The 70,968-nt window shown below is 51.0% G+C and overlaps 2 protein-coding genes across 2 annotated transcripts; both read right to left on the minus strand.

The window, feature by feature from the left end:
• Nucleotides 1-1,988: 1,988 nt before the first annotated feature.
• Nucleotides 1,989-26,868, minus strand: LOC311216222 (olfactory receptor 14C36-like; the record flags this gene model as incomplete). The annotated part of the gene is made up of 2 exons (XM_084297769.1): nt 1,989-2,169; nt 25,964-26,868. 2 exons carry the CDS (start codon nt 26,866-26,868, stop codon nt 1,989-1,991), a joined length of 1,086 nt encoding a protein of 361 aa, XP_084153895.1.
• A 12,472-nt stretch (nt 26,869-39,340) lies between these two features.
• Nucleotides 39,341-52,348, minus strand: LOC311216223 (uncharacterized protein; the record flags this gene model as incomplete). Its single annotated transcript, XM_084297770.1, has 3 exons — nt 39,341-40,299; nt 40,771-40,842; nt 51,424-52,348. 3 exons carry the CDS (start codon nt 52,346-52,348, stop codon nt 39,341-39,343), a joined length of 1,956 nt encoding a protein of 651 aa, XP_084153896.1.
• Nucleotides 52,349-70,968: the final 18,620 nt, after the last annotated feature.

Raw genomic sequence — 70,968 nt, forward strand, 5'->3', positions numbered from 1 at the left:
GCGGTAAATATTGGGGCCATCTTTCCAAGTTAAGGTTACAGTTTCTCAGAGACTGGCAGTACAGTGGTCTGCTTGTGGGAATTGAAAAGTTACTAAATATTCCTCATGTTTGGGGTTGGAATATCTTTTTCTTTCATTTTTCTTTTCCTTTCCCTTACTTATGTGTCTGTCTCTCTGAGTTTTTATGGTTTTGTTTTGTTTTGTTTTGTTTTGTTTTGTTTTCCCCTTCTCCCTCTAGATGTATTTCCTCCTCTCCCTCTAGAGGAGGAGGAAGCAGGCAGCTCATACATGTGTAGTGTCTGCTTGGGGTGAGCAAGGAGGAGTCTGGCTATGGTGCCAGGAAATGGAGGTCTGTGAAGCTGCAGGAGCCCTGATCTCCTGCCTGGGAGATCCCCAGCACACAGTGCCTGTGCCCCGCAGGGCAGCCCCGCTCCCCTGGCCAGCACAAGAGGCCTGGCCCAGCCACAGAGCAGCCTGCCCCGAGCAGGGGCCTGCACAAAGAGCTTTCTCCTTCTCATTTCTGCTTTTATACAGGACCAGCAATGCTGCCCTGCTCTTCCCCAGGGCCATCCCTGCTCCCAGAGAGCCTCGCCCAGGGCGGTGTGTCCGTGCTGGCCAGGTCAGCCATTGCTGCTTCCTGCCCTGTGCTCCCCACAGAGCCCCAAGCTGGCGGTGCTGCTGTGAGAGCCAGGGGCTGTGGTGCCCTGGGATCCCCGGGGGTCTCCCTCCCTGCCCATGCTGCTCAGGGTGGGCTGGAGACCTATGTCCATGGGGATCTCTGCTGCTGAGCCCCTTTCCATCTGCCCTGATGGCTCAGCAGCACAGGGCAGTGCTGGGCAGGGCCATGGAGTGTCTCTAAGGGCACAAAGGGCAGGCGAGTGCTGCACCAGACCTGGTCCATGAGGCCTCAAGAAGGTTATCCTCAATTATTCTACACTCTTAGAGGTCTCTGTCCGCTGGCTCTTCAGCACCACTCCTGGCATGGCAGAGCTGTCCTTACCCCATGGACTCCTCATATTCCCTTTTTTCTTTACGAAACTCTTCTTTGGATGGCCATTAATTTTATGGGATTCTAATCCCTACCAACTCAGCATTGCATGTTCTCCCTGCAGATCCCCTGACATCTCCTGGCAGCTCCAGATTCCTCTCCAGGCTGACAGTGGCCATGAGCCCCACTGCAGGGGGGCAGTGCCATGCAGATGAGTCCAAGACCAGTTGTTGTCAGGTGCTGCCATAAAGCTCTTGGTCAGGCCCTTGGTCCCTCACAGACTGCCCTTGGACTTTAAGTCTATGTCCTTCACTCCACAAAGTCCCAAATAGAACCCCATTTGTTGCTGTGGTGCTAGCCGGGAGGCAGCTGTGACCCAGGGCTGCACAGTGCCTGCTGCTGCCTGCAGGGACAGGGATGCCACTGTAGAGACAACAGGACTGTCACCAAGGTACATGAGATATCAGGGCTTACCCAGAAAAACAAAAAAAGAAGCACAATGTGGAAGCCAAAAGAGAGCAGCAGTGAAAAGGCCAGGTCCTGCTGCTGGCCATGGCCATGGCTCCAGGGAAGCAGCAGCCCTGACCCGAAGGCAGCAGAGAGGCAGAGCCCAGCGGGCAGTGAGGGGCAGCCCCAAGAACCACCAGGGCTGCTCCTGCATGTGGCAGCTGGGCTCTTGGTCCTGAGGCCCTCCTGCGTGCTGGGGCTGCTCCCCCAGCTCCAGAGGGGATGGCAAGAGAGATGGCAGCTGAGACCAATCAGGTTCTAACAGCTTCTCAATTGTCTTTATCTAGAAGGCAGGCATGGTTCTACAGGTACATGAGATATTTTTGTGAAAAAAAAAAATAAAAATAATTAAAAGATTTGAAAATAAAGATACCATTATAAAATGAAAATCTAATAATGCAGTATAATATATTACAAAAGAAGTATAGCAAAAGAATATTCTAACAATTTTTTAGAAAAACAGTGAGTCCTGGCTGGATTGGGGGCTTCAATATTACTGACGAAGGAACATGTATCCAAAGAGTTTCCACAAGGCATCCTTGAGCTGCTGGTTCCTCATGCTGTAGATGAGGGGGTTCAGTGCTGGAGGCAACACTGAGTACAATAATGACACCACCAGGTCCAAGGATGGCGAAGAGATGGAGAAGGGCTTCAAGTAGACAAATATGGCAGTACTGACAAAGAGGGAGACCACGGCCAGGTGAGGGAGGCACATGGAAAAGGCTTTGTGCCGGCCCTGAGAAGAGGGCATCCTCAGCACCACCCTGAAGATCTGCACATAGGACAACACAATGAAAACAAAACAACCAAATGTTAAAGAAAAACTAAAGAGAAGTACCCCGACTTCCCTGAGGTAGTAGTCTGAGCAGGAGAGCTTGAGGATGTGGGGGATTTCACAGAAGAACTGGTCCACAGCATTGCCTTGGCAGAGGGGCAGGGAAAATGTAGTGGCCGTGTGCAGGACAGCATTGAGAAAGCCACTGCCCCAGGCAGCTGCTGCCATCTGGGCACAAGCTCTGCTGCCCACGAGGCTCCCGTAGTGCAGGGGCTTGCAGATGGCAACGTAGCGGTCATAGGCCATGACGGTGAGAAGGTAATATTCTGCTCCAAACAATAAGACAAAAAAGAAGACCTGTGCAGCACATCCTTGATAGGAGATGGCCCTGGTGTCCCAGAGGGAATTGGCCATGGCTTTGGGCAGAGTGGTGGAGATGCAGCCCAGGTCGAGGAGGGTGAGGTTGAGGAGGAAGAAGTACATGGGGGTGTGGAGGCGGTGGTCGCAGGCTACGGCGCTGAGGATGAGGCCATTGCCCAGGAGGGCAGCCAGGTAGATGCCCAGGAAGAGCGCGAAGTGCAGGAGCTGCAGCTCGTGCGTGTCTGCGAATGCCAGGAGAAGAAAATCTGTGATAGAGCTGATGTTGGGCATTTTCTGACATTGAAAACCGTTTTCTGTTAAAGAGGAAATTGCGGAAAAATGTTAAAACAAATTTCTCTGAGGAAAACCTATTGTATGTCATAGAGCACCCCCAAACAGAGCCTGTCTCTTTGCAGGAGAACCTTTCTGCATCTGTCTTGCTTGAGCCGTGGCTGGTGCTGGCTGACAGGGGCACTGGGAGCAGGGGCTGCTGTGGCTCCATAGGAGTTCTTCCTGCTGTGCAGCTGGAGGGAGGCAGAAACACGGGGGAAAATTACATTCCGTCCACTGTTCAGATCCATGAGATCTGCAGTGTTGTTGCAAAAAACTCATCTTAATACAGAGGCAGAGCTTCAGGGATTTTGTTTCCTTTGTTTTGTTCCTATTATCCCAGTAACACTTAGGAGAGGTATTGGATGGTTGAGCTCCCTGACATTTCCTGTGCACTTCCAGAGAAACCCTGTGGGTGCCAGGAGGAAAACAGACTGTCCCTTGGTGAAGACTGAGCAGAGCAGCTCTGTCGATCAGACCAGTTCTCAGCAGGCAATTGTCACCCCTCTGAGCTGCAAGACAATCGCTCTCAGGTGTTTCCCTGAGAAAAAATGTAGATGGCTGCTAATCAAGGAGGGCCAAATCATGCCAGAGTTTGAGAGCATCTCTTCGTATGGGCTCTGCCTGTACTGCTGGCCATGCCTGCCCCACATCCCATGGGCTGCAGGGGGAGAGGAGGCCAGGGAGGGGCTGCTCCAGGGGAAGGCGTCTGCACTGCAGGGCATGGCCATGAGGTGCCCGAATCCCCCCTGCCACGGCGTTTCTGGCAACAGCTCCTTCTGGCCGCCTGCCCCTCTGTGCTGCCTGCAGCTGTCCCTGTCGGGAGCTGCTGCTCTGCGCCCATCTCTTCTTTCCCCCTGCCCGTGCTCACAGACCCCAACCCACGCGGCTGTGTTCAGCACTGCCCTGCAGCACCCTGCCACCAACAGGGCCCTGCCAAGGGGCACCTCCATGGCTGCAGGAGCTACGGGGCAGCTGACAGAGAGCCCGGCATGGCCAGCCAGGGCAGGGTGTTCTGGGCTGACCGGGGGCACCTGCCTTAGGGCACTGCAAGGGGCTTCTGCCAGACTTCCTGACCTCACACCGCAACCCAGCAGGACTCTCAAAGCCTACTGCATTGCCCACTGCCCTCCCAGAAACAAGACCCAGCACGAGGAGACCCTTCCAGGACCTGCAGCTGCATGGCCCTGCAGCCAGACCCTTACCTTGTCAAGGGCTGTGCAGTTTTCTCCTGCAGGCAGCTCTCAGCATCCTCCCACTGCCAACTGCCTTCAGCCACTCTCTCCTTCTCTCCTCTCTGTGTGCCAGCTGCGGTCAGAGCCCCCAGCCCTGCTGCGCTGTGCAGAGGAGCTGCTCCTGGGCACAGCTCTCTCTCTGCACCAGGGCCCTCTTGCCACGAGATCTCTCTGTCCCACGAGCCTGGCCCAGCTCAGCAGCACAGCACCAGCCCAAGGCACTGCAATCACCCCTCTGGGGGCTTTGCTGATGAGCCCACGAACCTAAGGCACTCAGAGACAATTGAAGACATGTCTCCAGAAGTCCAAGTCAGAGGCAAGTTTCCTGCAGTGTCCCCCTGAGGGCCAGCACTGACACAGCCTCTCTTGGAGCTCGTTAGAGCAGAACCCTGGAGGCAGTGAGGACATGGAGACAAAGGCAATGTGAAGGTGACACTGATGTGTAGGAAAACTGGATGTGTGTCACCAAGCACAAGGGACAGGTCTTATTGCATGGCACACATGAAGGGAGATCCTTTGCCTTGACAGGTTGCTCAGGGCTCTTTGTGGGGCAGTAGAAGTTGGGGATGTGCATTGCCAAGTGCAGGAGAATGGTACGACCCCTGACTACTTCATGGGTGGGGGCGAGGAGGCAATGAGGCCCTGGTGCTTTAACGATCAGCTGTCTCCTCATAGGCCTCAGTGGCAGAGACAACAGCCATAGCCATGGACACAAAGACCTGGGTTGTGACTTTGAGCCCTCGTAGAGCCCTTGATCCTTTCCACACCAGGCTGTCCTAGGGACTCCCAGACCTGTACCTCCTGAGGGCTGCAGACCCTCTTCTGTGTGGTGCCACACTGGATCTGAGCTTGAGTATGATAACTCAGATTTTCTTGGAGGTCCTGCTCCTCATAAGGCAGCTCTGTAGGAAGCTGGCCTGGTTCCTGGTGAGCAGGCACCACAGCTCATAAGGCATCCCTCGTGGTGCCCCGGCCCTCCTCCTCCTGGTCACTGCTCCCTCAGTAGAGTCTGCCCTGATGTGTAGTTCCTCTTCCTCTGGCACAGGACTAGGCACTTATTGTTCAAGTTGTTCCTTTAGGCAAACTACTGCAGTTTCTCAAGATTCCACTGGACAGATGCTCCATTCTGTCAGGTGTTCATGTCTGCAGGCAGACAGTTCAACCTTCCCGTGTCTGTGCTGTCTCTGACAAGATAGCAGCATCAGGAGCTGCATGGAACGTTTGGATAATACAGGAGTAAGAAGCTGAATAAAAGTGCAGCATAGAATCACAGGAGAGTAGGGGATGGAAGGCTGCCAGGTTCCACCTCTTCTGTGCTTCCTTCTCATGCATGCTGTCCGTTTGTCTGGAGCTGCGTCCTGAATATTATGGGGCTGTGCAGGTGAAAATTAGAAGGGCCAAAGCCCAGCTGGAGCTCAATCCATCTACTACTGTCAAAGACAAAAAAAAAAAAAAAAAAAAAAAAAAAAAAAAAACAAATAAACAAACAAAAAAGTGTATATAAATACTTTTATAAAAGAGGATTTAGAAGAATGATCATCTTTAATGGGTGTATGGAAAAACCTGATGACAAAACCTGAGGAACATGATGCCTTCTTTTCCTCAGTCTCTACCACCAAGACCAGTTGTTCCCCTGGATATTTCTTCCAGCTCATAGTCAGAGCTACACTTCAAGTTTCACTTTGTGGCTGTTTTTTCTCTCCTGCTCTTTCCTATTACCACAGAAAGCTCGATGAGGGTGGAAACCCCTCCTGAAGTAGGCATCCCAACCCAGCAGGCTCCTTGCGGCCTCTCAGCCAACCAGACACAAGTCACCTCAGCAGCAGCTTCCAAGCCAGGGGCCTGCTGCTGGCCTTGCAGCTTCTTGGCTAGACACAGCCAAGCCTTGTGCCTGCTGCTGCCCACTCATGGACTCAAGCAGAAGGGACAGGACAATCCATCTGGGGGCCTCCTTTCTGTCTTGGTCCTCCTGGGTGTGTAGGCAGAGGGGATCCCCCAGTCAGCATGCCAAGCAAGTGCCTTGACTTCTCAAAAGTAAAGGGTGACCTGGCACCTCCTGACACAGGTGACCTCACAGTCCCTTTCTGTGACACGTTCCTGCTGCTGCCCTATCAGCTGCAGAGACAGAAGTGACCTCACAGTCCCTGCCACAGTCACATTCCTCCTGCTGGGCCATCAGATCACGAGGTAGAACTGACCTCTCTCTTGCTCCCTAGGTACCTGTTTTTCTCTTTCTGGTTTGGAGAATAAGCAAAGTTTTAGTGGGAGTGTGTGTTGTCCTGCTAGTGGTGTCAGGTCTGTGGTTAAGGCATAGACAAGATCTACGGTTTAGGGTTTTTTAGGTCTGCCAAGGAGTCTAGGGTTAAATAGAGCATTTTCATGTTAGTGTTAAGGGAAGGCATTATGGTTAGCAAGAGGAAAAAAAGAAATGATTCCTTTCAGAGTACTGTAGTAGCATTTATGTTTAGTGATTAAAATGACTGTTTCAAGTAAGGAAAGGGCCATATGTGACTGTTTTAAGTCAGTTGTACCGCAACATGTACATTACATAAACCATCTTACTTCTATGAAATCATAAGTTTCTGCTGGCCAAGCTCTTCTTCCCACAGAATCACAGAATCACAGAATTGTCTAGGTTGGAAGAGACCTCAAGATCATTGAGTCCAACCTGTGACCTAACACTAACAAGTCCTCCACTAAACCATATCACTAAGTTCAACATCTAAACACCTTTTAAAGACCTCCAAGGATGGTGACTCCACCACTTCCCTAGGCAGCCCATTCCAATGCGTCACAACCCTCTCGGTAAAGAAGTTCTTCCTAATATCCAACCTAAAACACCCCTCGTGCAACTTTAGCCCATTCCCCCTCATCCTGTCACTGGGCATGTGGGAGAACAGACCACCCCCACCTCGCTACAGCCTCCTTTGAGGTAGCTGTAGAGAGCAAAAAGGTCACCCCTGAGCCTCCTCTTCTCCAGGCTGAACAAGCCCAGATCCCTCAGCCGCTCCTCGTAGGACTCCAGATCCCTCACCAGCTTTGTGTTTTCTCTGGACTTGCTGGAGCACCTCGATGTCCTTCTTGTAGTGAGGGGCCCAAAACCGAACACAGTACTAGAGGTGTGGCCTCACCAGAGCCGAGTACAGGGGGACAATCACTTCCTTAGCCCTGCTGGCCACACTGCTTCTGATACAAGCCAGGATGCCGTTGGCCTTCTTGGCCACATAAGCACACTGCTGACTCTTGTTCAGCCGACTATCCACCAATACTCCCAGGTCCTTCTCTGCCTGGCAGCTTTCCAACCACTCATCTCCCAGCCTGTAGCTCTGCTTGGGGTTATTGTGCCCCAGGTGCAGGACCCGGCACTTGGCCTTGTTGAACTTCATACAGTTGGCCTCAGCCCATCAGACCAGCCTATCCAGATCCTCCTGCAGAGCTTTCCTACCCTCGAGCAGACTGACACACGCACCTACCCTGGTGTCATCTGCAAATTTAGTGAGGGTGCACTCGATCCCCTCATCCAGATCATTGATAAAGATATTAAAGAGGACTGGCCTTAGTACTGAGTACTCATGCTAAATCCAAAACACAGCTTCATACCAGCTACTAGGAGGAAAATTATCTGGATCCTAGCCAACTCCAGGACACTCACAGACTAAGGGCATGATATATCTGTGTGTATATCATCTGAGAAAACGTGGTGGTGATTAATTGGAAAGTACTGGAGCTGAGCATGGTGCAGATGGTATGGAATATAGGGTGGATATTGTCCATGTGTTGGCTGGGATAGACTTAATTTCCTTCTTATTAGATGATACAGTGTTGTATTTTGTATATAGGACACAGTTCCAGACAAAGTAACAGTATGCATGAGAAGGAAGAACAGAAAAGTGGAATCTGGCAGCCTTCTGTCCCCCACCCTTCACTGATTCTGTGCTGTAATTCCATTCAACTAGTTCCTGCTGTATAATCCAAACTGTCCTGCAAACTCCTGTTACTGTTATCTTGTGAGAAACAGCATAGTCAGGGTGATCCATATGCCTGCAGACATTAACAGCTGACAGAATGGAGCATCAGTGTGGGGCAACCTTGAGAAACTGCGGGATTTTGCCTACACAAACCTCCTGACATTTACACGGGGAAGAGCCCTATCCTGCACCAGAGGAAGAGGAACCCCATACATGGAGGCAGACTGGGACTCTGCTGAGTGAGCAGTGCCCAGGAGGAGGAGGGCCTGGGCACCACGAGGGATGCCATACGAGAAGTGGTGCCTGCTCACCAGGAACCAGGCCAGCTTCCTACAGAGCTCCCTTCTGAGGAGCAGGAACACCAAGAAGATCTGAGTTATCAGACAGCTCAGATCAAATGTGACACTACCCACAGAAGGGTCTGCATCTGGCAGTGGAAGATTAGGAAGTCCGGGAGTCTCTCAGACAGCCTGCTGTGGAGAGGAGTAATGGCTGTGGCAAGGCTGTAAGAATCACAGAATCACACAGAATCACAGAATCACAGAATTTCTAGGTTGGAAGAGACCTCAAGGTCATCGAGTCCAACCTCCAACCTAACGCTAACAGTCCCCACTAAACCATATCCCTAAGCTCTACATCTAAATGTCTTTTGAAGACTTCCAGGGATGGTGACTCCACCACTTCCCTGGGCAGCCTGTTCCAATGTCTAACAACCCTTTCAGCGAAGAAGTTCTTCCTAACATCTAACCTAAAACTCCCCTGGCTCAACTTAAGCCCATTCCCCCTCGTCCTGTCACCAGGCACGTGGGAGAACAGGCCAACCCCCACCTCGCTACAGCCTCCCTTGAGGTACCTAAAAAGAGCGATAAGGTCACCCCTGAGCCTCCTCTTCTCCAGGCTGAACAAGCCCAGCTCCCTCAGCCGCTCCTCGTAGGACTTGTTCTCCAGGCCCCTCACCAGCTTCGTCGCCCTTCTCTGCACCCGCTCAAGCACCTCGATGTCCTTCTTGTAGCGAGGGGCCCAAAACTGAACACAGTACTCGAGCTGCGGCCTCACCAGAGCTGAGTACAGGGGGACGATCACCTCCCTCGCCCTGCTGGTCACGCTGTTCCTGATACAAGCCAGGATGCCGTTGGCCTTCTTGGCCACCTGAGCACACTGCTGGCTCATATTCAGCCGACTATCCACCATCACTCCCAGGTCCTTCTCTGCCTGGCAGCTCTCCAACCATTCCTCTCCCAGCCTGTAGCTCTGCTTGGGGTTATTGCGCCCCAGGTGCAGGACCCGGCACTTGGCCTTGTTGAACTTCATGCAGTTGACCTCAGCCCATCGGTGCAGCCTATCCAGATCCTCCTGCAGAGCCTTCCTACCCTCAAGCAGATCGACACACGCACCTAACTTGGTGTCATCTGCGAACTTACTGAGGGTGCACTCGATGCCCTCGTCCAGATCATCTATGAAGATATTAAAGAGGACCGGCCCCAGCACCGAGCCCTGGGGGACGCCACTAGTGACTGGCCTCCAACTGGACTTGGCTCCATTCACCACGACTCTTTGGGCCCGGCTATCCAGCCAGTTTCTAACCCAGCGAAGCGTGCGCCAGTCCAAGCCAAGAGCAGCCAGTTTCTTGAGGAGAATGCTGTGGGAGACGGTGTCAAAAGCCTTGCTGAAGTCAAGGTAGACCACATCCACAGCCTTTCCCTCATCCACCCAGCGCGTCACTCTGTCATAGAAGGAGATCAGGTTCGTCAGGCATGACCTGCCTTTCATAAAGCCATGCTGACTGGGCCTGATCGCCTGCTTCCCCTGCAATTGCTGCATGATGACTCTCAGGAGGATCTGCTCCATGAGCTTCCCTGGCACTGAGGTCAAACTGACAGGCCTGTAGTTTCCCGGGTCTGTCCTCCGGCCCTTCTTGTAGATGGGCGTCACGTTTGCTAGCCGCCAGTCGATTGGAACCTCCCCTGATAGCCAGGACTTGTGATAAATGATGGAAAGTGGCTTGGCCAGCTCCTCTGCCAGTTCCCTCAGTACCCTTGGGTGGATCCCATCCGGCCCCATCGACTTGTGCACATCTAAGTGCCGTAGCAGGTCACCAACCAGTTCTTCATGGATAATGAGGGCCACATCCTGCTCCCCATCGCCTTCCACCAGCTCAGGGTACTGAGTATCCAGAGAACAACCGGTATTGCCGCTAAAGACTGAGGCAAAGAAGGCATTGAGCACCTCCGCCTTTTCCTCATCTCTTGTAACTAAGTTTCCCCCCGCATCCAGTAAAGGATGGAGATTCTCCTTAGTCCTCCTTTTTGTGTTGATGTATTTATAGAAACGTTTTTTGTTATCTTTAACGGCAGTAGCCAGATTGAGCTCCAGATGAGCTTTGGCCTTCCTAATTTTGTCCCTGCACAGCCTCGCTACTTCTTTAAAGTCCTCCTTAGTGGCCTGCCCACTTTTCCAAAGCTTATAAACCCTCTTTTTCCTCCTAAGATCAAGCCACAATTCTCTGTTGAGCCAGGCCGGTCTTCTTCCCCGCCAGCTCGTCTTTGGGCACGTGGGGACAGACCGTTCCTGCGCCATTAAGACTTCCCTCTTGAAGAGCGCCCAGCCTTCCTGGACCCCTCTGCCCTTCAGAACCACCTCCCAAGGGACTCCACCAGCCAGTGTCCTGAGCAGCTCAAAGTCAGCCCTTCGAAAGTCCAATACAGCGGTTTTACTGGTCCCCTTCCTGGCCTCGCCAAGAATAGTGAACTCCACCATTGCGTGGTCACTCTGCCCAAGACAGCTCCCGACGATCACATCCTCCACCAGTCCTTCTTTGTTTGTGAAGAGAAGGTCTAGCGGGGCACCACCCCTGGGAGGCTCACTAACTAGCTGCGTCAGGAAGCTATCTTCCACGCTCTCCAGAAACCTCCTAGACTGCTTTCTCAGGGCTGTGTTGTGCTTCCAGGATATGTCAGGGAAGTTGAAGTCCCCCACGAGTACAAGAGCTGATGATTTAGCAACCTCTGTCAGCTGCCTTCTCCTTTATCCCTGTGCAAACACTGGAAAGTGTCATATCATTGTCCTTCACATGATATCAAGGGCATCGTGCCCTACCCCACAGACCCCAGACCCTCTGATATAATGACAACCATCAGTAAACTGATCCCAGTTAGATGACTGATATGCGGAGGTCAGGAGTAGCTTGGCCAGGAGAGATGTCAGATTTGGGGGAAGGAAGAGGAAGGGAAGAGGAGCTCGGAAGCTTACCTTTGTAGAGGTAAGAGGGTTCATGTAATGTTGATGCTGCTGTAACACTGACTTCAGTCTTCCAAGGCCTGTAAACAATAACAATAATCTCTCAACCTAAACATTAGTGCAACATCCTGACAGGAATCCACTATTGTAAAGCAGAACTCAAAATATCACCTCAAGAAAAACTCAGCGCATAGCCCCTTTCCCTTGCGTTTACTCTCTTGCTCACCCTAATCCTTGCCCTTAACACTAACATTAAATGCTCTATTTATCCCTAGACCTCTTGCCAGACCTAAACAAAACCCTAAACCATAATGCTTGCCCATACCCTAACCAGAGACCTGACACCACAAACAGAACAGCAAACCTTCCAACTAAAACTTTGTTTACTCTCTAAACCAGAAAGGTGAGCCCCAGTCCATAGAGGACAAGAGAGAGGTGAGCTCTGCCTCAGGATCTCCTGCCCCAGCAGGAGCAATGTGACTGGGGCAGGGACTCTGAGGTCACTTCTGTCTCTGCACTTGATAGGGCAGCAGCAGGAGCATGTCACAGAAAGGGACTGGGAGGTCACTTGTGTCTGGAGGTGGCAGGTCAGCCTTGACTACTCCCTGGGAGCTGCACTTTTGGGCTGACATCTGGCAGTGGCCCTGCTAGGCCAGCAGAAGGCACCTGCTTGGCATGCTGACTGGGGGATCCCCTCTGCCTCCAGACCCAGGAGGACCCAGGCAGAAAGAAGGCCCCAACATGGGTTGTCCTGTCCCTTCTGCTTGAGTCCATGACTGGGCAGCAGGAAGCACAAGGCTTGGCTGTGTCTCCACAAGAAGCTGCAAGGCCAGCAGCAGGCCCCTGGCTTGGAAGCTGCTCCTGAGGTGACTTGTGTCTGGTTTGCTGACAGGCCGCAAGGAGCCTGCTGGGTTGGGATGCCTACTTCAGGAGTGGTTTCCTCCCTGATGGAGTGTTCTTTGGAAGTAGGAAAGAGCAGCAGAAAAAAACTACCATGAATCATGCCCTGGAAGGTTGGCACTGGCCATGAGGAGGAAGAAATCTCCAGGGGAAAAAGCTGGTCTTTCTGATGGAGACTGAGGCAAAGAAGGAATTAAGTACCTCAGCCTTTACCTCCTTTCTTGTCACCAGCTTTCCCCCCACATCCAATAAAGGATGATGATTCTCCTTAATCCTCCTTTATTTGGAGTTTATATATAAATAGTTCTTGTTTCTTTGACATAAATATACAGATTGAGCTCCAGCTGGGCTTTGGCCCTTCTAATTTTCACCTGCACAGCCCCATAACATTCAGGACACAGCTCCAGACAAACTGACAGCTTGCATGAGAAGGAAGCACAGAAGAGGTGGAACCTGACAGCCTTCCACATCCTGTGCTTCTGTGACTCTGTGCTGCAATTCCATTCAACTGGTTACTCCTGTGTTATCCAAACTTTTCTGCAACTCCTGCTGCTGTTGTCTTGTCAGAGACAGCACAATCACAGAAAGGTTGAACCATCTGTGTACAGACATTAACAGCTGAGAGAATGAAACATCAGTGCTGTGCATACAAGCAGTGGTGCCTGCTCACCAGGAACCAGGCCAGCTTCCTACAGAGCTGCCTTATGAGGACCATGGCCACCAAGAAGATCTGAGTTACCATACTCAGCTCAGACCCGGTGTGACACCGCACAGACAAGTGCCTACAACTGGCTGGTAAAGAGGTGAAGGTCTGGGAGTCCCTAGGACAGCCTGGTGTGGAGAGGAGCAAGGGTTCTACCAAGGCTGAAAGTCCCAACACTGAGGCCTGACTGAAACTTACTGCCACTGAGGCCTGTGAAGAGACATCTTGATAATGAGCACAAGGTCCTCATTATCTCTGTGCATGCACCCATGAAGCAGGCAGGGGTCGTACCATTCTCCTGCACTTGGCAATGCACATCCCCATCTCCTACTGCCCCACAAAGAGCTCTGAGCAAGGTGTGAAGGGAAAGGATCTCCCTTCCCAGGGGACAGGGGTCAAGGCCTGGCTCTTGTGCTTGCTGACACACATCCAGTTTCTCCACACATCAGTGTCACCTTCACATTGCCTTTGTCTCCTTGTCCTCACTGCCTCCAATGTTCTGCTCTAACGAGCTCCAAGGGAGGCTGTGTCAGTGCTGGCCCTCAGGGGGACACTGCAGGAAACTTGCCTCTGACTTGGACTTCTGGAGAGATGTCTTCAATTGTCTCTGAGTGCCTGAGGTTCGTGGGCTCATCAGCAAAGCCCCCAGAGGGGTGATTGCAGTGCCTTTGGTTGGTGCTGTGATGCTGAGCTGGGCCGGGCTCATGGGACAGAGAGAGTTCGTGGCAAGAGGGCCTTGGTGCAGAGAGACAGCTGTGGCCAGGAGCAGCTCCTCTGCACAGCGCAGCAGGAAAGAGACACAGAGGCAGACACGGAGAGAAGAAAAGGAGAGAGGGCTTGGAGGCAGTTGGCAGTGGGAGGATGCTGAGAGCTGCCTGCAGGAGAAACCCGCACAGCCCTTGACAAGGTAAGTGTCTGGCTGCAGGGCCATGCTGCTGCAGGTCCTGGAAGGGTCTCCTCCTGCTGGGTCTTGTTTCTGGGAGGGCAGTGGGCAATGCAGTAGGCTTTGAGAGTCCTGCTGGGTTGCAGTGCGAGGTGAGGAAGTCTGGCAGAAGCTCCTTGGAGTGTCATAACCTAGCTACCCCTGGTCAGATAAAAGAGGAGTGGCCAAGCCTCCTCCAGACCCTGTAGGGGGTGCAGCTGAGATATGGGACACTCCAGCTTTCAGATATCCAGCTCTGTCTGTGGGGCATCCTCCTGGGCTGCAGGCTGCTCTCCAGCAGGATGCAGCTCTCTCGTGGCATCCTTGTGTTATCCAGCTGCCGAAGGAAAATACACCTACATACTAACATCATGTCCATGCTACTAGATGTCTGTCTGTGGGCAGCAGGAATGAGGCCTCTGCAGCCCTGTCTAGGAGGGAAGAGCTGAGATCCTGATCAGTCCCCTGGAGAAAAGTCAAGATGCTGTTCAGCTGCACTTGGAGTGGGGCTTCTCTGCTCTCAGCTGTCTCCTGTTTCTTCTCAGGGCAGCACCTGAGAGGGATGGTCCTGTAGCTCATAGAGGGGTAGCCCAGGGCAGCAGAGAGCAGGACTGATGGGAAGAGCTGCTCTGCTCAGTCTTCGCCAGAGGACAAGTCCTTTGCCTCTTGGCACCCAAAGGATATCACCTGGAGTGTGGAAGTAATGTCAGGGAGTTCCACCATCCAATACCTCTCCTATGTATTATATGGGCAATTAGGATAAAATAAAGTGAGGAAAATAGTTGCAGCTTTGCTCCGCAATCAGCTCAGTTGTTTGCAATAATACTGCAAGACTCATTGGTCTGACATTTTTCTGAATTTGAGTTATCCACCCTTCTATTTCCTATTTTCCTCAGAGAAGTCTGTTCTAACATTGCTCTGCCTTCTCCTCTTCAACAGACAAGCAAGTACAAAGTCAGAGAATGATGAACAGCAGCTCTGTGAGCAAGTTCCTCCTGCTGGCATTCGCAGACACGCGTGAGCTGCAGCTCTTGCACTTCGCGCTCTTCCTGGGCATCTACCTGGCTGCCCTCCTGGGCAACGGCCTCATCCTCAGCGCCATAGCCTGCGACCACCGCCTCCACACCCCCATGTACTTCTTCCTCCTCAACCTCGCCCTCCTCAACGTGGGCTGCATCTCCACCACTCTGCCCAAAGCCATGGCCAATGCCCTCTGGGACACCAGGGCCATCTCCTATCAAGGATGTGCTGCACAGGTCTTCTTTTTAGTCTTCTTCATTGGAGCAGAATATTCCCTTCTCACTGCCATGGCCTATGACCGCTACGTTGCCATCTGCAAGCCCCTGCACTACGGGAGCCTCCTGGGCAGCAGAGCTTGTGCCCAGATGGCAGCAGCTGCCTGGGGCAGTGGCTTTCTGTATAGTATCCTGCACAAGGCCACTACGTTTTCCCTGCCCCTCTGTCGAGGCAATGCTGTGGACCAGTTCTTCTGTGAGATCCCCCAGATCCTCAAGCTCTCCTGCTCAGATGCCTACCTCAGGGAAGTTGGGGCACTAGCATTTAATGTTTCTTTAGGCTTTGGTTGTTTTGTTTTCATTGTGTTGTCCTACGTGCAGATCTTCAGGTCAGTGCTGAGGATGCCCTCTTCTTAGGGCTGGCACAAAGCCTTTTCCACATGCCTCCCTCACCTGGCCGTGGTCTCCCTCTTTCTTAGCACTGTCATGTTTGCCTACCTGAAGCCTCCTACCATCTCCTCGCCATTGCTGGATCTCGTGGTGTCATTTCTGTATTCAGTGCTGCCTCCAGCAGTGAACCCCCTCATCTACAGCATGAGGAATAAAGAGCTCAAGGAGGCACTGAGGATGTTATTGCAATATTCAGTATTTCAAAAAGGAATTGGTCTTCTGCATCTGATTCCCTGAAGGATACCTGGAGAAGGCAGAAATATCTTTGTTCCTATATTTCAAAAATTGTTCATCCTTGTCAATATTATTCCAATATGCTAAATATTTTCTTATGAATTTATTTTATAAATTTAAGATATTTTTCTTCCTCTATCTCCTTCTACCTTTTCTTCTTAACCAAAGACCTCATGTAGAGGTGCTGTTAAGCTCTTTGTAGCTAACTAAATAAAGGAACCAGCAGGTAGGCAGTTTCTGTGGATCTCATTTCTCATACACTCTTCTCAGGTACAGCAGTGGCTGTGGGATGAAGATCCCTGCTGCAACGTGGTGGAAAGCCCTGGTGTCCTTTGGGGCTGCCCTTTTCTGCCCTGGCAGGCACTCCCTCCCTGCAGCCTTTGGAGGGGACCTCCAAAGCCCATCTAGCCACCCCCACTAGCCACGCATGGACACCTACACCAGGCAGCCCAGGCCCATTTCCAGTTGGGTTTGTTGTATCTCCAGTTGAGGAGGACTCCCCCACTTTGGGGGAAACCTGATCGAGTGCTTGGTATTGGAAACATGATCCAGGTCTTGATATTGCTCACAGTAAAAGTGTTTTCCTGTGTGCAGTTCCCATGTCTTGTCCAATCACCGGGCATTGCTGAGACTGTCAGAGGAAAAGATCTGAGAGCAAATCCATGTCTCACAGACAGCTCATAGCAGCAGACAGAGATGAACTAGACATGTTTTCTTGGTATTAGTCAGAACCAAAATTGTCACCGAGGCCTCTGTATTCAGTAAAAAGAGATCAAGGATGAGAAGAGCATGTATTGAGAGGAAGTTCATAAAAAGCCACCAGGACAAGGGCCATTTTCTGTCCCTGCAGGAGACTGACCCTGGGCAAGGCCCAGCTTGGGAAGCAGCTGTGTTGGACATACTTAGTGGGCAGTGAGCTGAGCAGGAGGCAGCCATGTGCCCCGGGAGCACAGGAGGGAAGGCTGAGGAGCACCTGACCGCAGCCTGCCAGGAGCTGCAGGGATGTCAGGAAGAGCCCCTGCGGGGCCAGGCTGTGACCTGTGATGTGCAGGGAGCCCTCCTCTTGCCATGCTGCGTGTGCTGGCTGCAGCAGCAGGGGACCCCCAGCCAGCCCCTGCATGGGGCATGGGGCTCTGCCACCCGCCTGGCCCCGGGTTTGACTCCTTGTCTCTGCTGGACCTCACCTTCCACACTCAGATGTGTCCCTTGGCTGTCGGCTCCCTTTCCACTGCCCTATGGGAATACCAAGCCGGGGCGGACAGGTTACTATTAGGCATGCTGGTGCTTGTGTAATTCACATGGGTGATGGCACAAATGCCGGTTCCTTCACCAGTGATGCACATCCTTCTTCATGTTAGGCCAAACTCAACGTCCTTCTCTCTGCTTTTCCTCATGGATGAACTGGATTAGGTCTCCTTGATTATTCTGAGGCACAATGCAATGCTTTTTGCCTTCTGCTGCTCCAGCACAATATGTGTGACTTTCCCTTACTCTGCACATTGACCTCACAGGTCATTCCATATTTGTTGCTTTCAAAATGTTAGCTGGACGGGGGCCATTTGCAAAGTGGGGCAAGCTGATGTGTTCTGCCTCAGCCATTTGAAGCATGCTATACTTGGGTTTTTCAGCCTGAGTTTGCTAAAGATGACCCAGGAAGGTCATCAACAGATGTTCAAGTGTCTAGTTTAAGTAAGGGAGAGTATCTCAGGTTTCCAGTGGCCATTTCAAATCTAGGTCAATCCAAGGAACCCACTGAAGAAGAGGTTTGTGTTTGAAGGGGTGTTCCTGTGCTGGACTGGGCTGCAGTTACAGGGACAAAGACCACTGCTGCCAGTGGAGGTGCCCTGGGAACTCCACCATGCTCCACCTGATTTTCCTAAAGGGCTCTGGCATCCTGCAGGTCTTTTCTGATATCTGCTGGTCTGGGGAAGTGCCTAAAACACAACGGGGCCACTGGAGGTTTTCCCTGGTTGCTTATGGTCAGACAGCAAAGCTCTGCCAGAATACCCAGTCTTGTTATCAGTACTTGAATGATAAAGCAACAACTCATCAGCTCAAAAGACTCAATCCTTTCTGTAAAATGTCTCATGTGAAGTGTAATTTCTATCATGAAGAAATGTGATTGTTCAGGATGCATATTCATCCCAGGAGAAGAAATACTGGTGTTCACCTGTACTTGCATTGGCATTGCTTTTCTATCATGGTGTGCTCCCTCCCTCATCTTCCAGGCACAAAACTCATCTTGATTACATAGACCCTGCTGAATGTCCCCTTTCCAGCTGCCTGTCTGGACCTATGCACTTCCCATCATTCTCCTGGTTTGCCCTCCTCTTACCGTTTAATCATTCAGACCACTCTCAGTGACCCAGTTGCTGCTTGGAGTTCCAGTGAGTTCAAGGTCGCCCATCTCTCAGCAGCCTGTCTAATGGTTTCCTTAGTAAGACCCTCCTCGTTTATCATTGAATTAGTATGATATGGATTAATATTAACACAATTACTTAAAATTTCCTATTAATCACTGTAAAATACATCATGTACAGTCATCCTTTTGGGAAGGTAAACATCACTGGAGGCAACAAAATTAGGAACTTGAACTTTTTTTTTTTTTTTTTTGAAAATTGGAGCATGATTTCCTGTTGTTTGTTTTGAAATAGGAAAACTCCTGTTCTTCCCACCTAAACAGGGCTTTAAAGGAGAAACCCTAGACCAATATAACCAGGAGAATGATGCTCTAAACTGAAACACAACAAAATTCAGCCTTTAAAATGAAGAAAGATTTTTATTAGATGCTCCTTGAAATCTTCCCCCTTAACTACAACATGAAAGCTCTCCAATTAGCTGATCAAGTCTTGAAGACTTGAAGAAAATGGTGGGAGAGACATGGCTCCTTAGGGCTTTCTGTGTTTGAATGAGTTGCATGGAGTATTTTGGTGCTGAGTCAATGAAAGTTGGGTACCGAGCAGAGAATGACGCAACTGTGCGAAAAAGCAAACTCAAAAGGAAAAGCTGAAGTGACTTGGAGTATTAATGGGCCCCACTGAGGGCCGTTACTAACAAAGCCTTCCCAGGGATGTGTTAGGGCAGATAATTGGAGGCCATGATTAGACAGGCAAAGCACTGTGCTGAGAAAAGTCTTGGTTGATTTTGGTGAAGACAAGGCCCAAGGCCTGACCCCAGCCACTGCGAGGAGAGATCCTGCACCCCCCTGTCTGGCTCAGGACTTTTCCTGGAGGTCTGAGGAATGTGGTGGGCAGTGTGATGCCACGAGAGGAAAACTGGTATGACACCACCCTGCCTCTGCACAGGGTTGCAAGGAAGCAGAGAGGCTGCACTGCAATGACTATATCTCATTTTCTCAAAAGCTCTAGGTAAAGCGTCAGGACTGTTGGGGCCTTCCCTTTTTACCAGCAACCTCTGTCTTTTCCTCTGCACGCTTTCCTATGCTGTCCCACACTTTGTCCTATTTCCTGGAAGTCTGCAGACACCCATCTCTGTTCACCACCTTGCTCTCATCCCAGCATTTCCATCATATCACCAACGTCTCATCAACCCTTACCAGATGTTCCTTGAAAAACAAAGCTAGGGTCTGATCATAGATACTCACCAGCATCTTCAAAGCCATGGGCTTGCTGCTGGCCTTGCAGCTTCTTGGCTAGACACAGCCAAGCCTTGTGCCTGCTGCTGCCCAGTCATGGACTCAAGCAGAAGGGACGGGACATCCCATATGGGGGCCTTCTTTCTGTCTGGGTCGTCCTGGGTCTGGAGGCAGAGGGGATCCCCCAGTCAGCATGCCAAGCAGGTGCCTTCTGTTGGCCTAGCAGGACCACTGCCAGATGTCAGCCCAAAAGTGCAGCTCCCAGGGAGTAGTCAAGGGTGACCTGCCACCTCCAGACACAAGTGACCTCACAGTCCCTTTCTGTGACACGTTCCTGCTGCTGCCCTATCAAGGGCAGAGACAGCAGTGACCTCACAGTCACTGCCACAGTCATATTGCTCCTGATGGGGCAGGCGATCCTGAGGCAGAGTTGAGCTCCTCAAAGCACTCCCACCCATCTCCTCCTTGTGGCCCACAAGCTGATCAGGTCCATGGCCCCTCACATTCATTTGAGGTAAGGGTATTGTATAGGTCTCTTAAGCAGTTTTCTAGTGTTAAATAGACCGTTTTAGTGTTACTATTAAGGGCAGAGATCAGTGATTAAGAGAGTAAGAGCTAGGATGAATCAGCTATGGGCTGAGTTTTGTCTTCAAGGGATACGTTGAGGTCACTCATTAGAGTAGTGGATTCCTGTCAGGGTGCTGAGTAGCATTTGGGTTTAGGAAATAAGTTTACAAGTTGAAGCTGGGGAATAGCCTTGTATGACTATTTTAAGTCACGGTTACAGCTGCATCAGCATAACCTGAACCCTCTTACCTCTACAACATCCTCAATTTTGGCTGGCCAAGCCCCTATTCCCTCCTCTCAGTCTCACATTTCTCCTGGGCAGTCTTCTCCTGATTTCCCCATATCAGTTATCTTTTTAGGGGCATGCTTATGAGGCCTTTCATGATCTTAGACAGTCATAGCTGTCTAAGATGTCTAACATCTGTCAGTGCTCTGTTGGCTACTCTATTTCTGAGAAAAGTGGCACTTAAGACATGTTGGAAAAGGGTACAAAAGTCCATCAGAACTCCCTGCCCCTGCAGCAGCTTCCCTGGTCTTCAGCAGATGTGGTGGCTGGCACGCATGGGGAGTTGCTGACGTGCATCAGAGAGCAGCAAGGAGGACGCCGGAGAGGGCCAGGGCCAGGCAGGTGGCAGAGTCCCATGCAGGGGCTGGCTGGGGGTCCCCTCTACTGCAGCCAGCACATGCAGTGTGGCAGGAGGAGGGCACACAGGGCTTGTGGCCACCTTGCTGCACAAGAGCCCTGATCTGGAGGACAAAGCTCTTCCTGCTCGGAAGGACAAGCATCTCCAGCTTCTCCCCACACCTCGTGTCTTTACCCTCTCCCTGTGCACCACAGGGCAGAGCCAGGCCCTGGGCCCTTCCTGACATCCCTGCAGGCCCTGGTGATATCAGTTCAGAAGGACATTTGGTTCTCTCCCTGTTAGAATAATAAAACCAAATTTGAAATACATTGCTATGTTTAATTAGATGGAAGACTATTAACTTTTTGTGTCTGATGCTACCTTAGTCACTAACACCTTATCTGTAAGGCCATACAGAATTGTAACCCAGGATGGAGGAGACGGATAAGATAATCTAGGGCTGGAGTATGTGCCTGTAAAGAATAGGTGAGGAACTTGTGGTATTGTCGTGGTTCCGCTCGAGTGGGCAGCCGAGCTCCACCACAGCCGCTCTCTCACTCCCCCTCCTCAAAGAGGAATGGGGAGAAAATATGTGAAAAGGGCTCAAGGATTGAGATAAGGACGAGAAAATCACGCAATAATTATTGTAACGGGCAAAACAGACTCGGCATAAGGAGATAGTAAGATTTATTGCCTACCACTAACAAGCGAGAGAAGTGAGAAAACAAAGAAAAAAAAACCAAAAGCACCTTCCCCCCCCATCCACCCTCTTCCACCTCCTCCCCCCGAGCGGCGCAGGGGAACGGGGAATGGGGGTTATGGTCAGTCTACAGCACTTCTTCTCTGCCGCTCCTTCTCGGTCACTCTCGTCCCCTGTGCTGTGGGGTCCCACCCACGGGATGCAGTCCTTGATGAACTGATCCGGCGTGGGCTTCCCACAGGCAGCAGCTCTTCCAGAACTGCTCCAGATATGGGTCCGTACCACGGGGTCCATCCCTCAGGAGAAAACTGCTCCAACCTGGCTCCCCTACGGGCAGCAGCTCCTGCCAGATCACCTGCTCCTGCGTGGGCTCCTCTCCACGGGCTACAGGTCCGGCCCAGAATCTGCTCCGGCAGGGGTCTTCCACAGGCGGCAGCCTCCATCGGTGCAGGGCCACCTGCTCCACTGTGGTCTCCTCCACGGGCTGCAGCGTGGAGCCCTGCTCCACCGTGGTACTCCATGGGCTGCAGGGGGACATCCTGCTTCACCATGGTCCTCACCACAGGCCACAGGGGACTTCTGCTCCGGCGCCTGGAGCACCTCTCCCCCTCCTTCTACACTGACCTTGGTGCAAGGCTGTTCTCTCGCTCCCTTGAGTCTCCCGGCTGCTGTGTGGCGCAGCGTTTTTTCCCTGTCTTAAATATGCTCTCACAGAGGCGAAAAACAACATCGCTTATTGGCTCGGATCTGGAAAACAATGGGGCCCTTCCCAAACATGGGGCAGCTTCTAGATCTTTCTCACAGAAACCACCCCTATGGCTCCCTGCTACCAAAACCTTGCCACGTAAACCCACTACAGGTATACAAGCAGTGCTATAGGCTGGGAGATGAGTGGTTAGAATGCTGCCTGGCGGGGAAGGACCTGGGAGTGATGGTTGATAGTCAGCTGAATATGAGCCAGCAGTGTGCTCAGGTGGCCAAGAAGGCCAACGGCATCCTGGCTTGTATAAGAAGCAGTGTGGCCAGCAGGGCTAGGGAGGTGATTGTCCCACTGTACTCGGCTCTGGTGAGGCTGCACCTTGAGTACTGTGTTCAGTTTTGGGACCATCGCTACAAGAAGGACATCAAGGTGATTGAGTGGGTGCAGAGAAGGGCAATGAAGCTGGTGAGGGGTCTGGAGAACAAGTCTTATGAGAAACTTAGGGAGCTGGGCTTGTTCAGCCTGGAGAAGAGGAGGCTCAGGGGTGACCTTTTTGCTCTCTACAGCTACCTTAAAGGAGGCTGTAGAGAGGTGGTTGTTGGTCTGTTCTCCCATGTGCCCAGTGACCAGACTAGAGGGAATGAGCTAACGTTGTGCCAGGGGAGGTTTAGGTTGGCTATTAGGAAAAACTTCTCTGCTTGTGAGATATGTTCATCTGATTCGTGTCAGTATGGGACAATGCTAGGGCCACATGGTATGATGAATGTGACCTTCTCTCTTACATACCCTTGTATAAGCACAAGTCTAAGAAAAACAGAGTGGTTAATGTATATAATTCTTGTTTCTTGCAAAGGAATGTTTTAGCAATTTGTGTCAATAGAGAGTTTGAAGGGAAATGTATTTGTAGACTTTTCCTTGAAGTCTCTGATATGTGGGTGGGGTGGGGGGGGCGGGTTCAGAATAACTGCTAACTATTATGACTATTGCATGGGACACTATGCAAGTTTCTGATATCTGGCCAGGAGATTAAGGAGACGGGGAGAGCTGAAGAACAACTAAAAGATAAAGCTTGCAGGGGACAAGTCTCTGACATACAGACAAGTTGGACAAAGGAGAAGGACAAGAGGAAGGAAGACTATGAGCCTTCAGCATGAGAGACCCCCAGAGGGACCACCAGAGACTGATACGCATGCTCCAGTAGGAGGGTTCGGATTCCGGAAACTAATTATAATAATCCTGTTTTTTTTTTTTTTTAGAAGTAGTAATGAATATGTATCAGCCTAGGAGCATAAAAGTCAGCTGCTTGATGTAACTGGTGTGCATCTTGGTGGAGCAGAGACTCCCGGCGCACCCAGGGCTGTTTGCTTACCTCTATTCCTTTAATAAATTGTAAACTTTGATTATAGTCCTATTTTGAAGACTGAGCCATTTATTACATACTGAAAGGGTTGTTAGACATTGGAACGGGCTGCCCAGGGAAGTGGTGGAGTCATCATCCCTGGAGGTCTTTAAAAGATGTTTAGATGTAGAACTTAGTGATATGGTTTAGTAGAGGACTGGTTAGTATTAGGTCAGAGGTTGGACTAGGTGATCTTGGAGGTCTTTTCCAACCTAGATAATTCTGTGATTGTCTAGTCAAACCTTCTTCTATGGACAGGGACAATTTCCATTAGATTAGGTTGCCCAAAGTCACCTGCCAACTGGCCTTCAACTAGGGCTCACCTTTCTGCGTTAGACATTAAGCAAAGGTTTGTTGGGAGGATTTGGTGTTCTGCATCGGTTGTCAGGTCTGTGGCTGGGGTATGGACAAGCTTCATGGTTTATGGTTTTCTTTAGGTCTGCCAAGAAGTCGTCTAGGGTTAAAGAAAGTGTTTTAATGCTAGTGTTAAGGGAAGGGATTAGGATGAGCAAGAGAGTAAAGGTAAGGAAAGGGGCCATGTGCTGAGTTCTGCTTGAAGGGATACTCTGAGGTCAGGTATTACTGCAGGGGATTTCTGTCAAGGTGTTGGAGCAACATTCTGGTTTCGGGATCAATGTTACTGGTCAGAAAAGGGTAAGAGCTTTACATGACTGTTTTAAGTCAGTTTTAAAGCACCATCAATATTGCATAAAACCTCTTACCTCTACAAAATCGTTAATTTCTGCTTCCCAAGCTCCTCTTCCTTCCCCCAAATCTCACTTCTCTGGTGGCCAGGCTTCTCCTGTCATCCTCATATTGGTTATCTTATTGGGATCAGCTTTCTGATGGCTTTCATGATCTCAGAGTATCTGTCTCACTCTGCTGGCTACTCTGTTCCTGACAGAGAAGTGGTGTTGTAGTCAGTAGAGAAAAGGGCACAAAGTTCTGTAGGAGCATCCCGCACCTGCCCATCAGCTCTGCACCTCCACAAAAGTGTACATCCTATGAAGAAGCCTTGGTTCCAGAATGATTCCTATGGATCCAGGGTAACATTTTGCAGGCCTTCATGCAGGTTTACCTCCCTTCAGGCATCTTGGAGGCATTAGCCACCCCTATGGAGAAAACTAAAAACAGCTTTGAGGTATGAGTTTAGTCAAAATTTGAGATCTCTGACATGACAACCAGAGGTGCTGTTCTGCAGAGCGAGGGGGTTGTGGTGCCTGGGGCATGGGGGCACTCTGCAGGGCTGTGCTGGGCAGGCTGGGAGGCAGACCCAGCTCATAGGGTCACTGCCCTAGGGCTGCAATGAATCACTCGCCAGACTCCTTTGTTGGGGCTGCTGCGTGTCCTGGGGCTGCAGAGCTCTCCTCTGCCTGCTCACAGCAGGTCAAGCACTTGAGCTCTGCTCAGTCCACCTCAGACAGGCTCACGCTCTGTGGGCTCCAGTCACTGCTGTCTCCTGGGCTCACATGGCCCCAGGAAAGAAGTCTGGTGAGTGATTTTTTGCAGCCCTGGGTTAATGGCAGTGACATTTCCTTGTTTCTCACGGTCTTCACACATGTCTTTCTCATTGCCCTTCCCACTGCCCAGCACTGCCTCCCAGGTGGGAATAAGTCAACCTTCAGAAGGGCCTTTGGGCTTCCTTCATCATCCTGGTGCTTCTTAGGACCTTCCAGACTCCCCACAGAGCTCAGAGGGAGCCTTCTTGTCCAGTGTGTGGCCCTGCACTGGCTCTGACTGTGACGAAGTAATTCTCTGCAGAGCAGCCCCTGTGGTGCTGTGTTTTCAATATGTGACCGTTATGGGTCTGGCTGGGATGGAGTTACCTTTTCCTGTAGAAGCCCACCCAGTGCTGTGCTCTGCTTGAGTAGCTAGAACAGCACTGGTATCACGGTTGTGTTTTGTCTACTGCTGAGCAATGCTGTCACAGCATCAGGAATCCCTCTAATTCCCCCTCCCCAAAGAGCCAGCAGGCTGCGGGTGCGCAAGAGACAGAGAGGGGACATCACCAGGTCAGCTAACCTAAACCAACCACAGAGATATTCCATACCATATGATGTCACACTCAGCAATAGAAGGTGGAAAATGGAAGGAGAGGGGAGAGGTGGGCTCCTGTTGTGAAAACGTCTGTCCTCCTAAAAATCAGACGCATCTATTGAGGCCCTGTTTCAAGGAAGTGGTCAAGCATCACTGTCACAAACAGTTTTGCTATTTATTTTTTTTTAAATAGCTTCTTTGCTAGTTCACAGGAGATGGGAATACACTGCAGCTGAGACCTATGAATTTCTGCTCACTTCTTTATTGTCTATAGCTACACAGAAAGCCTGGCTTTACATATACATGAGATGATTAGGAAGAGTAAAGAGATAAATGAACAGGTAGGAGGCTAACATGACATTAATTAAATCGACACCACAACTTGGAGAACATATTTATCAAGAAAAATAAAACCAAATTGCTATCCTAACTGTTTCTGAGATAAACTCAGAACGTAAAGGCACATAATTTTTTTTTTTAACAAATATGTATTCAAACAATTTCCTCAGTGCATCCTTGAGTTCCTGGTTCCTCATGCTGTAGATGAGGGGGTTCACTGCTGGAGGTAACATGGAGTACAGAAAAGATACTGCAAGGTCCAGGGATGGGGAGGAGAATGAGGGGGGCTTCAGGTAGGCAAACATGATAGTGCTGACAAACAGGGAGACCACGGCCAGGTGAGGAAGGCACATGGAAAAGGTTTTGTGCCAGCCCTGCTCAGAGGGCATCCTCAGCACTGCCCTGAAGATCTGCACATAGGACACCACAATAAAAACAAAACAACCAAAGCCTAAACAAAAGCTAAAAGCAATAAATACAACTTCCCTGAGGTAGGCATCTGAGCAGGAGAGCTTGAGGATCTGGGGGACCTCACAGAAGAACTGTTCAAGGACATTGCCTTGGCAGAGGGGCAGGGAAAATGTGCTGGCCGTGTGCAGGACAACATTGAGAAAGCCACTGCCCCAGGCAGCTGCTGCCATCTGGGCACAAGCTCTGCTGCCCAGGAGGCTCCCGTAGTGCAGGGGCTTGCAGATGGCAATGTAGCGGTCGTAGGCCATGACGGTGAGAAGGGAATACTCTGCTGTGATAAAGAAGACAAAGAGAAAAACCTGTGCAGCACATCCTTGACAGGAGATGGCCCTGTTGTCCCAGAGGGCATTGGCCATGGATTTGGGCAGAGTGGTGGAGATGGATCCGAGGTCGAGGAGGGCAAGGTTGAGGAGGAAGAGGTACATGGGGGTGTGGAGGTGGTGGTCACAGGCTACGGCACTGAGGATGAGGCCGTTGCCCAGGAGGGCAGCCAGGTAGATGCCCAGGAAGAGCGCGAAGTCCAGGAGCTGCAGCTCACGCGTGTCTGTGACTGCCAGCAGGAGGAACTCGCTCACTGAGCTGATGTTGGGCATTTGCTGGTTGTGGCCATGGGTTTCTTCCAAGGAGGGAAAAGGCAGTAAGAAAATACAACAAAATTATCTGTTGATATCTGATTCAATTTCAACCTATTAAGCAGACTTTAGTCAGGTCCATTTCATGAGCTCTGACTGATGTTGCCTGAGGGTGTCCCTGGGAGCAGGAGACTCTGTTGTGGGCAGTGTAGTTAACAGTCCTTACTTATAAAAAAAAGTAAAGAGGAACATGGGGTATTCTCAGATTATTTCAACTCTTGATATGAACAAATTGCTGCTCCCAAGTCCCCTAGCAGCAAAGAAGCTCTGTGGCAATTTCTTTTTTCCATACTGTCATTCCTGGTGCAGTAGAAGTGAAACCTTGTGGACCCTCAGAGTCGCAGATACTATTCCTCTAGTGCAGAGTGTACTACAGAGAGCACAGCCAGTCCGTCCATCCGTTCTGGTCTCAGTTGCCCTGTGCTGGTGGGAGAGAAGAGCAGCGATTGTCCCAGGGAAGTGCCTGAGCCCTCCTTCACACAGCATTTCTGGCAGGAGCTGCCTCTCACTGCCTACCCATGTCCTTGCTGGGAACTGGTTCTCTGTCCCCACATCTCTTCCCTGTTCATGCTAACAGACCCCATCGCACAAGCTGTGTGCTCAGACTCACTCAGATTCCACTCCACTGCAAGAATCTTAAAGCAGAGAATCCAAAAAAGCCTTCGCCTTCAGACTAACCAAGCCACAGTCTTCCTCTTCAAACGCCCATTCATAAATGCCATTCTCTAAAGTATCTCCTAGTCCAAATTACAAGTACAGTGAGGCCCACCCTGACAGATACTATCAGCCATTGGATGTGCCAGCTGTAGAAGACCCCTCTGGTAACCCCACCTGCAGTGCCCTGCTGCCAGAGCCTCACGGTGTCAAGAGCCTGCAGATGTGTCCTGCCACACGCTGCCCTCTGTTGTTGCGCTCCTCAGTGCCTCCAAGCCCTCTCTCCTTCTCTCCTCTCTGTGTGCCAGCTGCGGTCAGAGCCCCCAGCCCTGCCGTGCTGTGCAGAGGAGCTGCACCTGGGCACAGCTGTCTCTCTGCAGCGCTGCCTCTTGCCAGGACTTCCCCTTGTGCCCAGGAGCCCGGCCCAGCTCAGCCCAACCATGGCATTGCTTGCTCTGTGCCCTTCGGCTCCCTCGAGGTGTCCCCAAGGCCTCAGGGCTGACAGCTCCCGAAGGCAGCAGGGTCTCTGCTGGGGTGTGGTGGTTGAAGCACACTGAACGCATCACCAACTGCCCTTCTCTGAACACAGGGGAAATGACTTTTACAAGGGTGATTAGTGCTTTTAAACTGTGGTTGTCAAACATGATGTGCTTTAACCTGGCAGGCAGCTCAGCACCACATGGCTGTTATCTCACAACCACCTCTAAAAAGACAATGGGTTGAAATGCAATACAAGCTTTCAGAAGGATTTGGAACATTTGATTCCCTTACTCAAATACTTCTTCTGCTGTGGTGCCCCATGTGATTATGACACCAGCATGCTGGAGTTGTTCAGGAGCTTCCCTGTGTTCTTGAGCACTCTGGGTCAGCCCATGGCAAATGGTAGGGCTGTGTTTCCAGCCCTGGCGCAGTTGATTCCAGGTGGGCAGGACACCCCTCCATGTGAAAGCAAAGTGTGGCTTGTGTACTGCTGTGAAAGGGATGGACAAAAATGCATTAGGAATATTAATTGTGGCATAGCACTTGACTGCCTTTGACTCCAGTTCATACTGAATGAAGTTCTAGCATACCCGGCACAGCAGCAGCCAGTGGTGGTGGGACTTGATTCAGGCCACAGAAGTCCATCGTTATCTTTGACTCACCATTAGAATTTTGCACTGTCCATATGGGACTATTAAAGGGTGAGAGAGTCTTATTGATCAGTCCTTGGCTCTCCAGTCGATGAACCAGCTCATGCAGGGGAATCAGGGAGTCTCTGTTAGTGTAATACTGCCTCAGGTGCACGGCTGGTAGTGATTGGCACCTGCTGCTCATTGGCCATCAGCACCTCCAGAGCAGAAGGGTCCTGTGAAAGAGTGGGCAAGGTAGACACAACTGGTTAATGTCCTCCATCTCCCAGGCAGCTATGACAAAAACCCACCAGTGAAATTTGGGTCTTGGAAGTACCCTCTTTGAAGCAGTCTATGCCAAGGATGCACAAAGGCTCCAGGATAGTCTCAGTGGGATGCTTTTGCCACTCTTTCCCTGTGAGACTCACTTCAGCCTCCAGTACTGTTAACTGCTGGGATCCCCCTGTCTCTCCAGAAATACAAATGGCTTCTGGCCCTTGATGACATCACAGTACACTGTGCACCGCTCTCCACTAGAGCCTGATTCTGCTGTGGGCCTGATGTGCCAGCCATTAAATCCTTAAAGTCGAATAGCACACAATTGTCTGTTTTCTCCCCCTGGCTTGAGGCAGGATCTCTCTAGTCCTGCTCATAGTATTCATTAGTGTGTCTGGAGGACTATCTGCTGGAAACTGGAGAAACAATGTTCACAGAACACCTTTTTGCCAATATTTTTCCTGGCACTTCACGCATCTGTGTCTCTAGAACGGCGGTAGATTTTTCCATCCCTTTTTCTTAGGGCTTATAGGGTTATCATCATGGGGGACTCCCTTCTGAAAGGGACAGAGGGCCCAATATGACAACTGGGCCCAACCCACAGACTTCTCACGGAGAAGAAACATTGCTAAGAAAGTTAAGTGCATGGTACAGCCCACCGGCTACTACCTGTTACTGGTCTTTCAGGCTGGAAATGAAAAGGTAGCAAAGAGAAGTCTGAGAGCAATCAAAAGGGACTTTGGGGCTTTGGGGAGACTACTTAAAGGATCAAGGGCACAGGTTGTGTTTGCCTCTGTCCTTCCGATAAGGGGGGATCAATGCTGACAAACAGACTCATCACATTAATACATGGCTTCGGGACTGGTGCATTCAACAGAACTTTGTTTTTTTTCAATCACAGGAAAGTCTATGTGACACCGGTTCCACTGGCACCAGATGGGATGCGCCTCTCTCGGAGAGGGGTAAGGATTTTGGCTCAGGAGTTGCCAGGGCTGATAGATAGGGCTTTAAACTAGAGTCGAAGGGGGAAAGGGATAAAACCAGGCATGCTGGTGATGAGCTGGTGATGGTGCACTAGAATCAGAGGGACTGTGTGCCAGTGAGGCCTTTCGGTCAGCTCCACAAGGTGCTGCATGCAATGAAGTGCATTTGAAGTGCTTCTACACAGATGCATGCAGTATGAGGAATAAAATGGATGAGTTAGAAGTCTTGGCCCAGTCCCACAGCTACGACATCATTGGCATAAGCAAAACCTGGGGGGATGAGTCCTATGGCTGGTGTGCTGCAATAGATGGCTCCAGGCTCTTCAGGAGGGACAGGCAGGGCAGGTGAGGAGGTGGGGGTGGTGGTGATGTATGTGAAGGAGGGGCTGGACTGTAGGGAGCTTCAAGTTTGGGATGGCAAAGTTGAGAGCCTCTGAGTAAGGATTAAGGGATGAACAAATGAAGGGGATGTCATCGTGGGAGTCTATTACAGACCACCCAAACAGGATGATGACACCAATGAGTTATTCTTTGAGGAACTAAGACATACCTTGAGATCAACTCCCCTTGTCCTTATGGGGGAATTCAACTTGTCAGAAGTTAATTGGGTATATCACACAGCCAACACGAGCAGGTCCAGAAGGTTCTTAAAGCACCTAGATGATAACTTCTTGGTGCAGGTGCTAAGAAAGCCAACCAGGAAAGGTGCCTTCCTTGATCTGTTGCTGGAAAACAGAGAGGGTCCTGTGGGAGACATGGCAATTGGTGGCCGTCTTAGTCATAGAGACCATGAAGCAGTTGAGTTTAAACTTTTTTGGTGACAGAAGGAAAACTGCCACCAAAACTTCAGCCCTGGATATGGGGAAAGCAGACTTCAGGCTGCTCAGGGAACTAGTCAGCAAGGCCCCTGGGAAGCTGCTTTTGAAGGTTTTGGCATCCATCAGTGTTGGACAGCCTTTAAGCACTGCCTCCTAAAAGCACATGATCAGGGAATTCCAAAATATTGGAGGTCAAGCAGGCAGTGCAGAAGACCAGCCTGGCTGACCAGGGATCTTCTGGAGCTTAGGCATAACAAGAAATTGTATGGCTGATGGAAGTGGGGTCAGTCAATGTGGAAGGAATCCAGGGACACTGTTCGCGTTCGTAGGGAAAAAATTTGTGTGGCCAAAGCTCAACTAGAGTTGAAGTTGGCCACATCTGTGGGAGACAATTCAAGATGTTTTTTTAGATATGTGAACAAAAAAAAGGAGAACCAAAGAAAACATAGGTCCTTTACTTGACGGGCAAGGTCTCCTCACAGACGAGGACATAGGCAAAGCAGAGACGTTTAATGCTTTCTTCACCTCTGCCTTCAATGCTGATGATGGGCTTTGGGACCCTGGGTGCCCTGAACTGGAGAACCATGCCAATGTGAATGACAAACTCCCAACAGACCTTGAGCGTGTGCAGAATTTCCTGCTCCACCCGGATCCATACAAGTCCATGGGTCCAGATGGGATCCATCCCAGGGTGCTTAAAGAGCTGGCTGATGTCATCGCATGACCTCTCTCAATAATTTTTCAATGGTCTTGGGAATCTGGAGAGGTCCCAGTAGATTGGAAGCTGGCAAACGTTGTCCCAGTTTTCAAGAAGGGCAAGAAAGAAGACCCTGTCAACTACAGGCCTGTCAGTCTCACATCAGTTCCTTGTAAAATTATGGAGATTATCCTAGGAGTTATTGAAGCGCACCTGGGAGACAAAGCAGTCACTGGTCCCAGCCAACATGGGTTCATGAGGGGTAGGTCCTGTTTGACAAATTTGATTTCCTTTTATGAGAATATCACCCATCTAGTCGATCAAGGGAAACCAGCTGATGTGATCTTTTTGGATTTCAGTAAGGCTTTTGACACAGTTTCTCAAAGGACCCTACTGGACAAAACGTCCAGCATACAACTTAACAAAAACATCATGCAACGGGTGAGCAATTGGCTGAAGGGTAGGGCACAAAGAGTTGTGGTAAATAGGGCCACATCAGGCTGGTGGATGGTCACCAGTGGGGTCCCCCAAGACTCCATTTTAGTGCTAGTCCTCTTCAATGTCTTTATAAATGATTTGGAGGTAGGACTAGAAGGTGTTCTGAGCAAATTTGCTGACGACACCAGACTTGGAGAAATTGCAGATTCTGCTGAGGGTAGAAAGGCCTTGCAGAGAGACCTGGACTGATTGGAGAGCTGGGCAATCACCAACCACATGAAGTTTAACAAAGACAAGTGCTGGGTCCTGCACCTGGGATGGGGCAACCCTGGCTATACATACAGACTGGGCGATGAGATGCTGGAGAACATCCCCACAGAGAGGGATCTATGGGTTGTGATTGAAAGCAAGTTGAATATGAGCCAGCAGTGTGCCCTGGCAGCCAGGAGGACCAATCGTATCCTGGGGTGCATCAAGCACGGCATTGCTAGTCGGTCGAGGGAGGAGATTGTACTGCTCTACTTTGCCCTGGTGTGACCTCACCTTGAGTACTGTGTGTAGTTCTGGGCACCACAGTACAAGAAGGACATTAAACTGTTGGAGAGTGTCCAGGGGAGGGCGATGAAGATGGTGAAGGGCCTAGAGGGGAAGACGTATGAGGAGCGGCTGAGGGCACTGGGCCTGTTCAGCCTGGAGAAGAGGAGGCTGAGGGGGGACCTCATTGCAGTCTACAACTTCCTCATGAGGAGGAGCAGAGGGGCAGGAGCCGATCTATTCTCCGTAATCAACAGTGATGGAACCCAAGGGAATGGCATCAAGCTGAGGCAGGAGAAGTTTAGGGTGGACATCAGGAAGAAGTTCTTCACTTATAGGGTGGTCACACACTGGAACAGGCTCCCCAGGGACGTAGTCACTGCACCAAGCCTGTCAGAGTTTAATAAGCATCTGGACTGTGCCCTTAGTCATATGGTCTGAATTTTTGGGTAGACCTGTGTGGTGCCAGGAGCTGGACTTGATGATCCTTATGAGTCCCTTCCAACTCAGGATATTCCATGATTCTATGATTCAGAATATTCTATGATTCTATGGCATTTTTTTTTTTTTTGTGACTTTTTCCCATTGTAACAGAAGAGCTGTAGCTAACTGCTTCTGGAAGACAACTGGAATAGCTTCTTCAGTGCATGCTTGAGTTCCTGGTTCCTCATGCTGTAGATGAGTGGGTTCACTGCTGGAGGTATCACCGAGTAAAGAACTGTCACCACCATGTCCACGTGTGCAGAGTAGATGGAGGGGGGCTTCAGGTGGGCAAATGTGGCAGTGCTGATAGACAGGGAGACCACGGCCAGGTGAGGGAGGCACGTGGAAAAGGCCTTGTGCTTGCCCTGCTCAGAGGGCATCATCAACACAGTCCTGAAGATCTGAATATAGGACACCACAATGAAAATAAAACAACCAACACCTAAACAGAAGCTAAAGGCAATGAGCCCAACTTCCCTGAAATAGTCTGAGTCTGAGCAGGAGAGCTTGAGGATGTGGGGGATTTCACAGAAGAACTGGTCCACAGCATTGCCTTGGCAGAGGGGCACTGAAAATGTAGTGGCCGTGTGCAGGACAGCATGGAGAAAGCCACTGCCCCAGGCAGCTGCTGCCATCTGGGCACAAGCTCTGCTGCCCAGGAGGCTCCCGTAGTGCAAGGGCTTGCAGATGGCAACGTAGCGATCGTAGGCCATGATGGTGAGAATATAAAATTCTGACCCAGTCAAGAAAACAAACAGAAAAACCTGTGCAGCACATCCTTGATAGGAGATGGCCCTGTTGTCCCAGAGGGCATTGGCCATGGCTTTGGGCAGAGTGGTGGAGATGCAGCTCAGGTCCAGGAGGGCGAGGTTGAGGAGGAAGAAGTACATGGGGGTGTGGAGGCGGTGGTCGCAGGCTACGGCGCTGAGGATGAGGCCGTTGCCCAGGAGGGCAGCCAGGTAGATGCCCAGGAAGAGCGCGAAGTGCAGGAGCTGCAGCTCGTGCGTGTCTGTGACTGCCAGCAGGAGGAACTCGCTCACAGAGCTGATGTTAGGCATTTGCTGACTTTGGACATAGACCCTATGAAATGAAAGAAAATATACGTGTATAGACTGTTATGAGTAAAGTTTCTGAACAAAATTCCCAGTAAAATCCTTACATTCCCTGTTTCCAAGAGGACTTTTGTCTATCTCCTTGTCTGGAGCCCTTCTTTGTGCTTGCTGAATGTCCTGTACACAGCAGCCACTTCTGTCCATCAGCTCCCAGTGGGACACCTCTAATCCAGTGAAATGGTTAATGTCATTGCTGTGGAGGCACACCTTAACCAGAGGGCACATCCGGGAGGGCTGCTCTGTCCATCCCCTGCTGCCCAGCTGCTGGCTGCTTGCAGCACTCAGCTGGGGGATGGATGAACACAGAGGTTGTGCTGAAAAAACACATCCCCCTGGTCTGCAGGTCCTAAAGAACAGCTCAGAAAAGCCCTGGTGCAGTCAGTAAGCAGAGAGAAGAGAAGGGATATTCTCAGGTTCGTCACTAAACTGTTTATGTCTCAGTTGAAGGCAGTAGAAGCTCAGTCACCTGTGCAAATCCAACTGCTCTGTTAACACAGAGCCTGCCCCACAATCAGAGCAGGAAGAGGCAGACAGAGAGTGCAGAAAGTGCCTTCTCTTTGCAGGCAGCCCCTGCTCTGACCTTCCTCTGCCCAAGCACCTGGGCTCCCCGAGCAGGCTGGGTGCAGGGGCCCTGCTCTGCACCACAGCCCTGGGCACCTCTGTCTGCAACCCCGGCTTCTCCTTTCTCCAGGAACTGCAGCTGCATTGCCCTCCAGCTAGAGACTTACCAGGTTCAGGGCTGGGAAGTGTTCTCCCCCAGTGAGCTCTGTGCATCCTGCCACTTCTGCCTGCCTTTAAGCACTGTGTCTCTGCAGGCAGTGCCCCCAGCCCTGCTGCACTGTGCAGAGGAGCTGCTCCTGGGCACAGCTGTCTCTCTGCACCACGGCCCTCTTGCCACGAGCTCTCTCTGTCCCACGAGCCCGGCCCAGCTCAGCAGCACAGCACCAGCCCAAGGCACTGCAATCACCCTTCTGGGGGCTTTGCTGATGAGCCCACGAACCTCAGGCACTCAGAGACAATTGAAGACAGCTCTCCAGAAGTGCAAGTCAGAGGCAAGTTTCCTGCAGTGTCCCCCTGAGGGCCAGCACTGACACAGGCTCCCTTGGAGCTCATTAGAGCAGAACCCTGGAGGCAGTGAGGACAAGGAGACAAAGGCAATGTGAAGGTGACACTGAGGTGTAGGAAAACTGGATGTGTGTCACCAAGCACAAGGGCCTGGCCTTGACCCATGTCCCCTGGGAAAGGAGATCCTTAGCAGTCACACCTTGCTCAGGACTCTTTGTGGGGCAGTAGGAGTTGGGGATGTGCATGGCCAAGTGCAGGAGAATGGTATGACCCCTGCCTGGTTCATGGGTGGGCAAGGAGTTAATTAGGCTCTGTTGCTTTAGTGATTAGCTTTCTCCTCAAAGGCTTTAGTGGCAGAGACAATAGCCATAGCCATGGACACAAATATCTCACAAGGCAGCTCTGTAGGAAGCTGGCCTGCTTCCTGGTGAAGAGGCACCATTGCTTGTATGGCATCCCTTGTGGTGCCCTGGCCCTCCTCCTTCTTGAGAACTGCTCACTTAGCAGGGTCCCAGTTTGCCCTCCTGTGTGGGGTTCCTCTTCCTCTGTTGCAGGACTGGGCTCTTCTTGTAAATGTCAAGAGGCTTCTGTAGGCAAAATCCTGCAGCTTCTTGAGGTTTGCCCACACTGATGCTCCGTTCTGTCAGCTCTTTATGTCTGCAGGCAGACAATTCAAATTTTCTGTGATTGTGATATCTCTGACAAGACAGCAGCAGCAGCAAGAGTTGCAGGGAAATTTGGACAATTCAGGAGTAACCAGTTGAATGGAACTGTAGCAGAGAGTCAGAGAAGGGTAGGGGATGGAAGGCTGCCAGTTTCCACCTCTTCTGTGCTTTCTTCTCATGCATGCTGTCAGTTTGTCTGGAGCTGTCCCCTGAATGTTATGGGGCTGTGCAGGTCAAAATTAGAAGGGCCAAAGCCCAGCTGGAGCTCAATCCGTGTATTTATGTCAAAGACAATATAAAACTGTTTATGGAAATGATAAGGAGGATTACGGAGAATCATCATCCTTTATTAGACGTGGGGGAAGTCTGGTGATTATCTATAGATAAGGTAAAGGCTGAGGTACTTAATTCCTTCTTTGCCTCAGACTCTAACAGCAAGACCAGTTGTTCCCCTGGACATTTCTTCCTCCTCATGGCCAGTGCCAACATTCCAGGGCACGCTTCATGGTTGTTTCTCCTCTCCTTCTCTTTCCTTCCACCACTGACAGCTCCATCAGGGTGGAAACCACTCCTGAAGTAGGCATCCCAACCCAGCAGGTTCCCTGCGGCCTCTCAGCCAAGCAGACACAAGTCACCTCAGCAGCAGCTTCCAAGCCAGGGGCCTGCTGCTGGCCTTGCAGCTTCTTGTGGAGACACAGCCAAGCCTTGTGCCTCCTGATGCCCACTCATGGACTCAAGCAGAAGGGACAGGACAACCCATATGGGGGCCTTCTTTCTGCCTGGGTCGTCCTGGCTCTGGAGGCAGAGGGGATCCCCCAGTCAGCATGCCAAGCAGGTGCCTTCTGCTGGCCTAGCAGGGCCACTGCCAGATGTCAACCCAAAAGTGCAGCTCCCAGGGAGAAGTCAAGGGTGACCTGCCACCTCCAGACACAAGTGACCTCCCAGTCCCTTTGTGTGACACGTTCCTGCTGCTGCCCTATCAAGTCCAGAGACAGAAGTGACCTCACAGTCACATTCCTCCTTTTAAGGCAGGAGATGCTGAGGCAGAGCTGAGCTCCTCAGAGCATTCCCATCTACCTCCTCTTTGTGGCCCACAAGCTGGTCAGATCCATGGGCCCTCACATTCAGCTTTGAGTGCCGTGTGACTGCAGAACAGCCTCATGGTTCCTATCCTGCCCCATGGGCCTAGCATCTTAAGTGCTTGGGATAAGTGCCAAGCACCTTAAGTGCTTAAGAGTAGGGTTAGGAAAAGGGTTGGATGTGAAGAAGTTAATGCAAAGGAATCAGGGCTTTGGGTGTTAGGCATTCATGTATGAGATTAGGGACTAGGGCTCACCTTCCTGTGATAGAGATGAATCAAATGCGTAGTGGAAGGGTTTGGTGTTCGGCTTGTGGTGTCAGGTCTGTGGTTAGGGTATGTACAAGGTCTTTGGTTTAGGATTTTGTTTAGGTCTGCAGGAAATCTAGGGCTAAATAGAGTGTGTTAATCGTAGTGTTAAGGGCAGGGATCAGGACGAAGAAGAGAGTAAGGGTGATGTAATGGGGCTGTGGAGTAGTTTTGGCTTCAAGGGATCTTGTGGTCAAACATTAGAGCAGTGGATTCCTGTCAGGGTGTGGAGTAGCATTTAGCTCTATCGACTAACATTGCAGGTTAAAATAGGGCAAGGGCGTCACATGACTGCTTTAAGTCTGCTTTATGGTAGGATCAACATTACCTGAACATTCTTACCTCTGCAAAATCATTAGCTTCTGCTGTCCACGCTCCTCTGCCCTCCCACAAATCTCACATCTCTGTTGGCCAGGCTTCTCCTGACTTCCCCATATCAGTCATCTTCTTAGGGGAAGTTTGGAGAACCAGCATGGAGAAGGAGAGAAACGTCTGTAGGAGCACCCTGCACAATGTGCCCAGCAGTTCTGCAACACCACAGAAGCAGGCCTGAAGGATGAGTTTAGGCAAAAGCTGATACCTCTGACATGACAAAACCTATTCAAGACCTCTTCCTCTGTGGGGCCTACCAGGTACTTAGAAAGAGGGGATCTCACAAACTGTGTGCAGAGCAGGTGCATCTGCTGTCCTGTCATGGAGACCAGCAGATGTGAGCCTAAAGGCACAGATCCCAGCCAGAAGTCAAGGGTTGAGCTGTTGGCTACTTCAGAAAGAAGTCAACTCACAGCCACTTAACAGCCATTAGCTTCCTACTGGGCTGACAGCTTCTGAGGCGTCTCTGCCATCATAATACCAGACCTACAAAACACCCCCTTTTTGGGCCAGGACCTGCCCAGGTAGAAGTGAGCTGGTTTTCATCCTTCAAGCCTGCTGGGCTCCCAGCCTCTCTGACGCTCAGGAGCCAGTTCTGTGCCAGTCCTGTGAGGTGCTAGGGCAGGAGGGACCTTGCAGGCAATGTTCCAGCCCCATGCCTGTTGGTGGTCTCTCAGCTCCTTGTGCACAGTGGGGATTGCGCTTACATCCAGAAGCCTGAAGCTGGCCTAGAAGACACTCAGGGGAAGCACCCTTCCAGCTCCAGCCCCAGCTGGCGGTGCTGCTCTGCAGAGCGAGGGGGCTGTGGTGCCTGGGGCACGGGGGCACTCTGCAGGGCTGTGCTGGGCAGGCTGTGAGGCAGACCCAGCTCATGGGGTCACTGCCATTGCCCCAGGGCTGCAAGGAATCACTCGCCAGGTTCCTTTGGTGAGGTTTTTGTGTGTTCTGGGGCTGTAAAGCTCTGCTCTGCCTGCTCACACCAGACTGAGCACTTGAGCTCTGGTCAGTCCACCTCGGAGGGGATCCCCCCTTAGAAGGGAAGTGCTGCAGTGGAGGCACTGCCGTGCCCACTGCCTATCCCTGCCTGCAGTCCCAGCACAGCCCCACAGCAGCACTGGCACCAAGATCCATTATCAGCCGGGCCTGACCCCACCAGCAGCACTCAGCAGGAGAAGCACGTGCTTTGCTGGAGGCACCACTGAGTACAGAACTGCCTCCACAAGGTCAAGGGATGGGGAGGAGATGGAGGGGGGCTTCAGGTAGGCAACCATGACAGGCCTGAGGGAGTCGGACACCATGGCCAGGTGAGGGAGGCACGTGGAAAAGGCTTTTTGCCAGCCCTGCTATAGAGACAAGAGGACTGTCACCTAGATCCACAAGGTCTAATCCAAATACACTGCTCCTACCCGTGGCAGCTGGGCTCTTGGCCCTGAGCCCCTCCTAGATGTTGGGGCTGCTCCCGCAGCTCAACAGAAGATGGGAAGAGAAGGAAACTGAGACCAATGAATTTCTGCTGAGTTCTTTATTGTCTTTCCCTACCAAGAAAGCCCGGTTCTGTATGTACAATAGATGATGTGGTTAAACCTTACTAAAGATGTAACATTCAGAATGGTAAGAATGAGATTATTAAAGACAAAATGAAATATTGTTAAAATACTAACAGAGATTAGTAACAGAGATTAGTAAAAAAATGTTGTGTCATTTTCCCAAATACACTTTGATTTCTCTTGGGATTCTTATTAATGACAATGTTATGATAACACTAGTAACGATAAAAATGATATGATACAATGTGAATCAAAATATTTGCATATTATTAAGAATACATCTTCTGAACACATCATGGATGCCTAAGAAGAATGTATGGAATCAGTTTCCTCACTGCATTCTTGAGCTCCTGGTTCCTCATGCTGTAAATGAGGGGATTCACTGCTGGAGGCACCACCGAGTACAGAAGTGCAACGACCAGGTCCAGGGACGGCGAGGAAATGGAGGGAGGCTTCAGGTAGGCAAATATGGCAGTGCTGACAAACAGGGAGATGACAGCCAGGTGAGGGAGGCACGTGGAAAAGGCTTTGTGCCTGCCCTGCTCAGAGGGCATCCTCAGCACTGCCCTGAAGATCTGCACATAGGACAGCACAATGAAAACAAAACAACCAAAGAATAAAGAAACACTAAACACAAGTGCCCCGACTTCCCTGAGGCAGGCATCTGAGCAGGAGAGCTTGAGGATCTGGGGGATTTCACAGAAGAACTGGTCCACAGCATTGCCTTGGCAGAGGGGCAGGGAAACTGTAGTGGCTGTGTGCAGGACAGCATTGAGAAAGCCACTGCCCCAGGCAGCTGCTGCCATCTGGGCACAAGCTCTGCTGCCCAGGACGCTCCCGTAGTGCAGGGGTTTGGAGATGGCAACGTAGTGGTCATACGACATGACAGTGAGAAGGGAAAACTCTGAACCAAAGAAGAAGACAGAAAAGAGAACTTGGGCTGCACATCCTTGATAGGAGATGGCCCTGGTGTCCCAGAGGGCATTGGCCATGGCTTTGGGCAGAGTGGTGGAGATGCAGCCCAGGTCGACGAGGGCGAGGTTGAGGAGGAAGAAGTACATGGGGGTGTGGAGGCGGTGGTGGCAGGCTACGGCGCTGAGGATGAGGCCGTTGCCCAGGAGGGCAGCCAGGTAGATGCCCAGGAAGAGCGCGAAGTGCAGGAGCTGCAGCTCGTGCATGTCTGCGAATGCCAGCAGGAGGAACTCACTCACGGAGCTGATGTTGGGCATTTGCTGTCCATACACATGCTTTCCTGGTAAAGAGCAAAATGCAGAAGAATGTTAAAACAAAGTTCTCTGAGGAAAACCTATTGTGTCTTTTAAAGCACCCTGTAACCTAAGCCTCTCTCTTTGCACGAAAATCTTTTGGCATCTCTCCTGCTTGAGCTGTGTCTGGTGCTGGCTGAGAGTGGCACTGGGAGCAGGGGCTGCTGTAGGCTGCAGAGGAGTCCTCTCTGCTATACAGCAGGAAGGAAACAGGAACATGGGGGAAGCTCAAGTTCAGTTCACTGGTCAGATCAATGAGCTTTTCAGTGTTATTTCAAACAACTCATCTGAATGCAGAGTTACACAGGCCACTGCCCACAAGTCGTGTTCTAATCTACCCTGTATTTCCTGTCTTTGAGCCACAGGACCATCCAACTCAGGTGTTTCCTTGAGAAGAAACTGTAGAGAACTGAGAGCAGAGAAGCCCCAGTCCAAGTGCAGCTGGACAGAAACCTCACCTGAGGTGAAGTTCTCACACAGACAGAGCTTGGGAGCATCTCTTTGAGCTCTACCTTCTCTTCTACCCCTGCCTGCCCCACAGCCCATGGGCTGCAGGGGGAGAGGAGGCCAGGGAGGGGCTGCTCCAGGGGAAGGCGTCTGCACTGCAGGGCGTGGCCGCAAGGTGCCCGAATCCCCCCTGCCACGGCGTTTCTGCCAACAGCTCCTTCTGGCCGCCTGCCCCTCTGTGCTGCCTGCAGCTGTCCCTGCCAGGAGCTGCTGCTCTGCGCCCACCTCTTCTTTCCCCCTGCCCGTGCTCACAGACCCCATCCCACGCGGCTGTGCTCAGCGCTGCCCTGCAGCACCCTGCCACCAACAGGGCCCTGCCAAGGGGCACCTCCATGGCTGCAGGAGCTACGGGGCAGCTGACAGAGAGCCCGGCATGGCCAGCCAGGGCAGGGTGTTCTGGGCTGACCGGGGGCACCTGCCTTAGGGCACTCCAAGGAGCTTCTGCCAGACTTCCTCACCTTGCACTGCAGCCCAGCAGGACTCTCAAAGCCTACTGCATTGCCCACTGCCCTCCCAGAAACAAGACCCAGCAGGAGGAGACCCTTCCAGGACCTGCAGCTGCATGGCCCTGCAGCCAGACCCTTACCTTGTCAAGGGCTGTGCAGGTTTCTCCTGCAGGCAGCTCTCAGCATCCTCCCACTGCCAACTGCCTCCAAGCCCTCTCTCCTTCTCTCCTCTCTGTGTGCCAGCTGCGGTCAGAGCTCCCAGCCCTGCTGCGCTGTGCAGAGGAGCTGCTCCTGGGCACAGCTCTCTCTCTGCACCACGGCCCTCTTGCCAGCAGCTCTCTCTGTCCAATGAGCCCAACACAGCTCAGCAGCACAGCACCAGCCCAAGGCACTGCAATCACCCCTCTGGGGGCTTTGCTGATGAGCCCACACACGAACCTCAGGCACTCAGAGACAATTGAAGATATCTCTCAAGAAGTCCAAGTCAGAGGCAAGTTTCCTGCAGTGTCCCCCTGAGGGCCAGCACTGACACAGCCTCCCTTGGAGCTCGTTAGAGCAGAACCCTGGAGGCAGTGAGGACAAGGAGACAAAGGCAATGTGAAGGTGACACTGAGGTGTAGGAAAATTGGATGTGTGTCACCAAGCACAAGGGCCAGGTCTTGTTGCATGGCACACAGGAAGGGAGATCCTTTCCCTTGACAGGTTGCTCAGGGCTCTTTGTTGGGCAGTAGGAGATGGGGATGTGCATGGCCAAGTGCAGGAGAATGGTACGACCCCTGCCTGGTTCATGGGTGGGGGCGAGGAGGCAATGAGGCCCTGGTGCTTTAGCAATAAGCTGTCTCCTCATGGGCCTCAGTGGCAGAGACAACAGCCATAGCCATGGACACAAAGACCTGGGTCCTGTTGGGACTTTGAGCCTTGCCACAGCCATTACTCTTCTCCTCACCAGGCTGTCTGAGGGACTCCTGGACTTCCAAATCTTCCACTGCTGGATGCAGACCCTTCTGTGGGTAGTGTCACGTTTGATCTGAGCTGAGTCTGATAACTCAGATCTTCTTGGTGGCCATGCTGCTCATAAGGAGCTCTGTAGGAAGCTGGCCTGGTTCCTGGTGAGCAGGCACCACTTCTCGTATGGCATCCCTCATGGTGCCCAGGCCCTCCTCCTCCTGGGCCCTGGTCACTCAGCAGAGTCCCAGTCTGCCTCCATGTATGGGGTTCCTCTTCCTCTGGTGCAGGACTGGGTTCTCCTCCTTGTAAATGTCAGGAGGTTTGTGTAGGCAAAATCCCGCAGTTTCTCAAGGTTGCCCCACACTGATGCTCCATTCTGTCAGCTGTTAATGTCTGCAGGCATATGGATCACCCTGACTATGCTGTTTCTCACAAGATAACAGTAACAGGAGTTTGCAGGACAGTTTGGATTATACAGCAGGAACTAGTTGAATGGAATTACAGCACAGAATCAGTGAAGGGTGGGGGATAGAAGACTGCCAGATTCCACTTTTCTGTTCTTCCTTCTCATGCATACTGTTACTTTATCTGGAACTGTGTCCTATATACAAAACACTGCACTGTATCATCTAATAAGAAGGAAATTAAGTCTATCCCAGCCAACACATGGACAATATCCACCCTATATTCCATACCATCTGCACCATGCTCAGCTCCAGTACTTTCCAATTAATCACCACCACGTTTTCTCAGATGATATACACACAGATATATCATGTCCTTAGTCTGTGAGTGTCCTGGAGTTGGCTAGGATCCAGATAATTTTCCTCCTAGTAGCTGGTATGAAGCTGTGTTTTGGATTTAGCATGAGTACTCAGTACTAAGGCCAGTCCTCTTTAATATCTTTATCAATGATCTGGATGAGGGGATCGAGTGCACCCTCACTAAATTTGCAGATGACACCAGGGTAGGTGCGTGTGTCAATCTGCTCGAGGGTAGGAAGGCTCTGCAGGAGGATCTGGATAGGCTGCACCGATGGGCTGAGGTCAACTGCATGAAGTTCAACAAGGCCAAGTGCCGGGTCCTGCACCTGGGGCACAATAACCCCAAGCAGAGCTACAGGCTGGGAGATGAGTGGTTGGAGAGCTGCCAGGCAGAGAAGGACCTGGGAGTGATGGTGGATAGTCGGCTGAACAAGAGTCAGCAGTGTGCTTATGTGGCCAAGAAGGCCAACAGCATCCTGGCTTGTATCAGAAACAGTGTGACCAGCAGGGCTAGGGAGGTGATTGTCCCCCTGTACTCGGCTCTGGTGAGGCCACACCTCTAGTACTGTGTTCAGTTTTGGGCCCCTCACTGCAAGAAGGACATCGAGGTGCTCCAGCAAGTCCAGAGAAAACACAAAGCTGGTGAGGGATCTGGAGTCCTACGAGGAGCGGCTGAGGGATCTGGGCTTGTTCAGCCTGGAGAAGAGGAGGCTCAGGGGTGACCTTTTTGCTCTCTACAGCTACCTCAAAGGAGGCTGTAGCGAGGTGGGGGTGGTCTGTTCTCCCACATGCCCAGTGACAGGATGAGGGGGAATGGGCTAAAGTTGCACGAGGGGTGTTTTAGGTTGGATATTAGGAAGAACTTCTTTTCCAAGAGGGATGTTACGCATTGGAATGGGCTGCCCAGGGAAGTGGTGGAGTCACCATCCCTGGAGGTCTTTAAAAGATGTTTAGATGTTGAACTTAGTGATATGGTTTAGTGGAGGACTGGTTAGTGTTAGGTCACAGGTTGGACTCAATGATCTTGAGGTCTCTTCCAACCTAGACAATTCTGTGATTCTGTGATTCTGTGGGAAGAAGAGCTTGGCCAGCACAAACTTATGATTTCATAGAAGTAAGACGGTTTATGTAATGTAGATGCTGCGGTACAACTGACTTAAAACAGTCACATATGGCCCTTTCCTTACTTGAAACAGTCATTTTAATCACTAAACATAAATGCTACTACAGTACTCTGAAAGGAATCATTTCTTTTTTTCCTCTTACTAACCCCAATGCCTTCCCTTAACACTAACATGAAAATGCTCTATTTAACCCTAGACTCCTTGGCAGACCTAAAAAACCCTAAACCGTAGATCTTGTCTATGCCTTAACCACAGACCTGACACCACTAGCAGGACAACACACACTCCCACTAAAACTTTGCTTATTCTCCAAACCAGAAAGAGAAAAACAGGTACCTATGGAGCAAGAGAGAGGTCAGCTCTCCCTCAGGATCTGATGGCCCAGCAGGAGGAATGTGACTGTGGCAGGGACTGTGAGGTCACTGCTGTCTCTGCACTTGATAGGGCAGCAGCAGGAATGTGTCACAGAAAGGGACTGTGAGGTCACTTGTGTCTGGAGGTGGCAGGTCACCCTTGATTTTGAGAAGTCAAGGCACTTGCTTGGCATGCTGACTGGGGGATCCCCTCTGCCTACACACCCAGGACGACCCAGGCAGAAAGAAGGCCCCAACATGGGTTGTCCTGTCCCTTCTGCTTGAGTCCATGAGTGGGCAGCAGGAGGCACAAGGCTTGGATGTGTGTAGCCAAGAAGCTGCAAGGCCAGCAGCAGGCCCCTGGCTTGGAAGCTGCTGCTGAGCTGACTTGTGTCTGCTTGGCTGAGAGGTTGCAAGGAGCCTGCTGGGTTGGGATGCCTACTTCAGGAAGGGTTTCCACCACAGGGATGCCATACGAGCAGTGGTGCCTTCTCACAAGGAACCAGGCCAGCTTCCTACAGAGCTGCCTTATGAGATATTTGGGTCCATGGCTATGGCTATTGTCTCAGCCACTAAAGCTTTTGAGGAGACAGCTAATCATTAAAGCACCAGAGCCTAATTGACTCCTCGTGGGCTCATCAGCAAAGCCCCCAGAGGTGTGATTCCAATGACTTGGGCTGGGCCTGTGCTGCTGGGCTGGGCAGGGCTCCTGGGACATGAAAAAAAAAACACATTTGAGAAAGTTCCATAAAGCAGAGAGACAGCTGTGCCCAGGAGCAGCTCCTCTGCACAGCGCAGCAGGGCTGGGAGCTCTGACCACAGCTGGCACACAGAGAGGAGAGAAGGAGAGAGGGCTTGGAGGCAGTTGGCAGTGGGAGGATGCTGAGAGCTGCCTGCAGGAGAAACATGCACAGCCCTTGACAAGGTAAGTGTCTGGCTGCAGGGCCATGCAGCTGCAGGTCCTGGAAGGGTCTCGTGCTGGGTCTTGTTTCTGGGAGGGCAGTGGGCAATGCAGTAGGCTTTGAGAGTCCTGCTGGGCTGCTCTGTGAGGGGAGGAAGTCTGGCAGAAGCCCCTTGGAGTGTCATAACCTAGCTAACCTTAGTAAGCCAAGAGTGTGATGGCCAAGCCTCTATCAGACACTGCAGGGGATGCAGATTGGATATTGGGACACCCCAGATTGCAAATATCCAGCTCTGTCTGTGGGGCATCCTCCTGGGCTGCGTGCTGCTCTCCAGAAGGATGCAGGGCAGCTGGAGTGAAGCCTCGGCACCTCTGGCTAGGACGGAAGAGCTGAGAACTTGCTCACAACCCACAGACAAGGTGAGGCTTCTGTCCAGCTGCACTGGGACTGGGACTTCTCTGCTCTCAACTGTCTTCAGTTTCTTCTCAGGGAAACACCTGTGTGGGATGGTCCTGAATCTCACAGAGGGGTGACACAGGGCATCTGAGAACGGGAGTGTTCAGCAGTGGCATCTGAAGCTCTGTTCTGCATTGAGATGCATTGTTTGAAACAACACTGCAAATTCCATTGACGTGATCAGTGAACTGAACTAGAGTTTCCCCCATGTTCCTGCTTCCCCCTGCTGCACAACAGGAAGGAGTCCTGTGCAGCCCACAGCAGCCCCTGCTCCCAGTGCCACTCTCAGCCAGCACCAGCTGCAGCTCAAGCAAGAGAGATGCAGAAAGGTTCAGCTGCATAGACAGGGGTTGGGCTGGGTGGTGCTCCTAAATTTGCAATATGTTTTCCTCAGAGAAGCCTCCTCTAACTTTGTTCTCCCTTCTCGTCTTCAGCAGACAGCTGTATCCAGAGTCAGAAAATGCCCAACAGCAGCTCAGTGAGCGAGTTCCTCCTGCTGGCATTCGCAGACACGCGTGAGCTGCAGCTCCTGCACTTCACACTCTTCCTGGGCATCTACCTGGCTGCCCTCCTGGGCAACGGCCTCATCCTCAGAGCCGTAGCCTGTCACCACCGCCTCCACACCCCCATGTACTTCTTCCTCCTCAACCTTGCCCTCCTCGACCTCGGATCCATCTCCACCACTCTGCCCAAATCCATGGCCAATGCCCTTTGGGACACCAGGGCCATCTCCTATAAAGGATGTGCTGCACACGTCTTTCTGTTTGTCTTCTTTATCACAGCAGAGTATTTCCTCCTCACCGTCATGGCCTACGACCGCTATGTTGCCATCTGCAAGCCCCTGCACTACGGGAGCCTCTTGGGCAGCAGAGCTTGTGCCCAGATGGCAGCAGCTGCCTGGGGCAGTGGCTTTCTCAATGCTGTCCTGCACACGGCCAGCACATTTTCCCTGCCCTTCTGCCAAGGCAATGTCCTTGAACAGTTCTTCTGTGAGGTCCCCCAGATCCTCAAGCTCTCCTGCTCAGATGCCTACCTCAGGGAAGTTGTACTTATTGCATTTAGCTTTTGTTTAGGCTTTGGTTGTTTTGTTTTTATTGTGGTGTCCTATGTGCAGATCTTCAGGGCAGTGCTGAGGATGCCCTCTGAGCAGGGCCGGCACAAAACCTTTTCCATGTGCCTTCCTCACCTGGCCGTGGTCTCCCTGTTTGTCAGCACTATCATGTTTACCTACCTGAAGCCCCCCTCATTCTCCTCCCCATCCCTGGACCTTGCAGTATCTTTTCTGTACTCCATGTTACCTCCAGCACTGAACCCCCTCATCTACAGCATGAGGAACCAGGAGCTCAAGGATGCACTGAGGAAATTGTTTGAATACATATTTCTTTAAAAAAAAAATAATGTGCCTTTACGTTCTGAGTTTATCTCAGAAACAGTTAGGAAAGCAATTTGGTTTTATTTTTCTTGATAAATATGTTCTCCAAGTTGTGGTGTCAATTTAATTAATGTCATGTTAGCCTCCTACCTGTTCATTTATCTCTTTACTTTTCATAATTATCTCATGTATATCTAAAGCCAGGCTTTCTGTGTAGCTATAGACAATAAAGAAGCAAGCAGAAATTCATAGGTCTCAGCTGCAGTGCATTCCCATCTCCTTTGAGAGACGTTATTTAAAAAAAAAAATAGCAAAACTATTTGTGACAGTGATGCTTGACCACTTCCTTGAAACAGGGCCTCAATAGATAGAGCTTATTTTCAGGAGGACAGACGTTTTCATAACGGGAGCCCACCTCTCCCCTCTCCTTCCATTTTCCACCTTCTATTGCTGAGTGTGACATCATATGGTATGGAATATCTCCGTGGTTGGTTTAGGTTAGCTGCCCTGGTGATGTCCCCTCCCTGTCTCTTGTGCACCCGCAGCCTGCTGGCTCTTTGGGGAGGGAGGATTAGAGGGATTCCTGATGCTATGACAGTACTGCTCAGCAGTAGACAAAACACAACCGTGATACCAGTGCTGTTCTAGCTACTCAAGCTGAGCACAGCACTGTGTGGGCTTCTACAGGAAAAGTTAACTCCATCCCAGCCAGGCCCAGTATGCTCACATATTGAAAACACAGCACCACAGGGGCTGTTCTGCAGAGAATTACTTCGTCACAGTCAGAGCCAGTGCAGGGCCACACACTGGACAAGAAGGCTCCCTCTGAGCTCTGTGGGGAGTCTGGAAGGTCCTAAGAAGCAGCAGGAAGACTGAAGAAGACCAAGGCCCATCTGAAGGTTGGCTTATTCCCACCTGGGAGGCAGTGCTGGGCAGTGGGAAAGGCTATGAGAAAGACATGTGAGAAGACCATGAGAAACAAGGAAATATCACTGCCATTGCCCCAGGCCTGCAAAAAATCACTCACCAGACTGCTTTTCTGGGGCCGTGTGAGCCCAGGAGACAGCAGTGAATGGAGCCCACGGAGCGTGAGCCTGTCTGAGGTGGACTGAGCAGAGCTCAAGTGCTCAATCTGGTGTGAGCAGGCAGAGGAGAGCTCTGCAGCCCCAGGGCACACAAAAGCCCCAGCAAAGAAGCCTGGCGAGTGATTCCTTGCAGCCCTGGGGCAATGGCAGTGACCCCATGAGCTGGGTCTGCCTCACAGCCTGCCCAGCACGGCCCTGCAGAGTGTCCCCATGCTCCAGGCACCACAGCCCCCTCGCTCAGCAGAGCACCACTGCCAGCTGGGGCTGGGGCTGGGGCTTGGAGGGTGCTTCCCCTGAATGTCAGCTTCAGGCTCATGGCTTCTGGATAAAAACATGATCTTCACTGTGCACTAGGAGCTGAGAGACCGCCAACAGGCATGGGGCTGGAACATTGCCTGCAAGGTCCCTCCTGCCCTAGCACCTCACAGGACTGGCACGGAACTGGCTCCTGAGTGTCAGAGAGGCTGGGAGCCCAGCAGGTGTGCCATGAGCTTGGAGGATCACAACCAGATCACTTCTACCTGGGCAGGTCCTGGCCCAAAAAGGGGGTGTTTTGTAGGTGTGGTATTATAAGCTCAGTGGTGCCTCAGAAACACTAAGTCCAGCAGGAAGAGACTGGCTCTTAAATGGCCTGTGAGGTGACTGCTTTCTGAAGTAGCTGACAGGTCACCCTTGACTCCTGGCTGGGATCTGTGCCTTTAGGCTCACATCTGCCAGTGTCCATGGTAGGGCAGCAGAAGGCACTTGCTGTGCATGTAGTTTCTGAGATCGGCTCCTTCTAAGTACCTGGTAGGCCCCATAGAGGAAGAGGTCTTGGGTAGGGGTTGTCATGTCAGAGGTGTCAGCTTTTGCCTGAAGTCATCCTTTAGGACTGCTTTCAGTTTTCTACACAGAGAGGGCCACTGCCTCCAAGACGCTTGGGGCAAACTGAACCATGCATGAGGGTTTGGAAAAAGATAGCCTGGGAGCACAGAAGCCATTCCATATCTAAAAGTTGGAGGCAGGAAACCAAATTTTGGGGTGGTACAAGAGCTGCTGGGCACATTGTGCAGGGTTCACCTACAGCCTTTGTGTTATTTTCCATCCTGACTTAGGTGCCACGTCAATCTCAAGAAAGGAGTAGCCAAAAGATATGAGACAGATACTCTGAGATCATGAAAGCCATCAGAAAGCTGTCCCTAAGAAGATGACTGATATGGGGAAGTCAGGAGAAGCCTGGCCAGGACAGATGTGAGATTTGAGGGAGGGAAAAGGAGTTTGGCCAGCAGAAATGAATGATTTCTGTGAGGTTCGAACATTCAGGCAATGTTAATTTTGCTGTAACGCTGACTTAAAATAGTCATGTAAAGCCCTTGCACTACTTTAATCACTGACATTGATTGTCAATTCTAAATGCTACTCCACACCCTGTCAGGAATCCACTGTTTTTATGCCTGACCTCAAAGTATCCATTCAAGCCAAAACTCAGCCCATAGCCCCTTTTCCTTATCTTTACTCTCTTGCTCACCCTGATCTGATCAGCTTGTGGGCCACAAGGAGGAGATTGGTGGGAATGCTCTGAGGAGCTCAGCTCTGCCTCAGCATCTCCTGCCCCAGCAGCAGGAATGTGACTGTGGCAGGGACTGTGAGGTCACTTCTGTCTCTGCACTTGATAGGGCAGCAGCAGGAACGTGTCACAGAAAGGGACTGTGAGGTCACTTGTGTCTGGAGGTGGCAGGTCAGCCTTGACTTCTCGCTGGGATCTGAACTTTTGGGCTGACATCTGGCAGTGGCCCTGCTAGGCCAGCAGAAGGCACCTGCTTGGCATGCTGACTGTTGGCATTGCTTCCTTGCAACACTGTGCAGGGCTGCGGAGGTGTCAAAATGAAGTTCTTCTAGTAGCATCACACTACCCACCACATCCCACAGACCCCAAGACTAGCCCTGAGCCAGACATGTGTGTGCAGGGTCTCCTCTCCCAGTGGCCGTGGTCAGGCCTTGGCCCTTCAGCTTCATTAAAACCAACCAAGATTTTTCTCAGCACAGTGCTTTGCCTGTCTGTAACCATGGCCTCCAATTATCTGCCCTAACAAGGCCCTGGGGAGGCTTTGTTAGTAACAGTCCTCACTGGGGCCCATTAATACTCCAAGTCACTTCAAGTTTTCTTTCTGACTTTAGCTTCTCAAGTAGTTACATCACTGTCCTCTCAGTACCTGAGCTGAGTACAGGGGGATAATCACTTTCTTAGCCCTGCTGGCCACACTGCTTCTTATACAAGCCAGGATGCCGTTGGCCTTCTTGGCCACCTGAGCACACTACTGGCCCATATTCAGCCGACTATCAACCAGTACTCCCAGGTCCTTCTCTGCCAGGTAGCTCTCCAACCACTCATCTCCCAGCCTGTAGCTCTGCTTGGGGTTGTTGAGCCCCAGGTGAAGAACCTGGCACTAGAACCCCAGAAAACAGAAGAGCAGGGAGCGACCTCTTGGCTATGTTCCTGGCAGCAGCTTTGGAGAGGCGTCCAGGCTTCTGGGTTTGCCCAGAGCAAGACCCTCCTGTTACTGTGGTGCTATCCGGGAGGCCAGCTGTAACCCAGGGCTGCACAGTGCCTGCTGCTGCCTGCAGTCACAGGGATGCCAGTGCAGAGAGAACAGGACTGTCACCAAGGCCTATGAGATCTGACAGCTTATCCGAATAAAAGAGCAAAGGAGAACACACTGAAAGCCAAAAGAGAGCAGCAGTGACAAGGCCACGTCCTGCTGCTGGCCATGGCCATGGCTCCAGAGAAGCAACAGCCCCCACCCAAACTCCATGTAGCAGCTGGGCTCTTGGCCCTGAGCCCCTCCTGTGTGCTGGGGCTGCTACCCCAACTCCAGAGGGGATGGAAAGAGATGGCAGCTGATAAAATGTAGTTCTGATGTTTTTTTTTTTGTTGTTTTGTTTTTGTTTTTTATTTATTATGTTTCTCTACATAACCTGCTTCTTTCAATAATTAGATGACTGGGTCACTATAAATGAAAAAATAGAAATAAGAAAATCAGGTAGCAGGTTAAGGATAACATAATTTAAATCAAAAGAAAAAAAATGTAGAAAATATTTATAGAGAAATATAGTAACAAAAAATTTCCTCACAGTTCCTGAAATAATCAGGGAACTCACAAACATTATTGATTGCAAAGAAGCATGTATCCAAAGAGTTTCCTTACTGCATCCTTGAACTCCTGGTTCCTCATGCTGTAGATGAGGGGGTTCACTGATGAAGGAACAACTGAGTAGAGAACTGACACAATAAGATCCATGGATGGGGAAGAGAGGGAGGGGGGCTTCAGATAGGCAAACATGGCAGTGCTGACAAAGAGGGAGACCACAGCCAGGTGAGGGAGGCACATGGAAAAGGCTTTGTGCCGGCCCTGAGAAGAGGGCATCCTCAGCACAGCCCTGAAGATCTGCACATAGGAGAAAACAATGAAAACAAAACAACCAAAGCATAAAGAAACAGTAAGAACAAGTGCCCCAGCTTCCCTGAGGTAGGCATCTGAGCAGGAGAGCTTGAGGATCTGGGGGATTTCACAGAAGAACTGGTCCACAGCATTGCCTCGACAGAGAGGCAGGGAAAATGTGTTGGCCGTGTGCAGGACAGCACTGAGAAAGCCACTGCCCCAGGCAGCTGCTGCCATCTGGGCACAAGCTCTGCTGCCCACGAGGCTCCCGTAGTGCAGGGGCTTGCAGATGGCAACATAGCGGTCGTAGGCCATGACGGTGAGAAGGGAATACTCTGCTCCAACCAAGAAAGCAAAGAGAAAGAGTTGGGCAGCACAGCCTTGATAGGAGATGGCCCTGTTGTCCCAGAGGGCATTGGCCATGGCTTTGGGCAGAGTGGTGGAGATGGATCCCAGGTCGAGGAGGGCGAGGTTGAGGAGGAAGAAGTACATGGGGGTGTGGAGGCGGTGGTGGCAGGCTACGGCGCTGAGGATGAGGCCGTTGCCCAGGAGGGCAGCCAGGTAGATGCCCAGGAAGAGCGCGAAGTGCAGGAGCTGCAGCTTGCGCGTGTCTGCGAATTCCAGCAGGAGGAACTCGCTCACAGAGCTGATGTTGGGCATTTGCTGACTTTGGACATAGAGCCTGCGAAATGAAAGAAAATATAAAGTATAAACTCTTATGAGTAAAGTCTCTGACTAAAATTCCCAGTAAAAGCCTTACATTACCCGTTTCCAAGAGGACCTTTGTCTATCTCCTTGTCTGGAGCCCTGCTTTCTGCTTGCTGAGCGTCCTGTACACAGCAGCCACTTCTGCCCATCAGCTCCCAGTGGGACACCTCTAATCCAGTGAAATGGTTAATGTCATTGCTGTGGAGGCACACCTTAACCAGAGGGCACATCCGGAAGGGCTACTCTGTCCATCCCCTGGTGCTCAGCTGCTGGCTGCTTGCAGCACTCAGCTGGGGGATGGATGAACACAGAGGCTGTGTTGAAAAAGCACATCCCCTTGTCTGCAGGTCCTGAAGAACAGCTCAGAAAAGCCCTGGTGCAGTCTGTAAGCAGAGAGAAAAGAAGGGATATTCTCACGTTCATCACTAACTGTTTGTGTCTCAGTTCAATGCAATAGGAAGCTCAGTCACCAGTGCAAATCCAACTACCCCATTAACATAGAGCCTGCCCCACAATCAGAGCAAGAGGCAGGTAGAGAGTGCAGAAAGTGCCTTCTCTTTGCAGGCAGCCCCTGCACTGCCCTTCCCCTGCCCAAGCCCCTGGGCTCCCCGGGCAGGCTGAGTGCAGGGACCCTGCTCTGCACCACAGCCGTGAGAAGCCCTTCCTGCACCCCCAGCTTCTCCTTCCTCCAGGATCAAAAGCTGCATTGCCCTCCAGCCAGAGACTTACCGGGTTCAGGGCTGGGAAGTGTTCTCCCCCAGTGAGCTCTGTGCATCCTGCCACTTCTGCCTGCCTTTAAGCACTCTGTCTCTGCAGGCAGTGCCCCCAGTCCTGCTGCACTGTGCAGAGGAGCTGCTCCTGGGCACAGCTGTATCTCTACACCAGGGCCCTCTTGCCACAAGCTCTCTCTATCCCATGAGCCTGGCCCAGCTCAGCAGCACAGCACCAGCCCAAGGCACTGCAATTACCCCTCTGGGGGCTTTGCTGATGAGCCCACAAACCTCAGGCACTCAGAGACAATTGAAGACAGCTCTCCAGAAGTCCAAGTCAGAGGCAAGTTTCCTGCAGTGTTCTCCTGAGGGCCAACACTGACACAGGCTCCCTTGGAGCTCGTTAGAGCAGAACACTGGAGGCAGTGAGGACAAGGAGACAAAGGCAATGTGAAGGTGACACTGAGGTGTAGGAAAACTGGATGTGTGTCACCAAGCACAAGGGCCAGGCCTTGACCCATGTCCCCTGGGAAGGGAGATCCTTAGCAGTCACACCTTGCTCAGGGCTCTTTGTGGGGCAGTAGGAGATGGGGATGTGCATTGCCAAGTGCAGGAGAATGGTACGACCCCTGCCTGCTTCATGGGAGGGGATGAGGAGGCAATGAGGCCCTGGTGCTTTCACAGTCAGCTGTCTCCTCATAGGCCTCAGTGGCAGAGACAACAGCCATAGCCATGGACACAAAGACCTGGTCCTGTTGGGACTTTAAGGCTTGCCACAGCCCTCTACCCTGTCTATACATGGCTTTCCTAGGGACTCCAAGACCTCCACATCTTTCCTTTTTGGCTGTAGACTCTGTGGTGTCACAGCAGATCTGAGCTTAGTCTGATAACTCAGATCTTCTTGGTGGCCATGCCCCTCATAAGGCAGCTCTGTAGGAAGCTGGCCTGGTTCCTCGTGAGCAGGCACCACTGCTCCTATGGCATACCTCGTGGTGCCCAGGCCCTCTCCTCCTGGCCACTACTCACTCAGCAGGGTCCCAGTCTGCCCTGATGTGTGGGGTTTCTCTCCCTCTGGTACAGGACTGGGCTCTTCTCCATGTTAAAGTCAAAAGTTTTCTGAAGTCAAAATCCTGCAGATTCTCAAGGTTCACCCACAGTGATGCTCCATTCTATCAGCTGTTAATGTCAGCAGGCAGACAGTTCAACCTTCGTGTAATTGTGCTATCTCTGACCAGACAGCAGCAGCAGCAAGAGTTGCAGGGAAATGTGGATAATTCAGGAGTAACTGACTAAATGGCATTGCAGCACAGTCACTCAAGGGTAGGGGATGGAAGGCTGTCAGGTTCCACATTTGCTGTGCTTTCTTCTCATGCATGCTGTCAGTTTGTCTGGAGCTGTGTCGTGAATGTTATGGGGCTGTGCAGGTCAAAATTGCCCAGCTGGAGCTCAATCCATCTATTACTGTCAAAAAAAATTAAAAAATATAAAATAAAATAAAATAAAATAAAATAAAATAAAATAAAATAAAATAAAATAAAATAAAATAAAATAAAATAAAATAAGATAAAAATGATATAAATAGTTTAAATGAAGGAGGATTAGGGAGAATCATAATGCTTTATTGGATTCTGGGGGGAAAACCCAGTGACAAGGGATGAGGTAAAGGCTGAGACACTTAATGCCTTCTTTGCCTCTGTTACTAGCAGCAAGACCAGTTGTTCCCCTGGTTATTTCTTCCTCCTCATGGCCAGTGCCAACCTTCCATTGCACAGTTTGTGGCATTTTTTTCTCTCCTGCTCTTTCCTACTACCAAAGGAAGCTCCATCAGGGTGGAAACCACTCCTCAAGTAGGCATCCCAACCCAGCAGGCTCCTTGAGGCCTCTCAGCCAAGCAGACACAAGTCACCTCAGCAGCAGCTTCCAAGCCAGGGGCCTGCTGCTGGCCTTGCAGCTTCTTGGCTAGACACAGCCAAGCCTTGTGCCTGCTGCTGCCCACTCATGGACTCAAGCAGAAGGGACAGGACAACCCATCTTGGGGGCCTTCCTTCTGTCTGCCTACTCCTGGCTCTGGAGGCAGAGGGGATCCCCCAGTCAGCATGCCAAGCAGGTGCCTTCTGCTGGCCTAGCAGGGCCACTGCCAGATGTCAGCCCAAAAGTGCAGCTCCCAGGGAGAAGCCAAGGCTGACCTGCCACCTCCAGGCACAAGTGACCTCACAGTCCCTTTCCGTGACACGTTCCTGCTGCTGCCCTATCAAGTGCAGAGACAGAAGTGACCTCACAGTCATTACCACAGTCACATTCCTCCTGCTTTGGCCGAGTGTGGAGGTGTTACTGCGCTAGAAAGCTAAACACCACAACTGCTCTCTCACTCCCTCTCCTTAGAAGAAAATGGGAAGAAGTAAAGTAAAGGACAACTCACGGAGTGAGATATGGATAATTTAATTAAAGGGGAAAAATAATCATTATTATTATTAGTAGAGAAAGATTATGAACTAAATTATTTAACTAAAGGGAAAAAGAAGGGGAAAAGGGAGGGAGAAAGGGAAAAACAAACAGACAATCAAACAAAACAAATAAAGGCTATGTGGAAGTGCAGAGGAAAGAAATTACTCTCTACTTCCCACAAATGTACTTCCCACACTTTTTTGCCGACCCCCTAGGAGGGTTAGAGAGAGTCCTGATGCTGTGTGAGCACTGCTCAGCAGCAGACACAACTCTGGTGTGATCCCACTGCTGTTCTAGCTCCACAGGCAGAGCACAGCACTGTATGGGCTGCTGCAGGGAAAGTTAACATCCCAGCCAGACCCAGTACAGTAACTTTGTATGGACTTTGCTGTCCATACAAAGTCCTTAAAGCCCTCCTCAGTGCTTTTAACCAAGATTTTTGGTTAGTCCAGCTGGCATCCTGTTACAAGTGGTGTCCCCCAGAGGTTGGTACTCTGACCTATCTTGTTTAATGTCTTTATTGATGACCTAGATGAAGGGATTGAGCGAACCCTCAGTAAGTCTGCAGATGACACCAAGTTGAGAGGTAGTGTTGATCTGTCTGAGGATCTGTAGGTGGCCCTTCAGAGGGATCTGGATAGGCTGGATTGCTGGGTTGAGGTGAATGGGATGAGGTTCAACAAGGCCAAGTGCAGGGTCCTGCACTTTGGCCACAATAACTCCATGCAATGCTATAGGCTTGGGGCAGAGTGGCTAGAAGACTGTGAAGAGGAAAAGGACCTGGGAGTGTTGATGGATGCTCAGCTGAACATGAGCCAGCCATGTGCCCAGGTGGCCAAATAGGCCAAGGGCATCCTGGCCTGTACTAGAAATAGTGCAGCCAGCAGGAGCAGGGAGGTGATCATCCCCCTGTACTCTGCTTTGGTGAGGCCACATCTCGAGCACTATGTTCAGTTTTGGACCCTTGTTACAAAAGGACATTGAGGTCCTGGAACATGTCCAGAGAAGGGCAACCAAACTGTTGAGGGGTATGGATCACAGGTCTTATGAGGAGTGGCTGGGATTGTTTAGTCTGGAGAAGAGGCTCAGGGGAGACCTCATTGTACTCTACAACTTCCTGAAGCGAGGTTGATGTAAGCAGGGGTTGGCCTCTTCTCTCAGATAACTAATGATAGGACTGGAGGAAATGGCCACAAGTTGTGCCTGGGGATGTTTAGATTAGATATCACAAAATCTTTTTCTTTCAAAGAGCAGTCGGGAACTGGAATGGTCTGCTCAGGGAGGTGGTGGACTCACTGACTCTCACAGAGTTCAAGAAGCACCAGGACAAGGTGCTAGGAGATATGATTTAGTAGCTTATTGGCTTAGTAGGGGCAGACTGCTCGGGGTTAGGCTGGGCATCGGTCAGCGGGTGGTGAGCAATTGCATTGTGCATCACTTGTTTGTACACACTATTAGCAGTAGTACTATTATCATCATTATTGTTATTATTATTATTGTTATTATTATTTTCCTGTCTCAATAAACCGTCTTTATCTCAACTCACAGGCTTCACTTTCCTGTTTCTCTCCCCCATTCCAGAGAGGGAGGGGGGAGGGTGAGAAAACAGCTCTGTGGTTTTTAGCAACGGGGTGGGTTAAACCACAACACTGAATAATTAAAATAAAATATTAAAATGTAGGAAATAGTAATAAAGATAACTAATTAGAAGAAACAATATTAAGAGTTTTCTGGAAAACCTGTGAGTCCCATTAGTATAACAGTGTCATGGTTAAACCCGGCCAGCAGCTAAACACCACGCAGCCGTTCGCTCACCCTCCCCCCTCCCTCTCTGGCATGGGGGAGAGAAATGGAAAGTGAAGCCCATGAGTTGAGATAAAGACAGTTTAATAAGACAGGAAAATAATAATAACAATAATAATAATAATAATAATAATAGTACAATGATGATAATAGTACTACTACTAATAATATGTACAAACAAGTGATGCACAATGCAATTGCTCACCACCCGCTGACTGATGCCCAGCCTAACCCCGAGCAGTCTGGCCCCCTCCCCCCGGCTAGCCACCCCTACGTATTGTTTAGCATGACGTCAGATGGTATGGAATACCCCTTTGGCTAGTTTGGGTCACCTGTCCTGGGTCTGTCCCCTCCCAGCTCTTACTGCACCCCCAGTCTGCCTGTTGGCAGGACAGAGCAAGAAGCTGAAATGTCCTTGGCTTGGTATAAGCACTGCTCTGCAACAATGAAAACATTGGGGTGTTATCAGCACTCTTCTCATCCTAAGCCAAAACACAGCATTCTACCTGTCACTAGGAAGAAAATCAACTCTGTTCTAACTGAAACCAGAAACAACAAACAGGCACATTATTTATGATGAAGAAGCAGGTATCCAAATAGTTTCCCCACTGCATCCTTGAGCTCCTGGTTCCTCATGCTGTAGATGAGGGGGTTCACTGCTGGAGGAACCACCGAGTACAGAAATGACACCACCAGGTCCAGGGTGGGAAAAGAGATGGAGGGGGGCTTCAGGTAGGCAAACATGCCAGTACTGACAAACAGCGTGACAAGGGCTAGGTGTGGTAGGCACGTGGAAAAGGCTTTGTGCTGGCCCTGCTCAGAGGGCATCCTCAGCACGGCCCTGAAGATCTGCACATAGGACAGCACAATGAAAACAAAACAAGCAAAGGCCAAAAAAACACTAAACACAAGGATGCCAACTCCTGCAAGGATGCAGAGTGGTGGAGATGCAGCCCAGGTCGAGGAGGGCGAGGTTGAGGAGGAAGAAGTACATGGGGGTGTGGAGGCGGTGGTCGGAGGCTATGGCTGTGAGGATGAGGCCGTTGCCCAGGAGGGCAGCCAGGTAGATGCCCAGGAAGAGCGCAAAGTGCAGGAGCTGCAGCTCGCGTGTGTCTGCAAATGCCAGCAGCAGGAACTCGCTCACTGAGCTGACGTTGGGCATTTTCTGACATTGAAGAGTTGTCTGTAGAGAAGCAGAAGGCAGAAAAAGTTTAGAAGACAATTCTCTGAGGAAAACCTACTACAAGCCTTAGAGCACTCTCATCTGAAGCCTCTCTTTGCAAAAGGAGCTTTCTGCAGCTCTATCGCTTGAGTCCCAGCTGATGCTGGGTGAGACTGGCACTGCAAGCGTGGATTGCTGGGGCCTTTAGAGGTGTCCTTCCTTCTGTGAAGCAGTCAGAAAGCAGGAACAAGGGGGAAACTCAAGTTCAGTCCACTTATGGGATCCATGAACTTTGCAGGGTTGTTGCAAAGAACACCTCCAACCACACTGTAGAGCGAGTCAGATTTTATTATGCTTAGTAGAACAATCACACTCTTGCGTTTCCAAAGAAGTGGAGACAGCTTAAAGCAAAGAAGCTCCAACCCCAGTGCAGATGGACAGAATCCTCACCTTATCCCCAAGTGCATGAGCAGGATCTCAGCTTTTCCCTCTTCGCAAAGGCAGCAGAGGCCTCACTCCAGCTGCCCACAGACAGCCATCCAGCAGCACAGACATGGGTTTAGTACAGAGGTGTCTTCTCCTTGAGGTACCTGGATAACACAAGGATGCCAGGAGAGAGCTGCATCCTGCGGGAGAGAAGAATGCAGCCCAGGACAATGCCCCACGGACAGAGCTGGATATTCGCAAGCTGGGGTGTCCCAATACCCAATCTGCATCCCCTGCAGTGTCTGGAGGAGACTTGGACACCCAACTCTTGGCTAAAAAGGGCAGCTGGGTTATGACACTCCAAGGGGCTTCTGCCAGACTTTCTCACCTTGCACTGCAACCCAGCAGGACTCTCAAAGCCTACTGCATTACTCACTGCCCTCCCAGAAACAAGACCCAGCAGGAGGAGACCCTTCCAGGACCTGCAGCTGCATGGCCCTCCAGCCAGACCCTTACCTTGTCAAGGGCTGTGCAGGTTTCTCCTGCAGGCAGCTCTCAGCATCCTCCCACTGCCAAGTGCCTCCAAGCCCTCTCTCCTTCTCTCCTCTCTGTGTGCCAGCTGCGGTCAGAGCCCCCAGCCCTGCTGCACTGTGCAGAGGAGCTGCTCCTGGGCACAGCTGTCTCTCTGCAACAGGATCACTTTTGAAATGAGTTTTCTCTATCCCACGAGCCCAGCCCAGCTCAGCAGCACAGCACCAGCCCAAGGCACTGCAATCACCCCTCTGGGGGCTTTGCTGATGAGCCCACAAACCTCAGGCACTCAGACACAATTGAAGAAATCTCTCCAGAAGTCCAAGTCAGAGGCAAGTTTCCTGCAGTGTCCCCCTGAGGGCCAGCACTGACACAGCCTCCCTTGGAGCTCGTTAGAGCAGAACCCTGGAGGCAGTGAGGACAAGGAGACAAAGGCAATGTGAAGGTGACACTGATGTGGAGGAAAAGTGGATGTGTGTCAGCAAGCACAAGGGCCGGGCCTTGACCCCAAGTGCTTGGGATGTGAGATCCTTTCCCTTCACACCTTTCACAGGGCTCTTCCTGGGCAGTAGGAGATGGCGATGTGCATGGCCAAGTGCAGGAGAATGGTACAACCCCTGCCTGCTTCATGGGTGGGGGTGAGGAGGCAATGAGGCCCTGGTGCTTTAACGATCACCTGTCTCCTCATAGGCCTCAGTGACAGAGACAACAGCCACAGCCATGGACACAAAGACCTGGGTCCTGCTGGGACTTTGAGCCTTGCCATAGCCCTTGATCCTCTCCACACCAGGCTGTCCTAGGGTCTCCTAGACCTGTACCTCTTTTCCTGAGGGCTGCAAACACTCTTCTCTGTGCTGCCACACTGGATCTGAGGTGAACCGGATAAATCAGGTCATCTTGGTGGCCATGCTCCTCGTAAGGAAACTCTGTAGAAAGCTGGCCTGGTTCCTGCTGAGCAGGCACCACCGCTCCTATGGCATCCCTCGTGGTGTCCAGGCCCTCCTCCTCCTGGGCACTGCTCACTCAGCCACGTCCCAGTCTGCCCTGATGTGTGGGGTTCCTATTCTTATGGCGAAGGATGAGGCTCGTCTCCTTGTAAATGACGAGAGATTTCTATAGGCAAAATCCTGCATTTTCTCAGGGTTCCTCGACACTGATGCTCTATTCTGTCAGCCATTCATGGCTGCAGGCAGATGGTTCAACCTTCATGTGATTGTGCTATCTCTGACAGGATAGTAGCATCAGGACTTCAGGAAAGTTTGGATAATACAGGAGTAATCACTTGAATGGAACTGCAACACAGAGTCACAGAAAAACAGTGGGTGGAAGGCTGCCAGATTCTACTTTTTCTGTGCTTCCTTCTCATGCATGCTGTCAGTTTGTCTGGAGCTGTGTCCTGAATGTTAAGGGGCTGTGCAGGTCAAAGTTCAAAGGGCCAAAGCCCAGCTGGAGCTCAATCCAGCTATGACTGTCAAAGACAATAAACACTGCTTATAGAAATACTTTAAATAAAGGAGGATTAAGGAGAATCATCATCCTTCATTGGACATGGGGGAAATCTGGTAATGATCTCGAGATAAGGTAAAGGCTGAGGTACTTAATGCCTTCTTTGCCTCAGATTCTAGCAGCAAGACCAGTTCTTCCCCTGGATATTTCTTCTTCCTTGTACCCAGTGCCAACCATCCATGGTGCACTTTGTGGAAGTTTTTTCTTTCCTGCTCTTTCCTACTACCAAAGTAAACTCCATCAGAGTGGAAACCCCTCCTGAAGTAGGCATCCCAACCCAGCAGGCTCCTTGTGGCCTCTCAGCCAACCAGACACAAGTCACCTCAGCAGCACCTTCCAAGCCAGGGGCCTGCTGCTGGCCTTGCAGCTTCTTGGCTAGACATATCCAAGCCTCGTGCCTGCTACTGTCCAGTCATGGACTCAAGCAGAAGGGACAGGACAACCCATGTTGGCGCCTTCTTTCTGCCTGGGTCGTCCTGGCTCTGGAGGCAGAGGGGATCCCCCAGTCAGCATGCCAAGCAGGTGCCTTCTGCTGGCCTAGCAGGGCCACTGCCAAATGTTAGCCCAAAAGTACAGCTCCCAGGGAGAAGGCAAGGCTGACCTGCCACCTCCAGACACAAGTGACCTCACAGTCCCTTTCTGTGACACCTTCCTGCAGCTGCCCTATCAACTGCACAGGCAGAAGTAGCCTCACAGTCTCTGCCACTGTGTCGTGGTTTAACCCGGCTGGCAGCTAAACACCACGCAGCCATTCGCTCACCCTTCCTCCTCCCTCTCTGGGACGGGGGAGAGAAATGGAAAGTGAAGCCTGTGAGTTGAGATGAAGACAGTTTAATAAGACGGGAAAATAATAATAACAATAATAACAATAATAATAATAATACAATGATTATAATAGTACTACTACTACTAATGTGTACAAACAAGTGATGCACAATGCAATTGCTCACCACCTGCTGACCGATGCCCAGCCTAACCCCAAGCAGTCCGGCCCCCCTCCCCCGGCTAGCCACCCCTATGTATTGTTTAGCATGACGTCATATGGTATGGAATACCCCTTTGGCTAGTTTGGGTCAGCTGTCCTGGGTCTGTCCCCTCCAGCTCTTGCTGCACCCCCAACCTGCCCGTTGGCAGGACAGAGCAAGAAGCTGAGGCGTCCTTGGCTTTATAAGCACTGCTCTGCAACAATTAAAACATCAGGGTGTTATCAGCACTCTTCTCATCCCAAGCCAAAACACCGCAATCCACCAGCTACTAGGAAGAAAATTAATTCTGTTCTAACTGAAACCAGGACATCTATCCACCCCTTATTCCATACCATTTATGTCATGCTCAGGTTACACTCTTTTCCATACATTCTAATTAGTCACCATTTTCCTGTAGGGTATATAGTAGTCATAGTAGTGGTAACATACAGTATTATATAGTAATTAACATGGTACAATTCAGTTCATGGGCTATTCTCACCCAGTATTAAATCCCCTTGAGGTACACACCGGACCTCTCCGTTCTTTTGCATCACCCACCAAGTGTATCCAGGTCCCTGAGCAAAAACAATTCCACGAATGGGTTTGCCTTTTCCTGAGGCAGGAGTAGCCCAGACTGTTTTACCCAGCATATTTCTTACACGCACTACAGGAACTTTATCCCCATCTACAGTACGTAACAGGTTTGATTGGTCAGGTCCAGCTTGGTTGGCAGATCCCCTAGTATTGACTAACCAGGTGGCCTTTGCCAAATGCGTATCCCAGTTTTTGAATGTCCCAGCGCCCACTGCTTTCAATGTAGTCTTTAACAGTCCGTTGTATCGTTCAACTTTCCCGGAGGCTGGTGCATGATAGGGGATGTGATACACCCACTCAATACCATGTTCTTTGGCCCAAGTGTCTATAAGGTTGTTTCGGAAATGAGTTCCATTGTCTGACTCTATTCTTTCTGGGGTACCATGTCGCCATAGGACTTGCTTTTCAAGGCCCAGGATAGTGTTCCGGGCGGTGGCATGAGGCACAGGATATGTTTCCAGCCATCCGGTGGTTGCTTCCACCATTGTAAGTACGTGGCGCTTGCCATTGCGAGTTTGAGGGAGTGTGATGTAATCAATCTGCCAGGCCTCTCCATATTTCTATTTCAGCCATCGTCCTCCATACCAAAGAGGCTTTGACCGTTTGGCTTGCTTGATTGCAGCGCATGTTTCACAGTCATGAATAACCTGTGCTATAGCGTCCATGGTCAGGTCCACCCCTCGATCACGAGCCCATCTGTATGTTGCATCTCTACCTTGATGGCCTGAGGTGTCATGGGCCCATCGGGCTATAAATAATTCACCTTTATGCTGCCAATCCAGGTCCACCTGAGCTACTTCAATCTTAGCAGCCTGATCCACCTGCTGGTTGTTTTGATGTTCTTCAGTAGCCCGATTCTTGGGCACATGAGCATCTACATGGCGTACCTTTACAGCCAGGTTCTCTACCCGAGCAGCAATATCTTGCCACAATGCAGCAGCCCAGATGGGTTTGCCCCTATGCTGCCAGTTGTTTTGCTTCCATTGCTGTAACCATCCCCACAGGGCATTTGCTACCATCCATGAATCAGTGTAGAGATAGAGAACTGGCCATTTTTCTCGTTCAGCAATGTCTAAAGCCAGCTGAATGGCTTTCACTTCTGCAAACTGACTCGATTCACCTTCTCCCTCAGCAGCTTCTGCAACTCGTCGTGTAGGACTCCATACAGCAGCCTTCCATCTCCGATGCTTTCCCACAGTACGACAGGACCCATCAGTGAACAGGGCATATTTCTTTTCATTTTCTGGTAACTGGTTTTACAGTGGGGCTTCTTCAGCACGACCCACCTCCTCCTCTGATGATATCCCAAAGTATTTACCTTCTGGCCAGTCCATAATCACTTCCAAGATTCCTGGGCGACTGGGGTTTCCTATTCGAGCCCGCTGAGTAATTAGTGCAACCCACTTGCTCCATGTAGCATCAGTTGCGTGATGCGTAGAAGAGACCCTTCCCTTGAACATCCAGCCTAGTACCGGCAATCGGGGTGCTAGGAGGAGCTGCGCTTCAGTACCGACCACCTCTGAAGCAGATCGAACTCCTTCATATGCTGCCAGTATCTCCTTTTCAGTTGGAGTATAGCGGGCCTCAGATCCTCTGTATCCCCGACTCCAAAACCCCAGGGGCCGACCTCGAGTTTCCCCAGGTTCTTTCTGCCAGAGGCTCCAGGTGGGGCCGTTCTCCCCGGCTGCAGTGTAGAGCACATTCTTTACATCTGGTCCTGTTCGAACTGGCCCAAGGGCTACTGCATGGACTATTTCCTGCTTGAGTTGTTCAAAGGCTTGTCGTTGTTCAGGGCCCCATTCAAACTCATTCTTCTTACGGGTTACTTGGTAGAGCGGGTTTACAATCAGACTGTAATTTGGGATGTGCATTCTCCAAAACCCCACAACACCTAGGAAAGTCTGTGTTTCTTTTTTGTTAGTTGGTGGAGACATAGCTGTTATTTTGTTGATCACATCCATTGGGATTTGACGACGTCCATCTTGCCATTTTATTCCTAAAAACTGGATCTCCCGTGCAGGTCCTTTGACTTTATTTTGTTTTATGGCAAAACCGGCTTTCAGAAGGATTTGGACTATTTTCTTCCCTTTCTCGAAAACTTCCTCTGCTGTGTCACCCCACACAATAATGTCATCGATGTACTGCAGGTGTTCAGGAGCTTCCCCCTGCTCTAGTGCAGACTGGATCAGCCCATGGCAAATGGTAGGGCTGTGTTTCCACCCCTGGGGCAGCCTATTCCAAGTATATTGGACTCCCCTCCAAGTGAAGGCAAATTGTGGCCTGCACTCTGCTGCTAGAGGGATGGAGAAAAATGCATTAGCGATATCAATTGTGGCGTACCACTTGGCTGCCTTCGATTCAAGTTCATACTGAAGTTCCAGCATGTCCGGCACTGCAGCACTCAGTGGTGGCGTGACTTCGTTCAAGCCGCGATAGTCCACTGTTAGTCTCCACTCGCCATTAGACTTTCGCACTGGCCATATGGGACTATTGAAAGGTGAATGAGTCTTGCTGATCACTCCTTGGCTCTCCAATTGACGAATTAGCTTATGGATGGGAATCAGGGAGTCTCGGTTGGTGCGATATTGCCGCCGGTGCACAGTTGTGGTAGCAATTGGCACTTGCTGTTCTTCGACCCTCAGCAACCCCACAACAGAGGGGTCCTCTGAGAGACCAGGCAAGGTAGATAATTGTTTAATGCCCTCTGTCTCTAAGGCAGCAATACCAAAAGCCCACCGGAACCCTTTTGGGTCCTTGCAGTATCCTCTTCTAAGATAGTCTATGCCAAGGATACATGGAGCATCCGGACCAGTCACAATGCGGTGCTTTTCCCACTCATTCCCAGTCAGACTCACTTCAGCCTCCAATACAGTCAACTGCTGAGATCCCCCTGTCACTCCACAAATATAGATGGGCTCTGGTCCTTTATAGCTCGATGGCATTATAGTACATTGTGCACCGGTGTCTACTAAAGCCTTATACTTCTGTGCACGTGATGTGCCAGGCCATCGAATCCACACAGTCCAATAAACTCGATTGTCCCTTTCCTCCCCCTGGCTGGAGGCAGGGCCCCCCTAATCCTGGTCAGAATCTTCCTCGTTTCTGTGTTTGAAGGACTGTCTGCTGGAAGTTGGAGCAGCAAACTTTTCGGAGAATCCCTTTTTCCTGATTGTTTTCTTTTGCAACTCACGTACCCGTGCCTCTAGGGTCGCGGTAGATTTTCCATCCCACTTTCTCATGTCCTCTCCATGGTCTCGTAAGTAAAACCACAGGGTGGCACGGGGTGAGTACCCACCATATCGTCTTCCTTGTGTGGGTGAACGCCTACCCCTGACAGCTGAGACACTGCTTTGTACAGGTGCGAAGGAGAATAATCTCTCTTCAAGTTGGTGAACCTTTTCAGAAAGTTTCTCCCAAGTGTTCTCCTTTGGTCGGTGGACACTGGTTGGTTCAGGTGGGGAGGACAATAGATTCTCTTCAAGTTGGTGAACCTTTTCAGAAAGTTTCTCCACAGCTGAGACGCAGGCCTGTAAGGAAGAGGAGAGACTTTCTTCGTACTGCCGGAGTTGTTTAGCCGCTTCACCCACTGTGGGTTCCTCATCCTCTTTCCAGGCCATTATTGCCAATGAGCTGGCATATGATGATGGTGCACTCCGTACAAACTTCCGCCACATGGGTCGTGTACACTTGACTTCATCTGGATCTGTGGATGTTTGATTGAGGTCTGGATCCTCATAAATCACTTCCCGTACGGCTAATTCCCTCAGGTACTGGATTCCCTTCTCCATAGTGGTCCACTTGCCTGGTAGACATAAAATATCTTCCTTGAAGGGATACCTTTCCCTCACAGCTGAGAGGAGACGCCTCCAGAGGCTGGTGGGTCGTGCTCCATCTGCAATTGCTTTGTCAATGCCGGCGTCTCGAGCAAGGGATCCCAGCCGCTTGGCTTCCCTGCCGTCTAATTCCACACAATTGGCTCCAGAGTCCCAGCACCGGAGCAGCCAGGTGGCAAGCTGCTCACCTATACAGCGACCAAAATCTTTTCGCACATCTCGTAGCTCGCGCTCGTTTAGGCTTCGGGTAGTTACTGTTGCTCTTTCGGCATCCTCATCTTCCTCCTCCTGAATCCTTGACGGCCCAGCGTCGTCATCATCTTCGTCATCTCTATACTTAGTTTTGGCAGAAGCCTTACCTGGATTGGCAGAAGACTCTCTGCGTTCTAAACGACTTGAATTTCTGTACCATATTTTCACCTTCTCTACAGGGGCAGCTTGCACTGCTACTGCTCGTTTCTCTGACTTTGTTACAGGGTCTGCCACAGGGGTTGGAATGCCCTCTGCAGGGTCAACTTGCACTGCTACAGCTCGTTTCTCTGACACGGCCACAGGAGCTGGAGCGGCTACAGGAGCTGGAGCAGTTGCAGGAACCGGAGCTGTAGCGGCTACAGGAGCTGGAGCTGGAGCTGGAGCAGTTGCAGGAGCTGGGACTGGAGCAGCAGTAGGAGCTGGAGCTGGAGCGGCTTCAGGAGCTGGAGCTGGAGCGGCTTCAGAAGCTGGGACTGGAGCAGTTGCAGGAACTGGGACTGGAGTAGCGGCCGGAGCTGGAACTGGAGCGACTGCAGGAACTGGGACTGGAGCAGCTGCAGGAGCTGGAGCTGGAGCGGCTTCAGGAGCTGGAGCTGGAGCAGTTGCAGGAACTGGGACTGGAGTAGCGGCCGGAGCTGGAACTGGAGCGACTGCAGGAGCTGGGACTGGAGCAGCTGCAGGAGCTGGGACTGGAGCGGCTGCAGGAGCTGGGACTGGAGCGGCTGCAGAATCCACCGTAGGGGTCACAGTGGCCGTTGGATCTGTCACAGGGTTTGGAGTGGCCGCAGGGTCTGTCACTAAGTTGACAGCAGTATCAATGGCAGCTCGATAGGCATGAGCCAGGCCCCAGCACGTTACAATGATTTGTGTTACTTTGGAACTGCCAGAATCATTACACCTTTTTTTCAAGCATTCTGCCAGTTTTTGAGGATTTTGCCATTGTTCAGGGGTGAATTTCCAACACACTGGGGGTGCCAACTGCTCTAGATGCCTGCCCATATCCACCCATACTCCCTGCCACCCACAACTATACTGCCTCCGGGCAGATCTCCGGATGAGCTTCATAAGTAGTTGTTTAACTTTAAGCAGAATCTGAAGTGCATTCATGAGGCAGAACAACAAGACTATGGTATTCTGAGTATTCCAGAAATATTCAATATCTTGGAGAGCTATTGTGACAAGCTCAGGGGATAAGAGGGTGGTGAAGGAGGAAGGCAGAGTGACCCAGGAGGATACAGGGGTGGTGAAGGAGAAAGGGAGAGTAAGCAAGTAAGGAAAAATATCCTCCCCTTTCCCCTCCACAGATTGACTCTCTAATGGAGAAAAACAATAGGTATAATTGCTAATAGTTCCCAAGATGCTGTTTCCAAAGTACAGAGTCCACGATGTTACTGAGTATAAATACCAAGTTAGAGTCATGACCAGATATCTTATCGTCTCATAAGCCATTGCTATAACACTTAGTACCATAATGGTCTGAAACCAGGGCCCGGAGAGGAGAAACAACACTACAGAGAGCAAATACGGAAAATAATGTACTATAATACTCAATTTGGAAAACAGGCGCAGCAGAGTTGTGATTAAAGCAATCAGCATCATGACAAGTGACTATTAAGCAGGTCTAATCCTTACACCAATTTTAGTTTAACACACTCTGATCAGATCTGCCGTTATCTCAACCTTTCGGGCCCCACGTTGGGCGCCAAAAAGACTGTCGTGGTTTAACCCGACCGGCAGCTAAACACCACGCAGCCGTTCGCTCACCCTCCCCCCTCCCTCTCTGGGACGGGGGAGAGAAATGGAAAGTGAAGCCCGTGAGTTGAGATAAAGACAGTTTAATAAGACAGGAAAAAAAAAATAACAAAAATAATAATGACAATAATAATAATGATGATACAATGGGGATAATACGAAAGTAATAATAGTATGTACAAACAAGTGATGCACAATGCAATTGCTCACCACCCGCTGACCGATGCCCAGCCTAACCCCGAGCAGTCCGGCCCCCTCCCCCCGGCTAGCCACCCCTATATATTGTTTAGCATGACGTCAGATGCTATGGAATACCCCTTTGGCTAGTTTGGGTCACCTGTCCTGGGTCTGTCCCCTCCCAGCTCTTACTGCACCCCCCAGCCTGCCTGTTGGCAGGACAGAGCAAAGGCTGAGATGTCCTTGGCTTAGTATAAGCACTGCTCTGCAACAATTAAAGCATCGGGGTGTTATCAGCACTCTTCTCATTCTAAGCCAAAACACAGCATTCCACCAGCTACTAGGAAGAAAATTAATTCTGTGCTAACTGAAACCAGGACAGAGGGTTTGCAGCTCCTAAAGAGAAGCTAGGATAAAACCTGAGAGGACCACATTATGATGTTGGTGCAGTCTGTGGGCTGAGGTGTGGGAAGGGACTTTATGAAGTTCATTGATGAAATATTGATCCCTCACTGCAATGCTCTAGGAGTCTCAGTCTGCAGTACAAACCTGACCACCTATTACCATGAATCCAGCCTCTGCTCTACCACAGGTATCTGCAAGCACAGGCTACAGAAAATGTCTTGCCTTTCAGGTAGCCCCTGCCTTGGTCTTCCTCTTGAAATATGCAATCATAAATGCTATTCTCTACAGCATTTTTTACTCCTTTCTGGAGAAACAGAGAGACCCACCCTGCCAGATGCTATCAGCTGTCGGATGTGCCAGCTTTAGAAGACCCCTCTTGCAACCCCACCTGCATGGCCCTGCTGCCAGAGCCTCACGGTGTCAGGAGCCTGCAGATGTGTCCTGCCACACGCTGCCCTCTGTTGTTGCGCTCCTCAGTGCCTCCAAGCCCTCTTTCCTTCTCTCCTCTCTGTGTGCCAGCTGCGGTCAGAGCCCCCAGCCCTGCTGCGCTGTGCAGAGGAGTTGCTCCTGGGCACAGATGTCTCTCTGCAGCACTGCCTCTTGCCAGGAGCTGCCCTTGTGCCCAGGAGCCCGGCCCAGCTCAGCAGCACAGCACCCGACCATGGCATCGCTTGCTCTGTGCCCTTGGGCTCCCTCGAGGTGTCCCCAAGGCCTCAGGGCTGACAGCTCCCCAAGGCAGCAGGGTCTCTGCTGGGGTGTGGTGGTTGAAGAAGACTGAAGGCATCACTGACTGCTTCTCTTCTGTAGATGTCAGAGACTGATTTTTAAGTGTGATTTGTGCTGTTGGACTGTGGTTGTCAAACATGAGTACAAATGTTTCCCTCCTTTAACCCCTATTCTGTTCCCAGTGTATTGCAGGACACATCAGCCATGACAGGCAGGGATCATTTCACCCCTCCGAACGTGTTCTAACAAAAGAGGGGGAACTGAATGCTGTAAAAGGTTTCCATGAAGGAAATAGGACACTAAGACACCATTCATTGAGTTTCCCTAGCTGTCCATCTGGGAGATCCTCTACCCATACACAAATATCTTCTTCCCCTGTTAATTGTCCAGCACGGTGACTGGGATGTGGAACACCCTCATCACTATGCTGGTGCCTGACACCAAACACCTGCAGATGCTCGTGGCCTTCTTCCTGGGGGAGAGTTGTCCTCCTTGCACAGCTCCAGCACCCTGCGCCAGATGCTGGCCAGCTTCCTGGCTGGGGACAGCACCCTCTTTGCTCACAGAGGTGGCAGCACTCTCAGCTGCGCCTTCTGCATGACCACAGTGCTTCCTGATGGGGGCCATGTCCTACGGTCAGCCCTGGGCTGTATGCCACTCCTGTTCTGTGCAAGGCTCAAGGAGTGGAAGGTCTGACTCCAGGAGGCAGCTGTACCTGAACCAGGGGAATTTCTCTCATGTACAGGAATTCTTTCTCTTCCTCCCAGCTACAGTTCTGTGGCCCCAGTGTCATAGACAGCTTCTGTGGTTTTGTTCCATTTCTGGAGCTGTCCTGCAGTGCCACGGTGATACTCTTGGTTTTGCTTTCAAAATTTGCATTTGTATCCAATCTTCCAATTCCTAATCATGCAGATTTCATGTGTGTGTGCCCTGTGTTGGCAGGCCCAAAGCTTTATCCACCTGCTCTTCTGTCCTCATGAGTGTCACTTTTTTCTATGGCACAATCATCATTTTCTGTGTGAAGCACAGAACAGCCCACCTCACAGATCTTAACCAAGCTCTTTCCAAACCTTCATCATCCCCTGGTGAATCCTCAGGTTTCTTAGTGGTGGTGTGGGAAGGGTGAGAGAGGTGCTAGTGGAGATGCTGACATTGTCATAAGACCTACCTCAAATACCTTGGAAAGGACAGATGGATCAAAGACTTTCCTCAGGATTTGGAAAAGGTAGACGTCAAACCCATCTTCTAGTAGAGGGGCAAGCAGAAGGATGATTAAGCCTAA

Source organism: Netta rufina, assembly GCF_964035555.1.
Source record: "Netta rufina genome assembly, chromosome: 18".
Lineage (NCBI taxonomy): Eukaryota > Metazoa > Chordata > Aves > Anseriformes > Anatidae > Netta > Netta rufina.